The 71,895-nt window shown below is 36.1% G+C and overlaps 7 protein-coding genes and 1 pseudogene across 9 annotated transcripts in view; 4 read left to right on the top strand and 4 right to left on the bottom strand.

Annotated features, from left to right (window-relative positions):
- Positions 1-128, bottom strand: part of LOC110714163 (F-box/kelch-repeat protein At3g23880-like) — a 2,784-nt gene extending 2,656 nt beyond the window's left edge. Inside the window, exon 1 of the mRNA XM_021892637.1 lies at positions 1-128. This exon is cut by the window's left edge and continues 377 nt beyond it. The gene's annotated coding sequence lies outside the window, so the exon portion shown is untranslated.
- An 8,148-nt stretch (positions 129-8,276) lies between these two features.
- On the bottom strand, positions 8,277-11,146 carry LOC110714133 (annotated as a pseudogene).
- Positions 11,147-26,737: 15,591 nt separating this feature from the next.
- On the bottom strand, positions 26,738-29,445 carry LOC110714389. The gene is made up of 3 exons (XM_021892896.1): positions 27,768-29,445; positions 27,606-27,718; positions 26,738-27,433 (listed from the first exon to the last, which is right to left on the bottom strand). Exons 1-3 carry the CDS (start codon positions 29,443-29,445, stop codon positions 26,738-26,740), a joined length of 2,487 nt encoding a protein of 828 aa, XP_021748588.1.
- A 120-nt stretch (positions 29,446-29,565) lies between these two features.
- LOC110714388 lies at positions 29,566-30,165 on the bottom strand. The gene has a single exon (XM_021892894.1). It carries the CDS (start codon positions 30,163-30,165, stop codon positions 29,566-29,568), a length of 600 nt encoding a protein of 199 aa, XP_021748586.1.
- A 2,500-nt stretch (positions 30,166-32,665) lies between these two features.
- On the top strand, positions 32,666-35,668 carry LOC110714442 (50S ribosomal protein L7/L12-like). Of its 2 annotated transcripts, none has more exons than XM_021892953.1 (2): positions 32,666-33,323; positions 35,066-35,668. In XM_021892953.1, the coding sequence occupies exon 1, from the start codon at positions 32,813-32,815 to the stop codon at positions 33,311-33,313; it is 501 nt and encodes a 166-aa protein (XP_021748645.1). In that variant the 5' UTR covers positions 32,666-32,812; the 3' UTR covers positions 33,314-33,323; positions 35,066-35,668. The 2 variants fall into 2 exon arrangements, with proteins under 2 accessions (XP_021748645.1, XP_021748644.1); XM_021892952.1 differs by having other exon boundaries at positions 34,996-35,668.
- Positions 35,669-38,066: 2,398 nt separating this feature from the next.
- LOC110714176 lies at positions 38,067-39,211 on the top strand. The gene has a single exon (XM_021892656.1). The coding sequence runs from the start codon at positions 38,241-38,243 to the stop codon at positions 38,925-38,927; it is 687 nt and encodes a 228-aa protein (XP_021748348.1). The 5' UTR covers positions 38,067-38,240; the 3' UTR covers positions 38,928-39,211.
- A 2,139-nt stretch (positions 39,212-41,350) lies between these two features.
- Positions 41,351-48,340, top strand: LOC110714252 (N-alpha-acetyltransferase 40-like). Of its 2 annotated transcripts, none has more exons than XM_021892748.1 (8): positions 41,351-41,656; positions 41,765-41,867; positions 43,962-44,041; positions 44,422-44,730; positions 45,162-45,238; positions 46,241-46,283; positions 46,441-46,509; positions 47,938-48,340. In XM_021892748.1, the coding sequence occupies exons 1-8, from the start codon at positions 41,588-41,590 to the stop codon at positions 47,953-47,955; spliced, it is 768 nt and encodes a 255-aa protein (XP_021748440.1). In that variant the 5' UTR covers positions 41,351-41,587; the 3' UTR covers positions 47,956-48,340. The 2 variants fall into 2 exon arrangements, with proteins under 2 accessions (XP_021748440.1, XP_021748441.1); XM_021892749.1 differs by having other exon boundaries at positions 47,907-48,340.
- An 11,695-nt stretch (positions 48,341-60,035) lies between these two features.
- LOC110714290 (NAC domain-containing protein 43-like) lies at positions 60,036-62,742 on the top strand. Its single transcript, XM_021892793.1, has 3 exons — positions 60,036-60,543; positions 60,726-61,003; positions 61,842-62,742. Exons 1-3 carry the CDS (start codon positions 60,360-60,362, stop codon positions 62,562-62,564), a joined length of 1,185 nt encoding a protein of 394 aa, XP_021748485.1. The 5' UTR covers positions 60,036-60,359; the 3' UTR covers positions 62,565-62,742.
- The last annotated feature ends 9,153 nt before the right edge of the window (positions 62,743-71,895 follow it).

The raw sequence follows: 71,895 nt of genomic DNA, 5'->3' as shown, positions 1-71,895 counted from the left end.
AATGGCAAAAATGTCATTTTCCCCCTATTCTTATTCTCATTCATTTATTACATACCCTTCCTAGGTAATAAAATGGTGGGAATTCCCCCATTAATAATCTCATTTCCAAACCCCTTTTTATTCTCATTCCCACCAACCAAACAAGACTTATTTTTTTTATTGGGATTAAAACAACCCAAACACCCCCAGAGGGAAAATAATTTTTGGGTTTTAATTTTATATTTGAAGGGGAATATGAGCTGGGTATTAGACTTCATATAAATTCGATGTGGAAATTCTTTCGATTTTTGGAAGCCCAAAACCGAAATCGTAATCCATATTTTTTAAAAATCCTAAACTGATTGAAATCAAATTTCCAAAAAAATCAAATTGATGATTTCGGTTTATGATTTTAGTTCGATCCATATCACTTTCACCCGATGACAACGGAAGGATCGAGAGAGGTGTTACCTTAGTTTCCAACAAAGAGAGGATACTATCTGTCAATTTCCAGAGGATTGTGTTTCCATTTATTATACCTTTTTTTTACCATTATTTTATTAGATCACGCCTGCATTTAAATATGAATGGACAACCATATCCTCACGTGTATTCCATATTTTTTGTTCCTCTTAACTCAATATGACATTCTCTCCCCCCAACAAATCAGCACCACCAACCGAGGGCAAGGTCATCATACATATTATCGGAGTTAAAGTCTTTTTTTTTCCCGGGGGAGGGGGGTGTAGAGGCCAAACGCCTAATTTTCAAAGTTCTAGGGGAGAAACGCCTTGAATTTTCGAAAGTCCATATAGAAGATTCGATAATTCTAGGCGTTTCCCCTCTAGAATTTTCAAGTTTTTTTATTTTTTATTTTTTAATTCCGAACTTGGATTATGACAAATAATATGTTTTTGAAAAGCTTTGGAAGCCCACTTTTCAACCCAATTAGAATCAGGTCAATATCATTTCTATATCTTAATATATGGCTAAAATACTAAATTTGGTCCAAAACCAACACCCTTACATTATTTTGACCATATCTTAAGATATAGAAATAATATTGATCTCATAGATTCCAATCGAGTTCAATTAGCACTTTTTAAAACTATTTTTCTAAAATATACTCGAAGCTTTTTTGTTTAATCAACCAGGCTCAATCTAAAACTCGAATTGTGAACGAACTTGTTTAATTTGTTAGCAAAGATCAAACAATCCAAGCTTGAACAATTGTTTTTTAGAACTCATTCAAGCTCAAACACTAAAATAATATTAATCAACCTTAGTGTGACTAAATTAAAACTCAACTCGAATTATATCGTTTGAACCCATAATAGTCATATACGAGGCCTTAAACAATAACAACAACTTGCTCCTGGCTCCACACATTCTAATACTGATCCCTTATGGAAAGTTCTTTGGTCTCTCCACTTACAACCCAAATAATGGAAGCTGTTATGGAAGCTACTACATCAGGCACTTGCAGTTAAGGTGGAACTCCATTATAGGGGTGTTCCAATTCAATATGTGTTATCACTAGTAGAAAAACAGCAAAGGGCACCCCTATATTGCCACCGGTTCAAGGCAAACCGGTGGCAAAAAGGCTAAGATTGAAGCAACTGTAAACCGGGCTAGACATATGGCACTGGTTTTGTTTTGAACCGGTGGCAAAAGATGTAAAAAAAAACGGCTCATCACATACATAACCCTAACTTCTCACTCCTCCTCTTTCATTCCATTTTCTCCTCTCTCTTTCTCTCTCCTCTCTCCCTTCTCTCTCCTATCATCTCTCTTATTCGATCTCCTCTCATCTCCCTTATTTGATCTCCTCTCCCTAGCTAGCTTCTTCGATCTTCTTTCATCCCCTCTCCCCAGCTTCTTCGATCTCCTCTCTCTCTTCGATCTTCACCACCACAAATTCGACCACCGCCACAAAGCCCACCACTGCACCACCACATCACCACTGTCGCAAAGCCGCCACCACCACCACAAAGGTCGACCACCGCCGCATGCCCACCGACATCAACATCAACAACAATTTCTGGGTATAATAATCATTCGAGGTTAGGGTTTAATTTCTGGGTTTAATTCGATGTTAATCGATTTTGTTGGATTTAAATTTAGGTTTGATTTTGGATTTAAATCGATTTTTCTGGGTTTATTTAATCGATTATTGGATTTTAATTCGAGTTTTCTCAATTTTTCTGGGTATATTATCCGAATTTAATCGGTTTTGTATTTTAATTTGATTTTTCTCGTTTTTTCAGGGTTTAATTTTTTGTTTAATTAATCAATTTTTCTGGGTACATGCATGTGTCTTTTGGGGAATTTTTTTAATTTTGAGTTTTCTGGGTTTTTTTTTTAAAAAAAAAAATCCGTCGGAAGAGTCTTTTTTCCTGCCAACCATTTTCCGACGGAAACCCCTTTTCCGACGGATTTTAGGGCGTTTCCGACGAAATTTTTTCTAGTAGTGAATAAATTAATAAAAATAATCATTAACGAAAATTAAATAATGTTATAATTAATATAATTTAATTAAATATAACTACTCATAACAATAATTAATACTACTACGTAATACAATTAGTGAGAGTGAGGGATAGCTCAAGTGGTTAGAGCTCCGATCCCTTCCCGGTTCCAGAAGATTCTGGGATCGATTCTCATCACCTGCCCTTGTGGCTATCTAAACACCACCCAAAAAAAACGTAAAACAATTAGTAATAATACTTTGTTTTTTTAAAAAAAAATTAGTAATAATACTCTACTTGAGTGCTTTCCCTTAATATTGTTGTTTTAATTTGGTGGAATTTATCTTGTTGTGTGGGTCAATGTTTTTTTTAGAGGTAAACCTTTCTAGTGGTTAAATGGTGTGGGATATATGCTATCTTATTTGTTTTTTCTTCAACTGTGATTTCCCGTAGTAGTGTAGTGTCTTATTCCCGATGATGGTTTGATCCCTTAGCTTCTTCTTCTCTGGATCTGCAGCTTAGCCCAAGTCTGTGTGTGGATCTTCTCCTTCTCCTCCGGCCTAGGAGTGCTTATCTCTACTCTACGTAGGTCGTGGCTGTTGCTTCTAATCGTCATCACCGGCACATGTCTACTACTCTTTTGATCATGGGTTACCATACTATCCTTACCACTCGATGCATGATTCAGATCTAGTCTGAGCATCTGATTTTCTCCGGCTCCGGCTCCGGCTCCGACTACGGGGGTGAGATAGAGAATATCCATAAAATATTCTCATCCTAGGTTTAGAATATATTTTGTATAAGATTATTTTGATATCTGTACATATCTTATAGTTACCTAATATGATTAGGTTACTCATTTTAACCCTATATATATTGATGAATGGAAATACTCTAATCAAGGCTGACAACCATTATACAATGACCACGCACGATGCTTTAATTCCCCAATCTTGCAAGTAAAATAGCCAAATTTGACAGAGTAACAACCATTCTTGGTGGGCCATCAGAATCTTTGATCAGCAGGCCAATATTCTGACAAAGGTAATTCAAGAATTAACTCACATTCATCCTCCAAAAAAGTGCTTCTGACCAATTTCTCATTCCATCTCCCATTGTCGAAATCGATTAAATCCGCTACACGAAGATCAAAGTCAACATTCATATTCGAGTGGGAACAATCGAAGCGCTATCTCTAGGAAGTCACGCCTCCTCCCATACCCGGATACTCAATCCGTTGCCCACCCTCCATTTTAAACCCTGAGGTTCTGCACCCTATTAGTTGAGAAGAACACTACAATAGGGGAAGTAAATTGAAGGTGAGTTCCTATTACTACCTTTTGCGGAAATTAATTAAACTGTAAAGGAAATTGCAAATGCACACAGATTTTACGAGGAAACCTTCCAGGGCCCAACTGGAAGTAAAACCTCGACCCTTCCTAAGGGATTTCCAAAACCAAGTTACTTCACTATAATAGGGCAATACCAAATTACAACCTATTACACACAGACCTTTACTCACAAGTTCCACAATGAACTTGCTACCAAGTAGGACCTTATCCTACCCAACCTAAGTCCCAAACTTAGATTCACTCGTACTCCCAAAGTACACTTACTACCTCACCTAGAAGCTAGCTCTCTGTATGCAAAATATAATTACACACTCACCCAAGAATCCAACCAATACACAATATAAAGCACCTAGAATATGTTAGGCAAGCAATGCACGAAACCCGAAACTAATATGACAAGATGATAAGCTTGGCAAACCGACACAAATTAAGCTCTGAGATTTCTTCACGCATAAACTCACAAAAACTGGTAAAATGAGATTCTCTACTATTTATACAAGAATGACTTGTATACCTAGTAGGGTTTTCAAAATGATAAAGATGTTAAATTTCCTAATCTCAAATACACGGTTTTTAGTAAATTAGTTTAGAAGAAAAATCTTTTCGAAAAAGATAAGGAAAGATATATTTAAAAAGAATAATATCTTTTTATCAAACCGATTTTAAGAAATAAAACTTGTAGAAAATCTTTTCCTAAAATCTATCTTTTTATGTTTTTCGTTTTTAAGATTATTTACCAAGCAACTTGTCACGCTTCTAATAGGTTTCGTGCAAATCATACTTAACATATTTAACAACCAATCTAGAAGATAAAATCTAAAAGAGTTGCTGCGCCGATTTATTCTGCACTTGAGGATTACTTGGACTGCACGCAAACCAGGACAAGTTCCTACTGTTTTCAAGTTCCTGTTAGGGAACGTTCCCGTTAAGGAACTTAAATATTTCTTGTTATAGAACTAAGTTCCTGTTAGGGAACTCTTCTTTTATCTTGATCAACCTTTTTTAAAAACTTCTTCTTCGCGTTCTTCTTAGATGAGGCTACTCTTTCCACCACCAAGGTCTACTTCACCTGTTGCTAAGTGAAACACTAAAAGAAACCTTTAGTTAAGTTTGCTTGAGTTTAAGTCTATCATCATCAAAACCTTAAGGTTCGACACACCCCAAATACTACTCCATGTATAGCTCGGGTCGTAACCTTTTTTCACTCCAAAAAATCAACATTTTCTATGTGACACCCTATATTTTTTTTTTGGTGTTTAATTTTCTATGTTACACCCTTTATGCTTTTTAAATTTTTTTTTATCCATTGACTTAATCCTATATTCTTAAATCTTAATTATACAATCACACAAATATTGATACTATATCCTACTAATATCATCGTTTTTTAATTACTAATTTTATTTTACTAAAGTAATTAGTGAATATGCGAATTCAAGTTTAAAATTACTCGATTTTTTTTTCATCCCTGCTATATCCTATATTTTTGTACAAACACACACACACATGCATATATATAATACAAGAAGAAAATGATTTCATTAATGAAAGATAGTCAAACGACACTTACAAACAATTCCTAGGAAATCTAAAATTCCATTACAAGTACAAATCACATATATTAGAACTAGTTACATCGCAAATTCAATCAATGATTGCCTTAAAAAAAAAATCTTCACCAGAAGCAATACAATCTGTGAGTTAGCACTAATTCGACTTCAGATCCACGGATGAATAGTTATTTGGGTGAAAAAACTCATGTATCCTTCTAGATGTTTTTTGAAGATTGTGAAACCCTAAATCTTCAAACTTTAATTGGCAGATGAACAAACACATAAATTAAACCTAGGATAAACACTATCATAGAGATGAGATCCATTTATTGAAAGCAATTGAAAGGTTTTTTGGGGCTTAATTACCACAATTAAAAACACTGGTAAAGCCCCTCCAAAAATTTACAATTGAGACTAGGAGAAAAGAGACCAGAGAAAAGGAGAAGAGTGAAGAAAACCTTCAAAAAAGCAATAAAAAAAATCTAACAATAGAGGCTAAAAAAACTTGGAGAAACCTGGAGAGAACCCAAGGAGAATACCTAAAGGGAATCCATTTATATTTACAAAAACTTTTTAAGCTCTGGATTACTTCTAATTTTTATGCCAAAAATTTTTTAAGCTCTGGATTACTTCTAATTTTTATGCTCTTGATTACTTCTAATTATATAATGCATCACCAGAGCCCAAATTAGTTAGAGTTTAAAAATCTAATGATAATTCAATTATCAAATTTGTGTTCTTTATTATAGGGCAAAAAAAATTAAAATCTATAAACAAATAGAAAAATTGTTTTAGTTTGAAAGACGGCGTTATAGCCTTGAAGAACAGGGCTTTTGTCCAGTTAGGTGGTCAATTTAAACTCTATTAATTAGGATGGGCTTAATATATAGGCGTAATTTGAGGTTTCAGGCATATGACAAAACTTTAAAGATTGAGCCCAACAGTTGAAATATTGTATCTCAAATTAGGACCAAAAAACAACAGTTGGACTTATTGGTTGGGCCTAAAAAGTGTTGATTCTTGCCTTTTGATTTTGATAAAAAATTTCTTTGGTAAGACAAATGGGGGGTTATTGTTCCATTCCAAGATTTATAAAGGACGGATTCTACGGAAGTATATCCCAAACTAATTAAGGAATGGGATAAGATATATTTTTTTTTTACTCGACTAATTAGAACTTAGAAACTATTTCCTCCACATAATATATTTGAGTTTGTGTTTTTTCACAGTATTTAAAAAATAGGACGAGAAAGTGGACTTACTATAATATATCCCTCAACTGTTGGCGTTGTAAACAACTATTAAAATTACGAAAACAAAATGAATACATTTTTTTTAAACCAACAAAATGAATAAATGTGTATACTACTATATCGGTTGTGTCTATCAAGAATTAAAAATCAGATCTTTACCGAGCTGGATTCCATCCTTGAAGACATTCTAGCTCTTAGCTGTAGCTTTAATTCCATTTCTTTGTTCATGTAAAACGTGAAGGCAACATGGTTCCACAATCTTTTAGCTAGGTTCTTCCCTTTTGGTGATAAGCAAATCTGGGTTAGTCATAGCCCCCCGATATTGCACCTTATGTATTGATGGATAAGCTTGCTTTGAATGAATTATATGCCCGGTTGTTCTCAAAAAAAAAAAAAAAAAAACTTTAAATAGATTTTTAATCCCCTAGTGAATTAGAAAATCTAGCTCCATTCAAAATTTAAAAGGTGTCTTATTTGTGAAATTATAAGATAGAACGTACAAATTAAAATAAAAGGAACATGATGAATATTGAATAATAATGATATGGTAACGTTTAAAAAGCAAAGAAAATGGCTAGTATCTCACATGTTAGCTGACCAAAATTCAAATGATGGCAAACGGTTATACATTTGGAAGAAGTGAAACTTAAGAAATTTGGTATGAGCTACAACTAGCTTTGCTATTTGTAGTGCTTAAAAAGGAACTCAGTCAAGTTGGTGGAATCCTTACCAATTCAATTTTGAGTGCAATCGTGCCAATTACCCGCAATCATAACCATTGATAAAAAATTTAAAACAACTTGTAAAAATAGTAGTAATATTAGCAATCAGCAAACGGCCAAAAATTATGCATCTAATTTTCGTATAAATTTGTAATGACATACTTTATCATTTGACATTTGATACTAGATGTGTCGGATTTTGATACTTTGACACGAGCTTGTAAAAAAAGTTATACATGAACTGTGTATATTGTGTTGTGATACTACTATATGCTTAGGATTCTTACATACCATACCTTTACTTTCTCTTTTTACACTAGAAACCTCTTCGTCAAGTGTGGTAGGAATCCTATGGAATCATGACCATTACATATGATGTAGACTTGCATGCTCAACTTATAATTAGAGATCGATAATCACTGAAAATTTTACATTTTATTTTAAAGATCCCTTGGATACCAATTTCATTCTACAGGTAGCTCCTTAAAAAGGAGACAAAGACTAGACCAAAGTCATACATGAAGACAGATTAATTATCCTACACAACAAGAAAAAAGGAAGTCGAGTTTTACAGCCAAAAAGGGGTTTCATGTACTCGTATAGTTTGTTTGTAAATGAGAATCTCATATAATTAACATCTTTTCTCTTTTATGTTTAACTTTGTATTCTTCTTCAATTAAAATTGCTTTAGGGCATCAGGGTTAAAGATGAGAACAAAACGTGGGTGTAATGAGTAAACCTCAACTAACTTTTGAAAAAAATCAAATAAGAAAGAACGATAATATTACTCGTACATACTATGAAATATGTCAATCATATGCTAATGCGACAAAATGTATATTAATTATGAATAATACAAATTAGATTTGAACGAATAAAAGAATTGCTACAAGAATTTAAAGTAGACAAACCATCCAAGCTGGTCCTTTAAATATATATTTTTTTTTTCAATTAACAATACAATTGGATCAATCAAGGACTTAAATGGCCCTACATTGGTTACCCTGACTATTTGGCAAGGAGTTTGAGCCCTATCTCCCCCTCCCAATTTCACCTATAAATAAAATAATTAAAACCAACAAATTCTTGGCTCAAAAGTCATAAAACCAACCTTTTGAACCAACTATTAAAAATTCTGCTCCTACCATATGAACAAGATTATGCCCTAGAGATGCTGTATGCATTCCATGGCATATATAGGAGTATCCAAGGTTGAAACCAATGCCAATATGTGATTCCAACCTTATAAAAATATGCTTAAAAAAAATAAATTAACTTATATAATTTCCTCCTAACCATCCTTCCTATTGTTCCTAAATGACTCCTACAACTAACTATATTTCTAAAAATGAAACACGTATGATAACGGAATGCTGACGTGTAAAAAAACTAGCTATTGATCGGTAGAGTGATCGCGCACAATGGTGTTAGATGATCAAAATCCGATCATACATTCTTGAAGCTCTTGCTGTCGCGCATATCATGACTAATGGCGAAATGTGTTAGTGTTTATAACATTGGACAACTGCTAGGTAGATGAGATTTGTTCAGTAGTTGCTCCAGTGGTTATGGCTTGAGGATGACCTGCAGATACAACTGGTACCCCTACCGTTGTTGTCACACCTGCACCCAATATTATAAGTTGAGATATTACTCCGTACTACCTTTCCTATACCAACACAAAATAATTATTATAAAGTTAAAAGTTATGAAAATAATTAGTTAGGATTGAATAATAAGGGGTTAAATATCCATACTGCCCATACTTAAGTTTAATTAGTCATTAGGGATGTTAATGTTGCCATATGTTCTTATTTTACCGATCTTGGTACTTTAGAGGAATAGACTTTTTCAAAAGATGAAAAAATGATCTAAGCTTAATATTCGGGACCAAAGTAAAAACTAAGCCAACATTGACCATTTAGGCAGAGCATAAACATCATTTCATATGGTACAAAGGACCATTGTCATACTCCATGTATTTTAGCGCTCTAAAGTACAGAATGCACAACAAATGATGTGGAGCCACATCATTTTTTACCACAATAGAAATCAAGAGAGAATGAAAATGTATGTAGAGGTAAACAACATAACAATTAAAATCGTAATCAATCCCAAAGGTAAGGCGACTACCTATAAAAGATGTATATATGATAAAAAATAAAAATTACTACGTACCTGCGGAAGTAGTAGTCGTAGGCAAAGCCATAGTTGAAGAGGGAAGTGATCTGATAAGATCCCGGCGGAGTTGAGATGCTGGGGTAATATAGGGTATTGTTGTACCGTCTGAGGATATTGGACTCCAAAACCATGACCTTGGATACTTTGGGCATATGGCCCATAATATGGGTAATAATTGGGAAAGTACCCTATTGCCCCCGAACCACCTCCTGTTGCTGCTGCTCCTCCTCCGGTTGTTGGGTAGTAAGGTGTAAATTGTTGTCCATATACACCATAGTAATTCTGTGACTCAAAAGATTTAAATTTGACAAATAAAATAAAAGTGAAAGAAGTTACATATAATAGAGTAATGCATGCAGCTAGTACTACTTACCATATGATGGTACATTGTATCATATCATGTGCATACCCAGTGAATCTGCAAATAATCAATGACAAAAAAACAAAGTGAAACATATTGGATTAGTAAATTTTGAAATTTGATCTAGGACAACAAATTTAAACCACCACATATCATATGTAATCGTTGTACATTACAATAAATCACTAAGTTGTTCAAGTTATTTCTAAATGCCAGCTAAATATCGTGCAATTCATTGTATATCGTATTTCCGTACTATGGTAAAATACTTGTACTTAGTAAATGTGGGATTTTTGAATAACATGTGGAATTGTAGATAGTTGAAGGTTTGCTAGAAATTATATAATGTAAATATGAAAAGAAAATTTGAATTAGACAGACTCCAATAATGGTAACTTTAAAGAAAACAGCATTTGCCCATTCACATCAATTCCTCTCTCTTGATTCTCTCCCTCTCTCTGTGAAGCAACACTTTGCCAACCATTATGCAGTCAAATACAGTAGTTTGGGTCTTTGACCAATCTTTATCTTTTAATAAAAAAAATAAAAAATTGCATGCCAGGGTATTTTTATTGGCTCCAACATCAGTACCATTGAGGTATCTGGAAATGGGGGCCGTGATATTTTTATTTTGATCATTTATTCATCCAATAACAAGCTCACCCCTCAAATGAGTATAACAACTATTTCAATATATACAATGCAGCTACTATACAATTACAAGTAACTTATTTTTGTTAATTATTCTCTTCGTTCCATTAAGATTTTTCTGTTTAATAAAAACGGATGTCCTATTAATCTATTAAGAATTCAGATAATTAGAAGCATAAAACTATTAAGTAATTAACATAATAACTCACCCATAAGCTGAATAAGGGTAGGGCGGTTGAGCAGAAGGCTGATGAAAGTATGGTGATGAAGATGAACCTGGATAGGCAGGTGCATTCAATAAACCTGATGATGGTCTAAACCTTCCTCCTCCTGCAACTGTATTCGACAATTCTTACAAATTTCTTGCATGCATGTTCTAAAATCTAAATAAAAAACCAAAAGGTTCGGTTAATCTAATCATGATCATTATATCATCACATGGAATTATGTTAATCATGCTTAAGAAAAAGTTAAATACTGTACAATGCAATAGTAACAGTCATAAACAGTCAAATTCTTCAACGTTTAGTTCCTAGAACTCTATTATTATGCAAACATTCTCATACTATATACAAGTAATACTGTTAAGTACATGTATGAAGGAGGAGACTAAAAGAGGAGAAGAGAAAGAGAGAAAAATAGAAGAGGAATAATAAAAGAGTATTTATATAAGGAAATATAAAAAATATGGACAGAGAGATATGCGGAGGGGGTACGGGTAGGGGTAGGGGGTGCGCGCACTATGGTGTTATTGAGATAATGCCTAGCTGGAAATTGAATAAACTGTTCAAGACGAGAAAGCTACTAATGAGATGGGCTTGTCAAAAAAAAAAAACTAATGAGATGGGATTTGCGGAGTTTTTTTTTTTTAATTGAACGGACTTTTTAAATACTCAATATTTTATACTAGTAGTTCGATTTATATGGTAAATTGTTATAAGTTTGTCTCAATATTTATTACTATTTATTTACAATTGATTTAAAGTAATTAAGAATAGTTTTCTTAGGTGTTTAAGAATTTTTGATTAAAAAAAAAAGTATAGGAGTATATTGAAAAGAAATATTAAAAAATAAAAATCATATAAAGTAAAGTCTATATTTTTGTTAAATTTAGGGTTTATATGGAAAAAATTTTAACTCGTGTTTTTCTTTAGGCTATTTGCCTACATAGTGAATTACAATAGAATCTTTGCTATCTTCATACTTTGTATGTAAGGAGTATATTAAGTGGCTAGTTTCGTACATTAATGTATGAATATGAAAGGGAAAAAAAATTATCTAGCTTGTTAAGAGAAGGGACACAAAGTACAACTTCTAGAGGGTGTCCAATAAGATTACTAAGTGTACACTACTTATACATGTGAAATACAGAGTACATCACACTCAATTTAGTAATATGAACAAACAAGTGGAATAATGTATGGAGAAAATATTTTTCTCTTTAAGATAACGACAAACTCAAGAACTTCTTAATCTAGAGTTAGTCTAGATAACCAATAACTATGTTATTCTTCATACGATCATACATATACGAAGAATTAATGATAGTTGTATCACTTATAATCTTATATATATGTCAACTGGTGATATGAGGCCACTTAATTGAGAATAGTCTTATACGAGTAGTATCTTTTTTTTAAAAAAAAAACAGTTTTGTACAATCTAATTACGAAGTACTCGTATAATTAAGTTTAAAGAAGTCCTCTTCATATTTGCTTTTATCAACAATCTAAACCCCAACTTTTTGTACAAATATATAGACCACGAAAGCTGCGTAAAGGCGTAAAGGCGTAATGAGGGGTCTTTTGCTTCGCTGTATTCAAACTTCACCCCTAATTCTTTTTTTTTTTTTTTTTTTTTTTTTTTTTTTTTTTTTGTAATTTTTAATGTCCAATAGTTTATAATATGATCTGTTAATGCTTTTTTTTTTTTATTATTATTTTTATTTTTTATGGTTATTAGTAATATTACGTAGGGAATACTAATTATAAAATCACTCCCATTAGGCCATTATACAATAATTCAATATTCAATAATCACTCCCACAATAAATATAATTATAATTATAATAAAATAAAAGCACAAATAATGGATACCTTAATTAAGCACCCTGAGTGTGTTTATGGTGCAGCACAGCAGTGGGAGGTTCCATTAACGGAAAAATAAAGCACAAGAGAGATGGGCCAGGTTAAGTTGGTACACGATACTGTATTTGACGATTGATACTCTGATAATTTAATTCCGGTCGACATAAAAGTTTTGGGAAGTGGGATCCTATCCCATATAACAAAAAATTAGGAAGAATGTCATCAAATTATCCAGATTTCTGTGGTACAACTAATGTTTTTATGGCTTATTTACGCAATTACGCACAATTGCTCCTCCAAATCTAGGGTTTAGGAGTATATCCTATATTGCGAACTTTTTACAGAATAACAGTTAATTAGTTCGGTTTAAAGAGAGATATGACTATATGTGTGTACCTTTATACGTTATGATTATTTGGTTTATAAAATGAATAACTTTATTTACGATTAATCTTAACGAGATAAATTTAATTGTTTAGAATAATTTACATTCAAAGTACAAGTTTATTGTATATCCACTAAGCTTTTCAAATAATTTGAATCATGTCCTTAAATAATAACCATTAGAGCTAAAATATACTTCTACTATACTATACATCGTACAAATTTCTTTCTTTTTTTTTTTTTTTTTGGGAAATTCTCTTTGGTGAATTCCAACTTTTTCATTTTCTAAGTGGTAAACATTCTTAAATTTTATTATCAATGGTAAACCTAAATTATTGTTTACCATTGATAAGTGTTAATTCCTTAACTATAGTTAGTTTTTTATTTTTAAAATTGTATTGAAAATATTAAAAAAAAAAATTAAAAAAAAAAAAACCAACCGCTCCCCAGCCCCCTCCCCCAACCTAGCCCCTTGCCGGCGGCCGGAAACCGGCGAACTACCTCCACTAACTCCGGCGACCCCTACCTCCTCCCTCTCCTCCACCTATGACACCTCCACACTCCCCTAAATCCCAAACCCATTTCCCCGACATGAACCAACAACTCCCTCGAAAACCACTCTCCTCCCCACCGCCGGTGTCCAGACTCTCAACCCCGCTTCGGCAAACCCAAACCGCCCCTCCCCCTACCATCTCCACCCTCTGAAACACTACGTCGAACCCCAAAATTAAAAGCCCCAAAATCGTTTTTTAGGGCTTCGATTTTGGGGTTTTAAGGTTTCGCGTGGTGATTTTTGGTTGGGCGGCGGCGACGTGGGCCTGGGGGAGGGGACTTGGGCTGCCGGCGAAGGGATTCGGGCCAGGCATCGGTGGTGGCGAGGAGGCTAGGTGGGTGTTGTGGGGAGGCTGTTGGGCTAAGGTGGCTCATTAGTGGGGGGGGGGTTAAAGGTGGTGGTTTGGGAGATGTCGGGATGGGTCAGAGGTTTCGGGTCAGGCGTCGTCGGCGTCGAGGGTTTGGTAGGGGTGCCGGCCGCCAGCAGGGGGAGGGGAGGCTTGGCAGTGGGTGGGGGTAGGGGTGGTTGATTTTTTTAATTTTAGTATAATTTTAAATTGTTAAAAATAATTAAAACCTAATTATAGTTAATTATTATTGTTAAAAGAAAAACCTAACTATAGTTAAATTTTTAATAAAATATAATAATTAATGTGATAAGTAATAAGTATAAAAAGTTAGAGTTTATTAAAGATAATTTTATAAAACTTAGTTTACCACTTAGAAAATGAAAAAGTTGGAGTTCACCAAAGGGAATTTCCTTTTTTTTTTATAAGACTTTGTGCAAATTTTTAGCAACATGATGGAGTTCAGATCAAAAAGCAAATTTCTAAAGTATGACCAGATCGAAGTTTATGCCTTAGTTTCTTAATAACATACGGTGTATTTAGCTTAGCTTCGTAGGTATAATTTTGTTGCATGTAAGATAGATGCATGGATTTGTGATCGGTCTATTTATTAAAATGTAATGGACAACTGTTTTTAATTAAAATCAAAAGCACGTTGCGAAGGTGGAAATGTGGAATTGTCATATCAGTGGATAGGATGCGCACAAATCACTGATTGGTTCTCAACTTGGGCAATTCATCCACATTTATTATTTTTTATTTCTATTGGATGAGTATATAAATACCTGTGAGTGTTTTTATTTTACTCCGTTTTTTTTAGTACAAAGAACAATTTTATTGGACCATGACCTCTTACATATATCTAATGTAAGTAGGAATTTTGTATGTATGAAATATCCTTTTATGTTAAATACGGGTCTGGGCCGAACCCCTTAGTATTTTAAAGTGTTTAACCCTCTCCTCCTTTTATGTTAAATACGAGTTTGGGCCGAACCAGTAAATTAAAGGAGAAATTCCACTTCACAAGTCCAAAGGAGATTATTCCATCACAAAATCATATGGCAGAAGGATGAATAGCCCCTTAGCTGTATTGCCCTTATAAAGTGTTTAACTCTCTCTTCTTTTATCAATGTGAGACTTTTACATGTGTTATTTGGTGGGATATACTTCAATATTTTACTATACCTAAAAGATTTTTTTTTTTTGCAAAGATAAGTACACTACTAAACTATCATTTATGCAGTTGTATTTTACGGGAGCTTATGTACTTCATTTTGTTTGTTTGTTGAAAGGAAACTTATGTAACATACTAATATGATTGGACTAATATAAACAAGATATGCAAACGCGAACATACATAGATACAAACACAAAGGCCCACACACATGTTGCCATGCATCATTCATAGTCATTTTCAAAATTTAAATTTAGTAAATAATAAGTTTAAATATTTTAAGCTACAATACAATCAAAATTCATCCCCACTTAATTATATGCAAAGTGTGTTAGTGTGTACTACAAAAATTAATCTTAGGGTTTGTTATCTTCAGCTTATTTTTAGTTGAGTTTAGTTTAATTCAGTTCAATTTCAATAAGTTCAATTCAGTTCGGTTTTTAATTTCCTTTTCTCATAAAATATTCAGTTCAGCTCCAATAAATTTAGTTCAATTCAGTTAATCAGAATAGATTCTTAGTAAATAAATTAAATACATTTAAAAAAAAACAGTAAATAAAATTATAAGAATAATGAAGTGGTCAAATGAGAAGAGAAGAATGAGATTTACCAGTAATTAAAAAATAAAAAATAAAAAAAAAAGAAAAGAAAAGAAGAAACGCCAGGTAGTAAAAACCAGGAATCATGACTGTCACTACCCACAAATAACGGTATTGCAATGTCTATTGTCTACTACAGTACTGTTAGTATCTGTATGACTCTGATAGATCGGTCAAACCTTAACCTTTTGAATTTTTTCTTCGTAAAATACATAAAATTCCAGGTCCTATTTCATCGTTTCTTTTCTTATTTTACTCGTATTTTATTTTTCTCTTAACTGATTTTCCATTTTTTGTCGGCTGTATTGGCGGCTAATTGGCCTGCGGCTAGCCTGCATACTTCATGTCTTACGGAGTCTTACACTCTTACCAATTATTAATATAGTCTGTACTTGTTATGACATGTTCATATTTACTGAATTGAATTGAACTGAATTTTGGAGCTGAACTGAACAGAACTGAGGTGAAATGAATATTTTATAAGAGAGGAAAATTAGGAGCTGAATTGAATTAAACTGAACTAAAATTATTGGAGCTAAACTGAACTGAACTAAATTGAGCTGAAATGAATATTTTATGAGAGAGGAAAATTAGGAGCTGAACTGAAATTAAGTAAATGTGAACAAATCCTTAATTCTTCGTTAGATATACAAGTATTTTTTTCACCCTATAAAAAAAGTACTTGCGAGAATCAGGTATCTACTTAGTTTGAATCATATTTACATCCTCGTACGATAAATTATTATAAATGATCGTATTCATTTTAATCTATACTCTGTAGTTTTATTTAATTTAACATACGGTAAATAAAAACATACACCAAATACTGCGGTAATGCTAAGTGTTATTCTAGTCAACTATTCTTTGCAAAAAAAATCTAGGAAATTGTAATAATAATAAAAAAAAATCACTTTTATGACTCATTCAGATAAAAAAGATATCGAGTAGAAATTAGTAGAACCGGAAAAAAAGTGTTAGTTACTCCGTAATCCGATTAGGCCGAATAATTATAATGTATTACGGACTACGGATTTTATATAGTATGAATATATGATATGAGTATTGTCTCGATCTACTGCATGAAATTAAATAATGAATCAAAACAAAGTGTAGGTCTATAGACATCACACATTATACTTGATTTGAAGTACTTTGCAGCTTGTTAGCCAGGCGTATATTCTCTTTGATACTAGGGATGGTACTACGAGTACTTAATAAATATAGCCTTGATTGACCAATATGATGACCACTATGAAAAAGTATATGTGCGTTTTATGTTTCATATTATGAGACGATATTTATTAAATAAATATACATGATCATGAGCAGCTATGTATTTCACATCTAGGATTCTAGGTTGAATTCTAAAGACTAGCTAGGTAAATGCGTTTATACTTTCTAAATAAATTTTGACTTTTGTTCTTTTAAATAGCCTAATTACAATTTCATTTAAATTAGTAGCATACCCTTGTAGGTAATGATTCTCGCCCTTGATTTTGAATTACATGTTATTCTGATGAATGCATGACATGATGTATAAGCCCGTATTCTTGAAAACAAGTTATAATTTGAATCAAAGTATAACACACTCCATACATGGGAATATAAGAAAGAGGAAATAAAACTTCTAAATGGAGAGCTTATAAATTATAATGAAGTCAAATTATTAGTGTTTCACATTAGCAAAAACCCTTAATTAAATTACTAATATTTACATGAGTTAAATTATTTGTGTCCGAGGTGACATAACTTAAGATCACCTTTTAGTGATTGCATGATGGTTAGACATACGAACAACGGAACAAATGTATTTGGGGTGCATTATTATTATTAATTAGCAAACCAAGCAACTACTTGAGATTTTCATTTCTCAATGTTTATTGTTAGTACTAATTCCTGACAATATGATAATGTTGATTAGTCCAGTTTAATGTACGACTATTTTTCGTATTATGCTCATCTTTTCATGATTTACTTTTAAAGACGTTATTTGATCATCTTTAGATAGATGCGCATGCATTCATAAAAAGGCATAATTATTGGTTTTTAATACTGAAAAGTTAGTATAAAATAAAGGATTCATCAGTCATAGTCCGTACTTGGAATAGAAGAAATACAAATCATACAAGAGTTTAGTACAGTAATTATTACTAATTTAGTTAATTATATTTATGAGTTTTGACAGTGGAAAACGGTTGTTCTGTTAAGTTATGGTTATAGGTAGTTAGGTACTTAGGTAGCAGTATGCTCAAGATCAGTATTTTCACTCTCACACTCAACACTATTTATAAGAAAAATTAATTACTCAAGAAAAAAAGAGTAGTGAAAAACTTTTTAAATGACCATGATAGTGTGTAATGAGGCTGGGATATAGAAGTATGATAATAAACTGACGATGATGAGGATGGATTTTGGTGTAGGTAGGTAAGTTTGTAAACATATACAAAGTACTTTATGTTTTCTTAATAAAATGTTAATAGTATTTAATATTTACCCTAATAGCTAAATGATTTAAAAACATGTTCTTGATTACGTGATTCACATTATACTTCATATTTGCATATATTTTTCGCAATAATCTTACACATGCAACATATATAACAACAAATTCAATTATAGGTGCTTTCAGATCGAAATTAAGATGAAGCTAATAAGTATAATTAACTAAATAAAGAATAATGCAACATATGTAACAAATTGAATAGCATGCATGATTATGACAAATCAGTTATGAAGTCTCAACCTAGAAGAGCACGTCCTAGTCGCGAAGACAAATATAGATGTAACCGGTTGTACATAAAGTGTATGTATTGTAGTTGGTATTATAGAATAATTTAGGATGATATATAATGGTTGATGGAGCTGAGAGAGAATTGATAATGCACATGCAAGACTGCAAAGGTGAGAAGGAGAAATTAAAAATAAAAAAAGGGGGAAAGAAGAAGGCAAAGGCAGAGCACGCCCCCACACTTATAGAGTGACAATGGAAGGAAGAAGCAAGAGAAGGATACAGTAAGTAAGAGGCAACAAAGCCAAACACGACATATACGTCAGTTGCCTTTGCACATGCACTTTGCCAGTTTCGCTGCCCCAACCCAATTTTCCTTCTATTTAGTGCCTCTTTTCCTAATGCCCTTCTTCTTTCTCTTTGTTTAACTTATTGCGATCTGACTCTCCCTATTAAACAACCTCCATCATTTCTTCCTTCGTTTTCACATTCGATTATGGTCAATTAGGGTATGTACACGGTACTACTCTATTTACAAGCAAGGGAGTGGATGGATAACTTATACAGTTATACAAAATATGTACATCATACCTATTATTATAGTAGTATATAATTTACGTGACATTTTTAGTTACATTCGTGAAATTGTGCAAGTGACCGAGATTAATAATATTATAACACTTGTATATGTATGATAAATTGCTCCAAATGCTTAACAATGTATTGTTTATACATGTATGGATTGCTTTAAGCGTAAGTGAGTGTGTGGAGAGGAAAGGTGGTGGGGAAGGGAAGCAATTGAAGGAAGTGGAAATTTCGTGGCTTTAATCAATTCAACCATGCATCATGTACTTCTTAAGCCAATCAGGAAAGCGTATTTCATAATTCCCATTTTTTTTTTTTATTAAAGCTGTATCCTCGGTAATAAAACCGAATTTGAGGAATTGCATATGCTTCGTTATAATTTTACTGTCAATTAAACCTTTATTTTTTAAAATTAAATACTTTACATTGACGTTGTTGTCCGCTCTGCTTACGTTACCAGGCATGCATTCCACTGAATGGCATGGGGGTCAAACAAGGATAATACTCCGTAAGATTAATTTTTTGAATAACAAAAATTTAGAATTAAAAGAACTTGAAATAATGATTTTCTTACAATTTTTATTTTCTATTCCTGTACGAAACTCTTCCTTTCAATGTTTTTATTTTAACAAAAATAATTTTAATTTAACAAAAACAATCTATTTTAACAAATATTTTTAATTTAACAAAAACATATAATGTCATAGACACTACTGAGTACTGACTACTCTACTATGTATATTTAAATCTCAAAAATAAGGGAGTTTAATTGTGATGGGTGATTTGTTTCAATGGGTTATACGAATGGATGAGGGGCACAAGCGGCCCGCTATGTGGAGCCACAGCCCTACAGTAGTCCATTTAGCAGACAAATATTTGCCTGACGAATTGCCATGAATGCCATCACTTTTGCGCCAATCAATTAATGAATCTGTTCCTGCTGAATTCTGCTTCCGTCAACGTCCGAGGGCTGGTAATGGTTTACCGTTCAATTACACACCTACACAGCCAATACAGATTAGCTAGCCCGGGGGTTATTCGGGAATAACCATTCCAATGCTAAAGTCAGTACCTTTGTGAGAAGAAAGAGAAAGAAGAGAGAATGAAGATAGAGAAAGTGTTTTTAGAGAGAGAGATTCTACCTTTGAAATGGGGATTTGCTTGGGTATTTATAGAGACACAACCAAGCAGGTGCCACCTATAGAGATAGGTGGCACACCGACCTTATAGGCAGCAGGTGCCTACGTGGCCCCAAGCAACTCTCCACGTGCCAGAGAGACATGCTACGTGACGAGAAGCAGCTCTCCACGTGGCATAGAGTGATACCGGTAAGGACCATGGTTTTATTCGTCGATTAATGAGGGCTTATACTGCACATCACTCTCTTACCGGTTTATGAAGGATATTACCGGCATATAAAGGTTGCTACCGTTATATCCCGTACAACTAGCCCCCCAAGTGAGGACGTTAGTAAAACTAACGTGCTCACTTGCGATGGAACCCTGTGACGCGTTGCGTAAGAGACAAAATGAGAAAATATTCGATTTGTCCCGCAAGTGAGTGAATTGCCGATAGGCTTTGCTCAATTTAAAACTGAAAAAATCTACGATTTGCCCCCCCCCCAAGTGAGCGAATTGCCGATAAGCTTTGCTCAATTTAAAATTGAAAAAATCTACGATTTGCCCCCCAAGTGAGCGAATTGCCGATAGGCTTTGCTCAATTTAAAATTGAAAAAATCTACGATTTGCCCCCCAAGTGAGCGAATTGCCGATAGGCTATGCTCAATTTAAAATTGTAAACCGAAAATAAGAGTGAATACGATTGCACACGTATTTGAAATTTTTCCCCCAGGATTGGGCGGGAAAATGAAATAAAGTAATGGGGCACATTCAGTCATCAAAGAAGGGTGTTTTTGAAAAGGCGTTTATGACAGCCGTTGGATTGCATGCAGTAAATGTCACATCAACCGCTTCATTTGGACAGCATAAATAGCAAATTTCGTACTTTTAACCCTTCATCTTCTTTGCGAAAAAATTTCGAAAAATTTTCACTTCACTGCGCTTGTATTTCGCACATATTTCTGCGATTCAGGAGTCGAGTTGTTGAAGGTTTGTTCATTTGTGTTGTGACCAGTGTTTGTAAACGGAGGACATTTAATTCCGGAGTTACGCTTTCAAGAGTTGAGTTCAAAAGAGGTAACAAACCCTAACTTTCTTTTCGATTTCTCACTGATTTGTGGTTAAGTAGATTTTGCGTTTATTTCATTATTTGTAAATGTCTGGTTCTGGAATGCATGCGAATACGGGTAAAGCCAATGAGGCTGAACTCTGTACACCCTTAACTTCTGTAGAAGAAAGAGAAGCTTATTACCGTCATAAGTTTCTGGCTGACTCCGAGAAGGCTTTGCGTCCTACCAACCCCGATATCCCAGAGGACACAGAGATTGCCGACGTTAAGCCTATTAGCGTTCAATATCATTTGAGATCAAACTTGGATTTGTTTAATCAATACGGCACTAATATTGACAGGATGCCGAGAACAAAACACACCAGTTACCAACGTGAGGTTGCTGAGGAAGAAGATGTTGACCCTGGGCATGAAGCTTCGGATATCAGAGAAGAAGATATCCGGTCAGTTGAGGATAGCCTAGAACGGCAAGAAAGTAGGGGTGAAAGCATCGGTAATGAAGGCGATGCATAGGGATCGGAAAAGCTTGGGGAAGGGGAAGATGATGAGGAAGAAGACGACGAGACCGATGAGGAAATTCGGGCAGACTTCAATCTTGCTGCTCAGATCACAGAAGAAGAGCGTCTCGACGAGGAATATGATTCAGAACAGGATGATCCGAAATACCTAGAACCCCAAGAAATCCCTAACAGTTATGAGATAAATGAATGTGTTGTGGATCCGGTGTGGTTGCAGACAGCCACCGAGAAAGACTACTGCCAGCATGGTAAACGCTTCTACCGTCTACCTGACGGCTATGAACTCAGATTACCAAGTGAAGGTCAAATGGCCTTGGACTGCCCTCCCGGCCACATTGTTGTCTATGCCAAACATTTTGAATTTGGTTTACGGTTTCCACTTCATCTCTACATTGAAAAAATATTCAGGGCTTGGAATGTATCAATTGCACAGTTAACGCCTCCAACCATCCGAAATATAGTCTCTCTTGTCTAGGTTATGATATTTATGGACTTTCCCCTTACCTTGAACTTATTTCGGAGGTTGCACTGGATAAAGAGAGATAGCCAGTCACCCGGATGGTGGTCTCTGTTTACTGCTCCCGGGAAATGCACCGTGTGGCCAAAGTTGACCAGTTGCAAGAACTGGAAGACAGAATTTTATTTTATGAGTGTTCCCGAAGATTTTACCGTCCGTAGGATATTTCACCACCCTCACAGTATGTTCGAGACCATACGGTCAAGAGCATTAGGAAAGCTGGAGAAAAAAGCTTTTAGGTGGTTTAACTGTACATATGTTAGTGCTGGTAAGAAAAATAAAGTTGTTCCGGGGGTGTGGCTGCCCCATTGTAATTATATACTGGGCAACGCCCCTCTATCTCATGTCGGTCTCTGCCATACCGATGCATTTCGTATGGAAATGTTTATAAATTATATACATTTATTTATATTTATCTTTACTGTACTTGCACTTTGCATTTGGAAATAATTTTGATAAGTGTTTTGCCTGCTTATTCTCTTACCTGCCTGCGTATATTTTACTTATACCTGTTTTTTTTCTTTTTTATTTAACACTTATGTTTACCTTTATGATGTCCGTTTTTGATGTTTATTATCGGGTGTTTCTACCGCCAGGTATTGACAAACTCGACTACAGCCGACTAGGGTTGCATCCTGACGGGAGAGTGAAGCGACAGTGCCCAGATCGGCCAAAGAAGTCATACGACACCCTTCCCGTTTTCGCCACCAGAGCCTCGAAAATAAAAAGAACGAGACAACAAGATATGGCTCCTACCGAACGTGTTACCAAACCCCGTACCCTAGCTGTGAAAAGGGCTGGAGGGAATGCGTCTAAGAGGACGTCTGAGTCCTCCGACCGAGAGCAACAGAAAAAACAGAAAAAGCAAGATGGCGATGCGGCACCCCTCCATAAGGAGGCACAAGAGACCTGGCCGGAAGGGGTCATTAATTTGGAGGACGAGACCGATCCCAATCCGCCGAAAAAGCTGACAGTCACCTTAAGGGACTCAACTGTTCTTGGGGCCGGCAGTAGCGGGGTCAGAACCGACCAACTGGCCAACATCGACAAGCCTCCGAGCAAGGAGACTCAAACGGTCCTTCGACGCGCTCTGGCGGCCCCAGCAAAAATGCTTTCGTCCTGGCTCTTGTCGGTGACTTCATCGAGATTCCGCATGTCAGAATCCCGGAAGAAGTTGCTGACGAGTTGGCTGTACCTTTTGGTGCTGCCGGTGACCCATGGAATCCCCGGATCAACGTTAATCACGGGGAGTCTGTTCTCTGTGACGACCCTAGCACTGGCGGGAGCATAGGGTGGAGGGTGCTCAAGGACTTGGCGACGCCAGCCGACAGGCCTGCCAATCGCGTTGCTGCTCCTTGCGGTCAGCTAATGAACAACATGCTCTGGGTAAGACAACATTCTTACATGTAACATTATTTTTGTAGATATGTATTTATTTTTATTTTTTATAACTATTATTATTAATATTATATTTTTTTTTACTATTAACGGCAAAATTGATATTATCACTAGACCGTCAACTCTGCTGTTGAGGTGGTACACATGTACCAGCATTATCAGTGCGTCGCTGATAAAGCCGAGACAAAGTTGAAGAAGGCTGATGACGCCTGTAAGCTCGTCATCAAGGAGCGCGATAAGGTTAAGTCTGACATGAAGACCTTGCAAAAGCAAGTGTCTGATCTGAACAAGAAGCTGACGGACCAGGAGCAATTGCAAAAGAAGGTAGCCAGCCTCGAGCAGAGTCTGAAGGACGAGAGGGATGCTAAGGCGAAGCTGGCCGGTAAAGTTGAGGAAATGGAGCGTGATAAGCCGGGAATCAGGCGCCGAGCCGTTAATTGGTTCCTGCAGACCGACCTTTATGCCAACTTGCTGGTTGACCGGTACACTGCCGATTGGGTCTCCGCATCGCTGTGTGTGCAAAGCTGAGGGGTGGGATTCGGCGAAATGGCAGGCCGTCAAGAAGGCTTTTAATGAAGAAATGAACCACTCTCCTACCAGCTACGAGAGTGAATATTTTTACGAGCTCCCACCGCATTCTGTGATAACAAACTTAGACCCACGTGAACTGCCATAAGTGGAGTTTGATGACGCCCTTATTAGTAGCCCTGTTACCACTCATGCTGGTAAAGATGGGTCTGTCGGTCCCTCCAACAATGAAGCTGTCAAAGAACCCGTTAAGGCGACTGAAACAACAAGAGAGGCCAACAAGAATTGACAAGGATGACAGTCATCATTGGGTTTATTTTGGCCATCTATTCTGTAACCAGTTTTTGTACTTAAAACAATTATATTTGTCTGTATCGTAAAATATTTTTCTTTTAATGTTAGATACGTCTGTACTCAAAACAATTATCTCAGAGCAATTAGTTTATTTGTTTCTTTACCATAATTCTTGCTATCGTGCGTTTCCTGTTTATACTATGGTCGTTATTTACTTTTTATCTAACACTTGATGCTTGTATATCTTGAATCATTTTTTAGTCATTTTCTCGGTTTTTAATACGACTTCTCGGCTTTTAACACAAATTCCTTTTTACTCTATTCTCGGTATTTTAAAGTTACGTTTTTCGGCAAAATTCGGGAAAACTCTTTCATGCCTGCAATCAACTCTGTTTTCGGTATTTTCAAGTTACCCATTACCTATACTCCCCGAGTTTTTCGGCAAAATTTATTCGTAAATAAAATTTGGGAAAACTCTGTAATGCCTGTAATTAATTATCGGATGTGAAGCATACCGAGATTACATATCCAACCTTTGTCAGGCCGAGCAAAGGCAGTGGATCAGACCGCACTTTCAACTCCCCTTGAGGTCCATTATTATTCCATTTCATTCTTTTTTCCTCACTTGAACGACCGAGTCAGCTAGCTAGGCTGTGATCAGATCGTATCGAAAGTAGGTAGAGTTATTGTATTTCATGGGTACTAAAACAGTTTACAATGCTAGTAAATACCATAAACATACGTATGACAACATGTCATCTAAATTTATACCACACAAAATAGAACACATTAAACTTTATATGAAATACTTCTTTAACACACTAGCGTTCCAAACATTCTTCAGGGGTATTCCTTCTAGGGTTATTAGCCGATAAGACCCTTGCCAAAGTGTTTCATATATTTGGTAAGGCCCCTCCCAGGTTGCAGTAAATTTACCCTCTGCGTTCCCTTTGCCGGTTGCGGCCGTTCTACGCAAAACTAAATCACCATCTTCCATGGGCCGATAATTGACGCGCCGATTATAAGCATGGCTCATCCGGTTTTTGTATGCAGCAGATTTTATGGCGGCCGTCAGCCTCACTTGCGATAGAAAATCCAATTGTTGTCGAAGCAACAAATCATTTTGACTTTCGCAGAAGTGTTGTACCCGAAAAGTAGGTAGTCCCACTTCCGCCGGAACCACTGATTCTGAGCCGAAAGCAAGGTTAAAAGGTGATTCCCCCGTAGTTTCTCTTGTTTTCGTACGGTTCGCCCACAAAATCTCAGGTATCAGATCCGCCCACAAGCCTTTGGCGTCTTCTACTTTTTTCTTAACTGCCCCCAGTATCTGCTTGTTAGCGGCCTCAGCTTGGTCGTTTGACTGCGGGTGACATACCACCGCATACGCAAACTTCACTTTGTATATGCTTAGAAAGTTCTTTACCGGACTACAGTCAAATTGTGAGCCGTGATCAAACACCATTGCAGTCGACAATCCGAACCGAGTAAAGATGCTCTTCTAGATGAATTTTTTTACTTCATTCGCTGTAATCTTTGCTACCGATTCCGCTTCTATCCACTTGGTGAAGTAGTCTATCCCTATAATAAAAAACTTACGGCCACCCGTTGCCGACGTGAACGCCCCGATAATGTCCATTCCCCACTGAGCAAACGAAATTGGGTTAAGAATAGGTGTTAAATCATTTGGAGGTTGATTAATCACCGGCCCATATTTCTGGCATTTATCACATTTTTTAACGTACTCCATGGTGTCTGCATTCATTGTCGGCCAATAGTAGCCCCGTTTCATTGCCTCCAAGGACATTGACCGACCCCCCGCATGATTACCGCAATCACCCTCGTGTATTTCTTCAATCATCCTTGCCGATTCATACGCTGTTATACACCTTCGCAACGGTAGCTAAAACCCCCGTTTATACAACGTGCCCCGAAACATAATAAACCAGACGCTGTCTTTCTTGATCTTTCTTGCCTCCATCTTATCGGCAAGAAGGACGTTATGTACTTTGTAAGCTAAGATTTCGTCATACCATTCTCGACCTTCACTTGTACAATATACATCCTTAGGAGGCTGCTCATCAATACTCCTTTCTTTCAAAATTTCTACCATCACTTTCCTCTCTAAATCGTTAAAGCTTGAACTTGCAAGTTTAGCCAATGCGTCTGCCTGCGTGTTCATCGCTCGAGGAACCAATTTTATGTCGAAATACTCTAGATTAGATGTAACACTCTTGAGTTTTTCCAGATATGCCTTCATGCTCGGCTCTCGAGTTTCGTAAGTGCCATTGAACTGATTTGCTACCAGTTGCGAGTCAGTTGTCATCTCAATACGTTTTTCTTCCGAGGATATATGCATAGCTGTATCCCTGCCAAGGCTGCTTCATATTCTGCCTCATTATTCGAGGCTTTGAATTTGAACTTGACAGCATACTCAAACACATCTCCCTGGGGAGAGACCATAATTACTCTAGCCCCTGAGCCGGTTGAAGCAGACGAGCCGTCAACTGATACTTTCCATGTGCCGATACTCCCCTCTTCTTCATAATAAGATGTTTCTACAATGAAGTCAGACAAGGCTTGGGCTTTGATTGATACCCTTGGTTTATACATAATAACGTATTCGGACAATTCAATCGCCCATTTAAGCAGGCGGCCAAACGTTTCCATCTTCTGCAAAGACTTCTCTAACGGCTGATTCGTTAAAATATCAATTGCATGTGCATCAAAGTAAGGACGCAACTTTCGTGCGGCCACAACTACTGCGTACGCGATCTTCTCTACTAACGAGTACCGTCTCTCGGCAGCATTTAAAACGTGGCTCACAAAGTAAATTGACAGTTGGATTTTTTGTCGTTCTACTAGGAGCACCGCTGCTACCGTCTTTGCTGATGCGGAGATATAAAGCTGTAATATTTCTCCCTGTTCTGGTCTTGCGACAGTGGGTAAGAACCCCAAGTGATTTTTCAAAGCCTGGAATGCCTTGGATTGCTCCTTCCCCCATACGAACAGCTTGTTCTAGCGCAAGATCACGAAGAACGGTAAGGCTTTGTCAGCTGACTTGCTGATGAATCTCGTCAACGCAACCATTCGACCAGAGCTTTTGCACATTTTTTATGCACTTTGGTTCTGGTAAACTAAGAATTGCCTCGATCTTATCGGGGTTAGCGTCTATCCCCCTTTCACTCACCATGAACCCGAGAAACTTTCCTGACCGAACGTCGAACACACACTTCTCCGGATTCAACTTCATCTGGTAACGCCGAAGAGTTTCAAAAGTTTCTCTCAAATCGGCAACGTGATCTGTAGCCAAACGACTTTTCACAATTGAATCATCCACATACACTTCTACATTCCTTCCTTTTCTGGTTCGCGAATACCTTGTCGACCAGCTTTTGATACGTAGCCCCTGCATTTCTTAACCCAAACGGCATAGCCCTGTAACAGAAAACCCCGGAATCGGTAATGAATGCTGCCTTGGTTCGATCTGGCTCATATAAGCTGACGTGATGATACCCGGAGAAAGCGTCCATGAAACTCAACAGTTCGTGACCAGAAGTGGAATATACCAATTTGTCTATCCTTGGCAAGGGATAGCAATCTTTCGGGCAGGCTCTGTTCAAGTCCGTAAAATCCACGCACATTCTCCACTTCCCTGACGGCTTCTTAACCATAACCACATTTGCTAACCATTCGGGATACGTGCAGGGTTCGATAAACCCTTCCGCTAGCAATTTATTTACCTCCGACTTAATAGCCTCTATTTTCTCTGTCGAGAAGTTCCTTTTCTTCTGTCGAACAGGTCTTGCTCTCCTGTCGACATTAAGTTTATGTACTATAACGTCGGGATGTATCCCAGGCATCTCGTCTGCCGAGAAAGCAAACACATCAGCACTTTCTCGTAACAATTCCACCAAATGGCAGCACGTGTCGACATCCATATCGGATCCAACACGCACTACCCTCCCGGGAACCCCGGGCCGCAATTCGATCTCTACGGTCTCGCCTCCCGGGGAAGGATGTGGCGCAGTTACCGGCCAAGTATCGAAATTTTCCATGGCCAAGTCATGTGTAGAGGGAACTCGCTCTCGCTTGGATGGTGTCTGTTCGCAAGTAGGTTGTCGGCTTGACTGCTTTAGTGCTGAAACATAACATTCTCTTGCCATAGTTTGACTCCCCCGTACGTGTTCTGTCGTTCCAACGTTGGATATATATACCATCGTTAAGTGGTATGTCGAGACTACAGCTTGCATGTCATGAATTAAAGGCCTACCGACAATAGCGTTGTAGGCGGATGGCTCATCAATCACTAAAAACTCCGCCATAACGTCTCTTACTGCCGGACCTTCTCCCATTCGAACCTGAAGAACTATACTACCCTCAGGTCTTACCGTTGATCCGTTGAAACCTATCACGGGATAGGACACTGGCGTTAAGTATTTTCGGCCAATTCTCATGGCATCAAAAACTCTAGCAAATAAGATATTGGCGGAGCTTCCGCCATCAACGAGTGCTCGCTTGATATCTGCTCCATTAACCGTCAATATCAGTACCAACGGATCGTCATGAGGGAAGACTATTCCCTTAGCATCTTCCTCCGAAAAGGATATCGAAAGCATGGGAGAAGGTCGGGGTCGTTCCTCTACGCTCAATGCGTTCACTAGGTGCCGGTATTCCGACAAACTTTTCTTCGCCCCGCTTACGGAACCCCCGTATACTGGTCCTCCGGTAATAACATCGATTGTTATTTTGCGCCCTGTCGGATTACCTCCCTGTCTGGATGTTTCCGCATGATTCTGTCTGTAGGCATCATCTTGCATTGATGAATTTCCCTGCTTTCGGTACTCGGTTTGCCTGGGCTGTGCATTTTGCTGCCGGCTGGGACCTGCTTTAGTACGATACTGAGATAATCGCCCTTTCCTTATGAGATCTTCAATGTTCTCTTTTAATTGAACACATTCTTCGGTGTAATGACCGATATCTCTATGAAACATGCAGTATTTCTTCACGTCCCGGCCCTTCGTTATCATCAGCGTCGGCCGACTCCAATCTTCCTTATTCTGGTTTATTGAATAAATTGCCGTCCTCGGGGTATTTAACTGCGTATAGCTGCTATAACGGCCCAATCCCCTTGCCGGCCTTCCAGATCTCTATTGGCCTTGTGGCTGTAACCTGCTTACCCCACCCATCTGGGCGTTTGGGCTATTATCATTTTGCCTTCTGGAGGGTTCTGCTGACGATATTTGACGGCTCGTTTTCAGCAATTCCTCACTTTTTATGTATTCGTGAGCCTTGGCAAATGCTACCCCTAAATTTGGGAAAGACTTCCGCAACATATATTTTTTGAAATCGTTGTCACCCAGCCCATTCATCAATGCCATCACGGCAATTTCTTGCTGTAATTTTGGTATGGTATTAGCCTCGTTGTTGAAGCACCTAATGAAATCTCTGAGTGATTCCTCTTTTCGTTGCTGAATAGCCATGAGCTCACCAGATATCCTCTGTCTTGCACTATTACTTATGTATTGACCCGTGAACAACTCCACCAGGGTCTCAAAGCAGTCAATTGACCCCGGCTCTAAATTGGAGAACCAATCCGAAGCTGCCCTGGTAAGGGTCGTGGGGAAAACTTTACACCATACAACATCGGTGTCGGTATATAGTAACATGTGACTCTCAAAAGCTGCTACATACCGCTTAGGGTCCCCCTTACTGTCATAAGTACAGGATGGCATCTTTATTTTCTCCATCTACTGGTCAAGTATCTCTTGTGTGAATGGAGATATCCTGGGCCTGATGATCACCCTGGCTGTCCGCCTTTCCAATCCACTGGAAACCTCATGCCGATAAGAACCTGAATCCCCCACTTGGGCGCCTCGTGTGATTTGGCGCTCAGCCGGTATGGTCTCTCGGCCCCGGCTTCTTTGACGGTTGTTGCTGTCCCGCCTGATTGAACTGACTCTCAAGGTTCACAATTAGCGGCTTTGCCGGTACATCACCCAATACCTCCCCTGCTGTCAACTCGGCTTCCTTTCTTTTCTTAGACATAGCCCGCATAACCTTAGCCGTTATCTCTAGTTCCTCTGGGGTAAACCCTTCCAAAGGATATGGGGTTACTGCCCTATTGCAGTCGGGCGTTATTGGCATGTTTGTTGTGTTGCCGTGAAGGAGATGAGTTTCATCTTCGACCACGATTTCTGGTAAGCTGTTTACAGTTCTATTCGCGTTAGCATTAAAAATACTGCTATCGTATTGTCGGTTTTCAACTTCCGGTACTGGTACGGTAGTTTCCTTACTTCCTTCCATGACTGTGTGAGGTTCTGTTGGACGATAGAAGTTATTACTTTCCCCTCCTTCTAGCGCCAATTGTTCCTGCTGAATTCTGCTTCCGTCAACGTCCGAGGGCTAGTAATGGTTTTCCGTCCAATTGCACACCTACACAGCCAATACAAATTAGCTAGCTTGGGGGTTATCCGGGAATAACCACTCCGATGCTAAAGTCAGTACCTTTGTGAGAAGAAAGAGAAAGAAGAGAGAATGAAGAGAGAGAAAGTGTTTTTAGAGAGAGAGATTCTACCTTTGAAATGGGGATTTGCTTGGGTATTTATAGAGACACAACCAAGCAGGTGCCACCCATAGAGATAGGTGGCACACCGACCTTATAGGCAGCAGGTGCCTACGTGGCCCCAAGCAACTCTCCACGTGCCAGAGAGACATGCTACGTGACGAGAAGCAATTCTCCACGTGGCATAGAGTGATGCCGGTAAGGACCATGGTTTTATTCGCCGATTAATGAAGGATATTACCGGTTTATGAAGGATATTACCGGCATATAAAGGTTGCTACCGTTATATCCCGTACAGAATCTACTTCTTTATAGCTCTAGAACATATAATGGCGTAGGGGTGTAACATAATCTGTTGTACGGTTGATTTCTCCATGTATAATATAGGAGTTAATAAAATCGGCTTTTCAATATATAAGACGAGAGGAAATAAAATTGACTTCTTGATATATAAGACAGGAGGAAATTAAACCAAAGCGTGGGAAAAGATCTTTTATATCACCCATAAGAAGTTGGCATACTCTATAATCTTTACTTTATTTCACGAGCTTAATAAGTTGATACAAAGTGTAACATCAACCTGAGCTACGCTTGAAGTAATATCCGAACTTAATAATAATGATTACTCTATCATTTTCTCGATGGATAAATCAATATTTCCTTCATTTTTTTATAGTTGCAACACTTCTCTAAAATAAAAATGTCACCATAGCAACACACTATAAAAGGAAGATTTTTATGGTGAAAATCGTATAAGTACCTTTATTTAAATCTCATGGGTCACTTGATTATACTCCTAACAACCTTTTAATTGAAGGAAATGTGTCCTCGACTCTCGTGCAATTACTAATATAATATGGATCGTATTATGGAGATAATAAGTTCGTTTAGTTGGGTCGTCTTTACGTCTTGCTAGAGACCAATATTGATCATTGGGTTAAACCAATGCCAACTAAATGGATCATATGAGGTCACACGTTACAGTGTTAGGTCGAACATGAATACCGAGTCCAAAAGTTGGGCTTAGTGAATGACTGGCCATAAGGAGTAAGATAGGAATAAGTCTTGCCCTAATTAGATAATATGATTATATATAATAAAGGGTTTGGGGAAAAATAAAACAGACGTTCATCTCTCAAAAAGAAACAACGTAATATTTTTCCCTTCCTCTCTCTCTACAACCGGTTATAAGTTCTCCATAGAAGAGGAGATTAATTCTCTCCCGTCCAACTAGCATTGGTGGAGGTTCGATCTACACTTGTGGACCAATATTAGAGGAGCAACAACTGGGGCTCTAATCTAAGCAAGAAGGTAGAGGAAAGCTTGGGAATTCACGAATCAAAGTTTAATTCTAAACTATTATGTGATCCTTTATTTGTATATGCATGAGATCCTGTTTAGGTGCGCATGAATGAGATTCATGAAATTCCGCTAAGAGTACCTAAAACCCTACACTAATCTCATTTTAAGTGTATATTATAATATGTGCTATCCACATTTGTTAAATAACGTGATAAAGTGTTTGTTGTAACAATAGAAAAAATGGAGGAAGTATAGTGTAAAAATAGTGTACAAATGTCAAAAGGATCAAAGATTTTTTTTTTTAATTCTAGTAATAAAAAATCATGGACCATAGGCTATTTACAAACCCAAAGATTGGCCTTTTATTGTGTGGGCTTTATTGTCCATTTGAAAAACCCACTCTTTTCCGTCTTCTTCAATCTCCAACAGTTTTCATTTTTCCACTGTAATAAACCCTAACCAAATCAAATCAAATCAAACCCAGAAATCAATTTCTCCATCCTCCATTTTCAAAGCTCAAAAGAAGAAAAATGCGTTCAGTAATCACCAGAATCCCATCAAAATACCTTGTAAAACGCTTCATTCCATCAATTTCTCCCTCAACCCACTCTCTTTCTACATCAACTGAATCCAAACCCCAGAAATTAGATCGAATCGCAAATGAGCTGCTTTCCCTCAATCCCGTTGAACTTAACGATTACTCTATTCTGTTTGGGATGAAGATGGGCCTTAAGAATGCTGGGTTAGCTGGACTTTCAGCTGGGCCAAGCTCATCCGGGTCAGCCCAGCCCAGTGCAGAGGCTGAGACCAAGGAGAAGACGATGTTCGATGTGAAATTGGAAAAGTTTGATGCAGGGGCGAAGTTAAAGGTGATTAAAGAGGTGAGAAGTTTTACAGAATTGGGGTTGAAGGAAGCAAAAGATTTGGTTGAGAAAACACCTGCATTTGTGAAGAAAGGGGTTACTAAGGAAGAAGGTGAAGCTATTATTGAGAAATTGAAGGCGCTTGGTGCTACTGTCGTTTTGGAATGATTTTGATTTTGTAAGTTTTAATCATTGTAGAATTATTATCGTTATTGTTTATTTTATACAGTATGATGATATGAAAATGGTGATTTTTTTTATTGTCATCATAAATTGAGTTGAAGATTGTTACATGTTGCATTGCATAAATAAGCAATTGAAGTTTTATGATTCTTTGTTGGATGTTTTATTTCAATGTGTGAATGCGCATTTCGAACTTTATATGCTCGTTGTTGGATTTCTTATTTCGCCAATTGTTGCCATATTATTTGAAAGTGCTCGTAGTTGTAACTCTTGTAAGACTTGTAACTGAGGAAATGAACTTAGGATTAGCTTATGGAAAAGAATTTGGCTAGCAAATACAAATAACTGAATAAGTTGTAGTAGCATGTTGTTTTGCGTCCTATTTATGGTTGGACTACTGTGTGAGGCTTATTGGAAGTGTGTTGAGAGCAAGCATGGATGCTGGCAAAATGGATGTTAGACGCTCATTTCATCTCGTGTCCTAGACTCCTAGTCCTGATAGACTGATACTGATGATCCCTTGTATGTGAATAAAAGATTGTTCTTTGATGATTATTATATGGACTAAGGGAGCAGTTGAGATGGTCTATCTGGTTGTACTCGTTCAAGGAAAGATATGGTCCAGTTGCATGGTATTAGGGTTGTTTTAAAAAGGTTCGCTTGATAATGTCTTGAATGTTTAGGATGATTTATACTGAGTGTATATTGGAGCAAAGACAGGTGTTAATATTCTGTGCAATATGAAATCCAGCATTTTTTAAGCCAAATCTTCATCCACCTATGTACATTAAGGAATGTGCTGTAGTTCGTACACCTAAAATAATTTACACGTTCATTATTTTTAAATGTTAGCATCAAACCCTCCAACATTGGGAATTTGGGATTATTTTTTGTCATTTGGATTTTGGAGGATGAAGGCTGGGACAAGTTAGTGTGGATTGTTAAAGCTATGTTTCTTGGACTTGTAGATAATAATTGCATATAAATTCAGATTCAAGAGTTTTACTTTAAATAAGTCTCCTTTGGTTTTCTTGATGTATTTAAAATGGGTATCCTGCTGTCTTCTGAACATGAAATACAAAATATAGATTACTGCCAGTTCAAACTTTTCTGTTAGGTAATTCAGTACCAACTACCAAGTATATGAACTGAATGCTTACTGAGTTCTCCAGCTTGTTGTTGGAGTTTGGGTACTCTTGAAATGCCACGGAAACACCATGATACAATAGTATTTGCTTTAGTCTGGGAAACACCATGATACAATAGTAACTCAAACACTATTGGTTTGTCAAACTTTATTAGAGAGTCTGGGGTTCCTTTAATTTTTGAAAGATCTTCCTCTTTCACCTTGCATACACATACCTAGCATGACTGTAGTTATTTTAGCTGGTTCACATGAATTGGTGCCCTGACGCTTCTTTGAGTAAACATGTGCTTCCAATGCCAACTTTTGGATGTAGTATTGTTTCTATTAAAGAAGAATCATGGCAAAGTCAAATTGCAAACTACCACTCTTGTAATCCTTTGTGTTCTTTTTTTTCTAGGTGTAGGTTGCAAAATTTATAGAAAAGTGCATACCATGACTTATCTATCTCACCCCCAGAGTCATGTAATTGGGAATTAGTCAATGCTTGTGAGTTTTAAGCCTAATTCCTTTTGTTTTGTAGGAGTCGGGCAAAAATTCCAATGAAGGATTACATCCTGTAAGCAACATAACATTCCCTTATAATCTTGTAGGTTGTGATTTTGATTCCTAAGGTACCATTCCCAACCTATGTTACCTGAAATGAGGCAGTCGTGACAACCTTGGGTACATCTCCAAGACTCCAAGTATTAGACTTGGCTGGTTTACGAAAAGAGCCCTCATTATAGAGAAGGAAGGAAGTGCCAAGTGTTCATACCTACGAGTATTGTTGAGTTATAGTAACACACCCAAACTTGTGCTGTTAAATGGGTTCACTTGAGATTTATATATTATCGGTGTGCACACTATTGCAGTTGGTTCATACTGCCCTTCATGAACGAACCAAACATATTGAGGTTAGACTGCCATTTCATCAAAGACAAGGTTCTAGATGGTCTGTTACAGATTTGCTTGTTTCTCATAATTAGTTACTTGAAGTTGGGAATCTACCTTCACAATCCTTACCCCGCTTTTTATTACTAGTGATTCTCCGCTTGGATCGATATCTGGTGTATAAATTAGAACGTTGACTTTTGTATCTTATAAGTAATAGTTGGGACAACATGCTAAGGATGTTTCCTGTACAAATAAAGATATTCTTCCCTTTTTTTGGAGTACATTGAAAATACCATAATGAGAAATTTTTCTGAGCTGAAGATGCCAGTAGTGAAAGTTAGAAGTTCTTTACTAAACATATTATCATAAATTTCAATACAAAGACTTGTTAGAAACCTCATGATTTTTGCTACCTTTGCTTGCATTGCCAAATGTGTCAATGCTTGTAACTGTTAAAGTTCCTAGAACATAACTCAGTTGGATGGAACTTCATAACCACTCTTTATACCAGTAGATCAGGCTAGTAAGAAATTCGAATTCTTTTGCTACAGCATGGATACATGTTTTTTCTTCTGTTCGCTCATGTTTATGTGTGAGAATAATTAGACAGTGTATTAGATGAGTTAGATACTTAGATCCCCTGGTTGTGGGTATAGAGGGTTCCTTGTTCTATAGTCAATAAGTTCATGCACTGCTGGTTCATGTAAGAAAATAATGGTGCTTAAGAGGCCATGTTGTCTGTTTTTGTTAATGCCCTGTTTTTCTGCTAAGAGGTCATCTTGTCTTTTGCAGTTTTATTCTCACGCTTTATGATACAAGTGTGGACTGATGCATACTTCTGCTGGTCTCTCTTGGCCTCCCATCTTCCCATCCCTTTTTGATTTCTCAAACCATTATTTGCTTTCAATAGATCTGTTCAGATTCAGATGCCAACACTTTGCCAGACAATTTAGTCTTTGGCCACTTTCATGTTCCATAGTAGTCTTTGTGCTGATTATAATAATATCAATCATTGACCTTAGCCCTCCTCTACATGTACCTTTTTCTTATTGATTCTTAGAGTAAACGTTGGATATCTGTTGTTGCTTTGTCACAATTCTTGTGTGTGAAACTGTAGAGTTTAGAGACTGGAACTCGGCTTTATGTGCCTACTTATCTCTTATAAAGCTAAGCTGTACATCGATCAAACTCTCACCCGAGATTACAAAACTTGCACACAGCTTCGTGCAGTTGTCGAGCAGGAAGTTTTTTTACAGAAGTCATTACACTTGCTTCTTTTTTCCCCAAATACTCTTTCTAATTATTTGAATTGGAAGCATGAAGCATTCCTTGATGCTTAATACGTCGTTGATTGACTATGAGTTCGAAGTCTATAGTTAGAGATGTGTCTAGCATATGTCATTTTCAGAATAAGAGATGTTGGATGAGAGCATATAACATTCCTTTGCATATACAAGAGCTTTATATTTTGGACGCGGCAAAATGGGATCCACATTCGACAGTTCCACACTGACACTTCGCACGAGTTGGAAACTTCATAGATGATAACGATTGCTGACCCTGATAATCTCATAAAACATACATACGGAGTCTGGAAAAGGCCTTTTTAGTAGCCTTTTCAGCGTTTTAGAGATGTTAAGTCAATTTTGTACCAATGTGTTCATGCTGATTGCTGATACCGTAGTAGTTGGTACCACCCATGCGTTAATAATCTGTCTTTTGACCGTTATCTTCTCCTTATTTGACTCACCTGTACCTTCAAGCCGTCAACCTCAACATTCTATTACTCAATCTTATTTCTGTTAGTTATTTTCGTATTTGATCGATATTTCTGAAGTCCTTTGTTTAATATTCGAATGGGCTAAAATATTTTCATCTATCGCATCATTTTCGATATACCCAATTGCATGATTTGTAACAACTCTTCTATAAGTTTAATTTTAACTTCACTTTTTTTTTTTTTTTTTTTTTTTTTTGACCGGTAAACTACGGGGAGGGGGCCCCATCCTATCACAGGAATGGGGCTGTGAGGAGTCGAACTCCCATCACATGGGGGGAGATGGAGGGACTAACCATCCCCTCACTCCTCTTAATTTTAACTTCACTAAAAACCCTTTGACAAGTCTAAATGCAAAGGATGAGACCTCTTTAAAGGGGTGTTCTTGTACGAAGAAGTAGGTGTCAAGCAAAACATCCACTAACATAAAATTATACAGTAAAATACATCTGCACGAATGCGGAATGAGTGAATCACCTTTGTTGGGCAGCTAATAAATGGTACAGTAGCAATTTTAGTCACCAAAAGCGAATGTACCTAGAAATAGGTAGTCCATGTCTCAATTGTATGAATGAGATCATCCCACAATTATTGTACTTAATTACCCATTATAATAATCAAAATGATAGATTGAGGGGGCCTGATAAATATTTGGTCCCAAATAAGCCCAAGTAAAGTGGGTCCATATACCACTTCAACGTTTGGATCAACACGCAAGGAAGTCGTTTCAACTTAACTATAAGTCTCTCGTAAAAAGCCATAGAAAGACATTAATGACCAAGAGATATCTTCCATTTGGAGCATAACCCAATTCTAATCTAAATTAATTAGTTTTTATATGCATTAGCTGAGAATATGAGATTATCATTTAACCAACATAGAAAAAGAAGTGGGCCTAAAAACCAAACATCACTCAATGGGCCACAATGGCTAATTGACAAGACCTATAATTATAAATTACTGATATACGATCTTAATTTTGTTTGCCAAAGCAAAGGATTCTTGTGTCGGCCAGCTAATTACTCATTTTAGTATTTAACTCAAAACCTTCTCATTTCCTCCTTTCATTTTCATCCTACAACACTTTCATACACATTTTTCTCACCCAAAAAAAAATGGGAAATTGCGCGTGTGCAATCAAAGATTACTACACCAACACCACCACCTCAACACCAGTTTATCACCACCGTCGACAACGTCGTCTCGAGGCCGAAGCCACGAAGACAACAGAGCAAAAAACCATGATTAAGGTTGTTACAACAACAGGCGGAATCATGGAATTGTATTCACCAATTACAGTTGAACAAATAACCTCAGAGTTTCCAAACCACGGAATATTCCTTAACCCGAACCCTGCCTCCAACCCTCCTATGTTACACAATGACAACCTCTGCCCCGGTCAACTTTACTACCTCCTCCCTCTTAACCTCCCCTCCTCTGTCGCGACAGAGACCGACACAAGTAACTATAACGTATCCACACCGTACAGAATGTCAGTCGATACGACAGGTACAAGAGTAGTGTACAAGAATCAACCAGACACGGATGTTGTCCCAAGGAATGATAACGGTTCCGGTGTTTGGAAGGTAAGGTTGGTTATAAACCCGGAGCATTTGTCTGAGATTTTGTCTCAAGATAACAAAACTCAGCAATTGATCGAAAGTGTTAGGACCGTTGCTAAGTGTGGCAGTGGGAATGCAACCAATGGTGGTGCTAAAACGTCGTCGTCGCTGTCGTTGTCGTCGTCTGCCGGGAGTTCAAGCACCCCTAATAATTCCGATCAATGTAGTGTGTCTAGTTGAATTGTATACATGACATGATCTCTAATTTTAATATTGATTCATATTATGTAGGAGGTCTGTCTATGTCAAATGGTTAGATGTTAGGAAAATTAATACATACAACATTACTACTATTAATTTTGTAGTAATTATTATTTAATTTGATTTATGGATTTACATGTACTTTTAAAAAGGATTTTTTTTATACAATTGAAAGCATAGAAGAATCATGGCGAGTTCGTATGATATTGATATTGTATTTTGTATAGGTATGTGACAATTAAATTCAAAAGAGAAAAATTAATATGTCGTTATTTATAGTGGTTTATTTATACATTATAGAGTTATTTTATATGGATTGCTAATGTAAAATATGATAAATTGATAATGATGTCTCATCAGATGGTAGATGAGACTTTAAAATGTATGTAAAATTCTAATACTTACCTCAAAATAATAGGTATTCTAGTGTTTGTGTTCCATATAGTTTTAACCTTTATATGCTCAATATGTAAAAATTTAAATTTTTTTTTAATTAATTTTGTCATTTTAGTTGTCAAATTTGAGTATGTGGATACCATGGAGTATAAAAGTAAAAAGAACTACTACAGTAGCATTATTGAAAATCAAGGGGATTAGGGGACAAATATAAAAAAGCAAATTGTATTATCAGAAAAGATAGTACTATGTATGTGATGATTGTGATCAGTAAAAAGATTGCAATAATTAAAATTACCTTAAGTGCACGATCACAATCAATATTATTTTATACATTTAATCCAAGATTACACAACTATGGGGATAATATTCTTTCTGTTTTTATGTGGATATATTACCTCAATTATATTATAATGAAATAAATAATAATCAACAAGATCCTCTGTATATAATAATCCAATTTCAATTTAATCCAACAAATATGAATTTGTGAAATTTTAATTGTAGCAAAATGAAATAAATAATAATCAACAAGATCCTCTGTATATAATAATCCAATTTCAATTAAATCCTACACATATGAATTTGTGAAATTTAATGTATGCTACAGAATAACAATTTTTAGTTTTTAACATTGGTTATTCAATTATCTGTTATCGTACAGAGTTTTGTATCCTTACAAAAATGAATTTAGGGCCCAATTAACAAAATTAATTACATTGGACTATTTTCAGTGTTAGCATTTGTAACTTCTGAAAATGGAGATGATATTTAATAAACAAATTATCACATATTAAGGGGTTGTCGTGTAGTCTTTTAAAACATATACACAGTACATTAAATTGGTAATTTGTGTCGTGCATAGGATATAAGGATAATACCTGTAATTGGAAAGAAATTTAAATACATAAATTAAGAAAGAGCCTACGACGAAAAAAAAAGACTACTCTACACAAAATTATGGATCATTCGTACGTCATGAGCTCATAACTAATGTCAAGTCAAGCTTCAAAAGTGAAACAAATTTCATTGTCATAATTAATTATGCTTGATTGTTAGGTTTATCATCATGATCTAAACCCTTTTCAAAATCTTTTATTAGTAACACTTTAGAGATAAATTGGGATGGAGCTAATTATACTAATCAACTGCATATCTACTCAGTAAAATTTAATGGTAATGATTCTAAAGAGTCAATTGTTAGAAATCCATGTTTGGTTGGTTGGAAGGGGTCCATAAAAATTTAGCCTCATTTTTAGGGGTGTCCGATTGAGGCATTGAGAGAGTATGACCAACTCAACTCCTAATAAAGTAACTACTAAAAAAACTCAACTTAATGGAATATTTATTATAAATCACACAAATTACAACCAAAATGATCAGCCCAATTAGCAAGTACTATTTCTTGTATACTTGTTCATAGTTAGAGATAAAGCTAAATACAAACTTAAACTAAATTAAATTGCTTTTAATTAGTTTTGTTGTCATATATATATTCCACTAAACTAGATAAAATTAGTATAAGATCCATATCCCTATATGGGTGTAGGGGTTAGTTAATCAATCAGTGTTACTTTGTATAAGGGTTATTTTGTTAGTGTTATAGTAGTTATTTTGGTATTATTATAGGGTGTACTCATAAAAATTACTTTTTCTTTTAAAAGCACCTACATGGTGTAGCCAGCCGGCAGCCACACACTAGACACATTGTTAATTTTGTGAAGTACTCCCTCCGTTTTTAAATACTTGCTCAACTTTCTTTTTCCGACCGTTTTTAAATACTTGCTCCATTTCCTTTTATGGAAAACTTTTACAATATTTAATTCATTTCTCACACTTAGTGGACATAACATAATACCCTTTCTCGTCCTATTCTTCCACTACTTTTGCTTTTTATAATTTTTTATTTTCTCAACTACCCAACTACTTTCATATTTTATCATTTTTTAAAGATAATTCATATAATGTACATTATTGACATTAATCACATTATTAATATTGCCGATTTGCCGTGCAGCTCCAATTTCATCAGAAAAATAAATCCGAAAAATTAAATTACAGTAATATGGAAGTGAGTAGTGAATATCGACTATCGAGTTCTATGAAGAAATAATCAGATATTCAAAATTAATCGATTGATTTCGAAGAACCAATTTTACTTCTCACTGTCAATCACCATTCGCATTAGCGAGGAATTATGAAATTAGGGTTTATGGATTTCGATTATTATTAACTTGCTTCACATGGAATACAAATGTAGGAAAAATGTAGATATCTATAGAAACAACGAGAGAACAACGAAGAGGAAAGAGGTGAGCAATTTTCATCAAAGATTACTTTTTCTTTTTTCTTTTTTTAATTTGGATTTTTTGGTGATAATTTTCTTACAGATTTTTGGTGGGTGTTGTATAAATTTGTAGATTTTAGAGAAGAAGAGAATTGTAAATGGGTTGATCAAAGCAGCTTCTTCCCTGAAAGACCCTCTTGCTTCTTTTCCTGAATTCCTCCATTATAATCAACAAGGTGACCATTAATCTCTCCATATTTTGTTCTAATAATTTAATCAAATTGTTTAAATAATTTTAGTAATAAAATGTAGATGAAATTTAAGGATTACTGAAAGAATTAATTTGCTGATTGTTATTGATTGCTGAACATTGTAGTTGAATTGCATGAAGACAATACAAGAGGTGGAAATTGGCTAGAAAATACTTGGTATATTTTTGATAGCTTAGGTAGTTTTGAGATGCATTTTAATTGAATAACTCAATGTGTTAGTGAAGACTAGAAGGCTAGAAGCAATAGGATGTATGGATGATTTTAAATACCAAATCGAGTGAACTTCATGTGTTGATCTTGTAGTTACTTGGCTTGGAGTTATTTATTCGCTCACGAATAATATTGGTTTGATCCAGGAGGGGATGTATCAAATTTTAGATAGTATATAATATAATGTTTGAATATTGATGAAGTTGGATTGGTGTTGGTTACAGTGGATGCTAGTATTTTCCAAGGGTATAATTTCGAGGGATTCTTAATGAGATGGATATTGTTTCAGCTTTGGAGTTATAAAAAGATTACTGTATTTGTGATTCTTATTAAAGTGGATGTATTAGGGTTTTCCATGGGGCTTAAGACCCTAGACTAGCTATTATTACAGAGGTTTTGTAGTGAGTGTAGTTTGGAGAGTGAGGGTAGAAACTTACTGAAATATATAACTTTCAGAACAAGAACAGGAGTTTTCTGTTTTCAAATTGCAAATGACCTGATAACTGTTACCTAATAATAACTACAGAAAGTGAGACATTGTTTGGACTTCAGGATTTGTTTAACTCTGGTATAAATTGAGGCAATTTCTTCTACCTTTCTGCCGCTGAAATTTGTGTTGCTTAGTGAAGGGAATGATTGAATGAGGGTTCATCACATTACTGCTTGCTATGTAGTATTACTGTGAATCAACAATCAAAACCCCATTCCATGCCTGATTCTATATCCAAAAATCTGTCCTTTATATGGAACTTACAATAAAAAAAACTTCAGCTATGCTTGTGCTGTGTTACGGCATGACTTATCCTCCAAACAATAGAGATTAAGGTTTGAGGAGTGAGGACTACTTGTCGGAGTTTATTTATTTATTTTTGTGGTGATTCACTAAGATGGATTTTTGGATGAATTAATGGATGAATTTTTGTATTAGACATCGATCTTGCTAACATAAAAGGATCCTGGATATGCAAATCTGGCTTTTCATCCATGGAATGAATGGGTTGGTTAGGTATTACAGTCCTGCATAACCCTTTGTTTTTCTGTAGGTAGCCTACATGATCTCTGTTTTTCTGCTTTATTTGTGGTTTCTGATTTTGCTAATTTAGTGATATGAATGCTAGAGTAACACTCATTTCGCTTGGAAGAAATAGCTTTTTATGTGTTGGGCTGTTTACATAATTAAGTAAAATATTTCTGCACAATGGAGCAATTAATTAAGCACATTGTTTAAAGATACTTAAGATGTACTTCGTAAGCTGAGGGTGACTAGAGCTTATGAAAAAAATGCACGTCATAACACCAAAAAAATTCACATCGTGAGTTGTCCCTCTTTGGAGAAGAGGAGATAATAATAACAGACTAATAAGCTCGAGTAATTACGATTGCCTATTATTTTTGGGGTAGCTCCTCTTATGCTTAAAAGTGGATAGCTCTACTTCTCCTTGATGGGTGCGGCCCAAGCCCATTTAAATAAGTCAACAAGGGGACATAGAGAAGTTAAATAAAATCATCATCTTTTTTTCGGATAACACACATCAAAGTTGGAAAAATCATACTTGCTACAACTGCAATGTTTAAATTGTATATGCTAACACATCAGCACATTTGATGGTTTTGATGTCTATGTTTGGTAGAATAATTATTTTTGAGAGATTCCAGAGCGTAGTCTTGTTGAAATGAGATCATTGTCTGTTTATTAGTGCTGTTGAACAATTCATGTGAAATCTATATATACTGAAGAATTAGATGTTTCTTGGAAGTAGATTTTGAGATTAGCTTTAGATTATTATGGAGCAAATTATCAACTTTACTTTTGATTCTCACTGGTGTCTTCATATCTATATCTGTAAGGTCTCTGTTTATGCTTGGAGGGAGGACGTGGGACCAAGTTATCTCGATCCTTGAAGCAGTATGCTCAGAAATTGGTAAAGGTAACCACCATAATATATCTATGGCACTTCTTTCTGCTTACTGTGTTGCAGTGTCTTGTATTTATTTCGGCATTGCATAATCACATGATATAAGGTGTAGACTCCTTTTGCTTTCTTATGTTATCCCCTCATTTTGCTTGTTAGGAAAATAAATAATCCTGCTAGATTTCAGCCATGACCAGATATTAACACTCAAGTCTGCCTTCGTATTACCTATTCATGTCATGTTAAAGACATGATGTGAATAAATGACAAGGAAGTAGGCTAAAGCTATACTATTAATGTTACTAACCTGTACAGAATATTGTGCACAAAATATGATATTATTTTATTTATTTATTTATTTTTTTTGAAAAAAAAAAAAAAAAACTTTTATGCAGCAAAACATGGAGCAATATTATGGAACTGAATGGGCCAAAGAAGAAAAGGTGAAATGTAGAGAAATGGTTGCTCCAGAGGCACGTTACATTTTTGTTTATGAAGTTCCAACTGTGCTTAGCAATACTAAGAAGAGATTGATGCCTACAAATGAGCACAAAGGTGATGTTGTTGGATTTGTGCACTATCGTTTTATAATGGAGGAGGAGCTTCCAGTTCTCTATGTATATGAGTTGCAACTTGAGCAACGCATACAAGGCAAAGGACTTGGGAAGCTATTGATGCAACTTCTAGAGCTTATTGCTCATAAGGTGATTTATTTACTTCCAAGTTCCATCTTCTATTTCTGACTGGTAATTTAATTATAATAGTATGAGAATAACGAATATGAAGTAAATATTAAACTTTAAATATCAAAGGAAGTATGCATATACTAGCTCAAGCATCTAAAAGTGCGAGTCTATTTGCTGCCCTGTGCACAATGGTGTAGGAAGTAAGAATTTGAAGTGACATATATCCCAATAAACTTAAGGTTTTGTGTAGCTTAGTTACATATGTACTTGAGTGATTTATGCACTTTTCTGGGTTTCCAGATCTTGAACTATACTGTTTTTGGGTTTCTGCTGAATGTTGGATGGTTTTGTCTATATATTTAACGAATCCAGTATGATCTATTGGGTAATTAATCATGTAATATTGGTTTGCTAAGATAACCTTTCATCTATCTTTTTCACTTGTGCAGAATTGTATGGCTACTTTAATGCTTACAGTTCAAAAGGCAAACTTGTCAGCTATGTTTTTCTACACTAGTAAACTAGGGTAAGTTTTGTACGCTGATTGTTTGGTATGTTTGACAGTTTATGTAAATGTGATTAATGTTTAATGACCCCAAATAACCTGTCAACCTGTGATTTTTTTTGACAACAGATTGTATCTTAGTGACCTCCACCAACACAATATTATATCTATATTACTAGAAATGCTGAGGCTAAATACTGTAAAAAGGAGTTAATGCAGGACGGGTTTATTTGTTTATTTATTTTTCTAAGCTTATATAAAGGAAATTCTCTAGGAACAGGATTTCAAGTTTGCAACTGTGGATTTTAAAAAAATGGCTATAGGTCCTGTTCCTTGGCAAAAATCGGCAAAAATATAATGTAATTGCCTTTCCTATTTTTTACCCGGACCTGCCACTAAGAAAGATGTTCACTTCATATAATATCTGATATATGTATTTGGTAACAGGGGAAGGGGTCAGATTTATCTTGATGGAAGAAAGAGTATATGTTATCGAATTCCTAATAGAATATATAAAGACAAAAAATTCTCTCGCCTGACCACACACCAATCTTTACTTGGTTTGAGAATAATTTTGTCACTTTGCCACATGTTAGTTTTATACTTATATACAGTTTATCTTTACTCAATGAACATTTAATGAAAAACCACAGGAAGCTATACTAAAAACTATTCATTAATTTTGGGAAATTTAAATTGTAAGAAGTTATAATTGCTGGAAAGTCAGGCTTCTCACAATATTTTGGAAATTGCTTATCTGACTGGCTAATGCCTCAAGACAAGTGGAGCTTCCTGTGGTCAGTCAAATAGTTTTTAGGCTTTTTTTTTTTAATGGAAGTGTAACATCTAGCGGCCCCTTGGTGAAAAAATTGAAACTTAGAAACAAGGAGCATGTTGAGCTGGATATCTGCTGGAGTGCTGGTGCAAGCCAACAAAGAGTATATATATTTTTTTTATTGTGAGATTTTTGTTCCTTAAAATGTGTATTCCACGTCTTGATTTTCTTACAAATTGTCATTGCAGGTATTGTATATCACGTATTTCCCCATCAAGAGTTGATCCAGTGGTATGGCTACTGATTTTTCGCCTAACTCCTGTAAATCTATTACAAGAATTATGGTTTCAAAAAAAAAAAAAAAAAAAAAATCTATTACAAGAGTTAGCTGTTTAATTAATCCTGGTTAAGACTTAAAGCTAGTACCTCCTTACTATGTTTTTTGCAGGTAGGATTGGGAAAGAGTTATGAGATCCTTTGTAAAGCATTTGATCAGGAAGCTAAAAACAAATTGGAGGTATTTTTAGTACCAAACTGAATTCTTTCTTGTTAGCATGTCATTAAGCAACCACCTTCCTACAGGCTACCAAACTCCAATTACAAGAGTAAAAAACTGATTGATCTTGTTGACGTATTTTCATAGGGGCGTGTGTTTCTATAGTGTCTCTTTTTGTTGCTTGTCTCTTTCTTCTTTACTGTGACTTTCAACCTACACTTTTTGTTAATTTCATGCATGACCATGCTGCATAGAGCATTATATTGTAGTTTTAGGCTTCTGGAAGCTTTCAGTGACAAGTAGTTGGAGTTGAAATAATCAGCTCAAGACTGTTTAAAGATTTGATAACACTATAATAGTTGCCTCCAGTGCAAGTAAACATGTTTGATCTGACTTGTAAAATCTTACTGATAAGCTTTTAGTGTATTGGTGTTGCCCGAGTAGCAGTCGGTGCCAACCCAAAATCTGATATGGCATGTAACCTTGCTATCCCTAAACATAATTCTGCCTTGTTAATCTTGTCATTTTGTCCATGTCTTAAATTTTTTTATCTGTATACCTGATGGATTAAGATTTAAGTGGATTTTCATGATTTTGACCTTCTTTTACTTGTCATTTGGACATTTGGTGGTGGGGAAAGTTCCTTTACTTGAGTGGAGTAAATAGGACCCTTGTATGTTTTCTTTTGTATGGGACTACGGGTTGGTTCTATCATCCCATACTCCAGCTTCCCAATTGTACACAGCCTTGTTGGCTGTAAAGCTCAAAATATTCAACCTTAATGATACAGTGACATTGGTAAAATAAAAAAAATAAAAAAAAAGACTGTAAAGTGTTTAAAGTATGGTTAGCATGGTATCAAATTATCGATTCTTACCCACTATCGCAAAGAACTTCTAGATGTACACCTCGACGATCTTGTAGAGTTGCTACATTTAGCCACAGGCTGATTATCTTTGGCTAGACAAACAGGCTTGCCTCAGTATAAACGCTAAACTGTCTGGTAATTTATGCCCCATCTATTTTGATTTTTTTTTGGGCCGGGGAGGGGGGGGGGGGGGGGGGGGGAGGAGGAGATGTGGTCTGATCAATTTTAATTGTCATACAGAGTATTATTCAATATCCCTTTAGCTTGCTCTAAGAAACTCAGTAGCATTGACTGCATGCAATGCATCTTTTAAGTATTGAACTTACGCTTCTTTTGAGTATTTGAACGAAATAACTGACCAACTGACTACAGGACCCTCAGTGTACTTCCCACATTTTAGTATTTCACCTATTTGAACCTTATATAGTATTTCTTTTTGGTAAAAATAGCTGTTTTTTTTCCTAATGTGTCATTTGTAGACGTCGATCATGTTTAGGTTTCTTTATATCTCTCTTTGAGCTCATCAATGATATCTAGCCTTCTGGTGCAGTAATCTGATATGGATACTTGATATTTCTTAGCAAGAGAGGCGGCAGTGATACTTGCTAGCAAGCAAGTGCATGGTCATAAACTTGAATTGAAGGTTTGAAGCTTCAGATGTTGAGCCACTTGTTCCAATGAATCGAGTAATTATTGTGATTGGGGATCATACTCGATTACTCGGTTTTGAATGATCGTACAAAAAGGGATAGTAGTCATTCCTATACTTATGCTGTATATCCTTTATAACCTGTTATAATCATATTGATTTCTCTGTAGTCTATTGCTGCACAGGTAATTAAGGTTAATGTCATTTTCAAATTATAATTAGTGATAATGGAATTATGAATTATGTGTTCTCATGCTATTGGATACAACGTTGTTTGAAGGTACGTGGCGTATACTGTTTTGGTTATGGTATTAACAAGGCTTGTTGTGTTTGAAGATATTTTTTGAAATTTTTGGAGTCTAAAAGTAATAATCTACCCTTTTTATTTTAAAAATAGGTAATATTATTTTTCAAAAGTGGTTTATTAAAATTTCATAACCATCATTTGCTATATTCTTTACATACCAAATATTTACTATGCTATTAAATTGTTCTTGTCATGTAAAAATAAGTTACATTTTTCTATAAGGATTTGAAAGTCTAATTACGAGTACGTAAATAAATTAATAAAGATTAGATAGTGTAAGTAAATTCGTATCAGACAAATGTATGTAGTACAAACAAGAAGAAACTTGGAGCTTGAAATTTGAAAGTGACTACCTAATGACCTACACAGTATTGTTTAGGATGGAGGAAGCAGTATATTAGTGATTAATTACAATTTGAAGATTAATGACGAGGGCCCATGTCAAATATATAGAATCTTGAATTTGTTTATAGCTACAGATTTTGTTGTTGAATGAATATTACAACATTTATCAAAATATAACAGAAATGTTATTTGAAAACAAAACTTAAATGACACATTACTCTTTTTTCCAACGTATTATCATGAAGTAGAAGGAGGTTGTTACATGTCTATGTAATGCAAACATGCATTATCTACGTTATTACATAAATAAACGTATAATTATAAAGAATTGTACGATTTATTAATAATTAACGGGAAATACTATATATAGATTGACAAAAAGAATAAATTTGGCTCACTAGATTCTTCTTTCTAACTTATTATGAAGTTGGAATGCGATATAATCGATCATTTTCTATACTGTTTCTAGTTTGTTGCATGATTTCTTGCAAAATTGGGAATGTTATGTATTTATCTGAATACAAATATAAAATGGCTCATTAAATACTTCTTTCTACTTATTATTATTATGAAATTGAATAATGTTATAGCTAAATGATGAATCATTATCGCAAGATATAGAATGGCTGCATACAATTAATCCGTGTATACATTCTTTTTGCGTGGTTGATTTGATGTATGAGTCGCAATCTCTTAGACATTAGAGTAATACTGATATGATATTCATACGTAGACTGTATATGTAGTGCTAATCCTGGGCACCGTGCCGTGCCGGGCCGCCGCGGGCTGGTTCGTGCCGTGCCGGTCGTGCCGGCGGGCCCAGGATTTCGTGCCGTGCCGTGCCGGCCATTTTCACAGGCCAGCCCACGGCACGGCACGGCCCTCGTGCCTGGCGGGCTCGTGCCGTGCCGGCCACGTGCCGGCCTGCAGGCTGGTGCAGTTTTCATTTTTTTTATTTTTTTTTTATTTTTTTTTTTAATGACAACATTATAAATTAATAAGTTTATAGTGTATATAAGTTATAAAATTATAATTATAAGTTTTATAAGGTAACTTATAAGTTTATAACTTATAAGTTATAAGTTATTAAGTTATGAATTTTATAATTATAAGTTGAATATTTATGTTTTATAATTTGTATATTCAATATTTATATTTATATATTTACTTTATACTATTACTTTAAAATTTAATGTTTATGATTTATTAGTAATTAGTATAATTTTATTTTTTTTTAATATGAATTTACAAATTGTAACAAAACGGGGAAAAAAGGCAAATTGGACTTTGGATGTGAATAATGCGTACTTTATATTATTATTACTTGAGTTGAGAAAATTGTACAATGATAACAATGATAAAAATCATACAATGATGGTATTAAACAAAAATTGGAAAATGATAAAATTGATATTTTTAAAATCGTACAATATACAATAATTGTCTATTCTTCTTCTCCTTCTTCTTGCTCGTCTTCGTCTTCGTCTTCGTCTTCGCCTTCGCCTTCAAGGTCATCGGCTAGTTGCATAGATTGGGAACTAGCCGAACCCGAACCGGAAGCGGAGGTTCCTTCTTCGTTGTCGTTGTGGTCGTAAGAACGGTCTTGTGAGCGATTTTCCGCATCCAACCAATCTTTGAAACACACGCACATTTCTAGTGTTTCGGGTTTTAGACTTGTTCTTCTATCGTCTAAAACCCTTCCGGATGCGCTGAAAGCTCGTTCGGAGGCGACGGAGGAAACTTGGATAGCAAGAATGTCTCGTGCCATTGCCGCCAAAGTTGGATGATTCGAGCTTTGTTGTTTCCACCATGCAAGGAGGTCGAGGCTGTTTATCTCATCGTCGTCCATGCCTTTGGTGAAGTCGTAACTCAGGTACATCTGCAACTCCGAGACGTCGCTTTGCGTTCTCCTGATTGATGAATCACCTGAAAACCTTGAAATCAAGTTAGTAGCTTGTGAAAATAAATGTTTGGCCTTCTTACTTACGTTTTTGGATGGTTGGGAAGGCCCTGAGCGAGGAACGGTGCCATATTTGGCTTCATAGACTCTATATAAAGCAAAAAACTGATCCTTCACATTAGTCTTATAGTTTTCTACATCATCGTCAAGAAACATGCATTGAAAGTAAATGTCAACTAACATAAATGTGTTTTCATACTTTTGCCTAGGATCTAATATGGAAGCAAAAATATAAATCAAAGGAATCTCACTATAATATTTACGCCACTTTTTTTCCATTGCTGGAAGATATTGATCATAATCACTTTGATCGCGATGATCAGCGAAAAGTTGGGCGAGTAAGCATGCATTAGAAAGAAAGTTTTGAGCACAAGGATTGTAAACAGTAGAAAAACAATACGTCATGTTATATAATAACTGTAAAAATTGCATATATCTTTCACAGTTTTTCCAATCATCATTATACAAAGCATTTTGTGGAAATTTTTGGTTGTAAAATAATGTTAACGGGCCCTTGTACTCAATTGCCTTTGTTAACATGTCATAGGTGGAATTCCACCTAGTTGGGCAATCGGTTCTAATTTTTATTACCCTTATCTTTTGTTGTTTTAGAAAACTCTTCCATTCTTGGTATCTCATGTTAGAGCTATTAATAGACATAATAGCATCTCTGATTTTGTTGTAGTATGGGCCAATTGCCCGAACTCCATCCTGTACACATAAATTAAGTACATGGCAAACACATCTAGTATGAAGAGCTTCACCGTCTAATAGTACATCGGTTAAGTTTTGTTTGATAAGATTAGTTGTGTATGTCATAGAGGTTGCATTATCAAAAGTCATAGACATCATTTTATCTCGAAGGTTGTATTCGTCTATTGCTTGCATTAAATGGTGAGCAATGTTAATGCCGGTGTGTGGGTATTCCAGCATTTTGAAATGTATTATTCTTTTTTGTAACATCCATTGATCATCTACCCAATGGCAAGTCACACATAAATAGTGATATTTATAACCACTATCCCAAGAATCGGCTGTTAAAGATACTCTACAGTTAAGGTTACTCAATTCGGCTTGTAACCGGACTTTGTACTCTAGGAAATTTTTCATTGCGGCGGAACGAACGGTTTTCCTAGAGATTCTTTTATGTTGGGGTTGTAGTGCTTTGTTAATGTAGGTGTTGAATGCGTCACTTTCCGAGAAAAGAAAAGGTTGTTCGGCGTGTACTATCATTTTTCCTAGTTCATCCCTATCCCTCTCATAGTTGTATGTAAAGCCGTATGGATGGAATTGGGAAATTTTGGGCTGGGTTGGATCACTAGCTGGTTTTGCACAAGCTTTCATGTGTCTAGATAAGTGTCCCGTCCCGTTTTTGGTAACTGCCGTGAATACACTATTACATGTTTTACATTTTGCCCATTGTTCACCATCTTTACTTAGGACAAAATAACGCCATACCTCACTCCTTCGGTTTTTCAAAAGTAGCATCTCAGTTTCGGTTAACCATTCATGATGTGTGTGATGGTTAGTAGTGGGACTAGTGGGAGTGGCAGTAGAAGGGGTAGAACCGGAGGGAATTCAGGTACTTTCTTGGCTACCTTGGCTAGAACAATAGTTTTGTTGATTACCGATATAATTAGGTGAAAATTGGTATGGTGGTAGTGGAAATTGGTTTAGTGGTGGTGCTGGAAATCCCGACGTATTATATGGCTCATAGCCCGGGGGGAAGTAAATGGGGTCATTGGTTTGACTCGTAATTTGGGGGCTCGTTGTATTTGGTGGTTCCCTAGAACTACTACTACGGATAAGTCGGCCTTTCCCCCTAGACCTAGATGATGGGTTGTTCGATGCCATAATTAACAATTAATTTTTTTAATAAAAAGTGGTTAACTATAATAATAATAATTAATAACAACAATTTTAACAATAAAAATATCAATAATATTAATTAATAACAACAACTATAACAATAACAATAACAACAAAAATAAATAATAACAAGAATTGTAACAATAATAATAATTAATAACAACAATTATAACAACAACAATAACAATTAACAACAATAATAATTAAACAAGATTATTCTAATAATAACAATAAAACAATAATAAATTTAAGATTAGTTTAGATCTTACAACCGTGCTTCAACGCTCCACTAATTACGATTACGAACTTTTTAATTTTTTCCGATATTAGGAAAATAATTAGAGAATTTAAGAGAATAATTAGAGAATTTAAGAAAATAAGGATTATTAGAGATTTAGAGAATATAAGAGATAAGAAGAAGAGATTATGATTTTGTGATTTGGGAATGAAATGGAGGTGAGTATTTATAGAATTTTTGGCAAAAAACTAGCCGTTTTATAGCCGTTGGCCCGCGGGCCGTGCCTACGGGTCGTGCCTGCGGGCCATGCCCGTGCTCGTGCCGGGCCGTGCCTGGGAATTCTCAACCGTGTCCGTGGCACGGCCCGTGGCACGGAAGTTGAACTTCGTGCCGTGCCGTGCTTGACTTCGGGCCGTGCCGGGCTGCGCCGAACGGCGGGCCGTGCCGGGCGGCACGCGGGCCAACCCGGCCCGTGCCCAGGTTTATGTAGTGCTATTGATATTCATACTTTAAGACTACGTAGTACTATTTGATATTCATACTTTTATGTAGTACGAGTTACGAAGTGTATAATGTTATACTACCTTCGATTTCTTATTACTCGCAACAAAGAAATATATGTTTCTCACAAATAATACCCTTTGTTGAGAGTAATAAAAACCGGAGGTAGTACGAATTATTTGACATGAAAGACTGACGTTCATATTGACACTAACAAGAAAAACATGTAAGATTAATTATGGTATGAAAGCAATAAGAAAATCAACTTGTGAGATTTTCACCAAAAACAAGTTGATTATTAAGAAATAGTGAACATTATATATTGTTGCTACCGCCATGGAAGATTTTATGCTTTAATCTTATGCCTTACGTTCAGCATGATTAAACTGAAGAAAAAAATGAAAAATTGATGATAATATAGGCTTGTGATTTGCCCGAAAGATTAGGTGCAAATAATAATCTTGTGAAAAATTTAGCAGTAGAGAGCTTTAGTGGTTAATCAGTGGATTATCAGGCTAAACAGAAACCATGAGAAGCAAATTTCTTTAGCAAAAGGGGCATGCTATGATTATAATTGTGACCACAAAAAGTTCTTCATTAACTAGATGTGTATGTCTAATACGAGTACTGTTTTAGTGTTTCCAGAAAAAAGTGATTAATGTAATTGACTGCCAATTTTTCTGATAAAAAAAAAAGACTTGTAATGTGTACAGTCTTATTACATTATTTATGTCTTCCAAAGATTAAACACTTTATTGGTTTCATCTTTCTACATTTTAGTTAAGGAGCTTTAAATATCATTCACTCACACTTTTAGTTTAAATATAAACATGGCTGAAAAGCTAACCTTTTTAGCTGAGTATGCTTGGTAAGGCTCTCTAAGGTTCCCTCATTTCTTTTTCTTTTTATATATTGGCAAGCTAAGGTTCCCTCTAATGACTCTAATATGTACCTTTCTTCACATCTTTCAAGAAAAAAATATAAGTAGTATAAGTTTAGATGACGGTCTTATAATGAAAAATGATTCTCATCAAATAATTAGTGGTAATCGTGAAAATTCAATATTTTTTTTTTTACATAAACGTAGTAGATGAAATTAAATTACAAATTACATATTGAGTAAAAATAGTATAATCCTATCGATTCATCAATTATAACTTGCAAGCTCTTTTTTTTTTAATAAGAAGTGGTAACTATTGTATGCATGATTGGTAACCCAACCTAATTAGTAGCCCTAAATCCTCTCCGTTCATTTTTGTCAATCATATTCTTACCTTTTAGGCTTTTATCACCTTATATCCTAACCGGCTAACCGCATACCTTTCAACTCACTTTCTGCAACTTGATCCACTTAATTCTTATACTTCTTTTCTCCATTTCAAATTAGATGACACATTTTGACTTAGTCCATTATATATTCACATAACTTACTTTGACTTCGTTTTGTGATTTCATATGAGAAAAAAAATAGTTGTGTGGGATCTTATTGTTAGAATTCATCTCAACATCTATTTTTTAAATATCAAATTTATTTTTATAATTTTATACTCGTAATATGTAGTCAATGATATTTGCATTATAAAACATGTGTTGACAAACTTGCCTAAACGAAAATAAAACGTGTCATACATCTAATATGAAATGGAAGAAGTATTACTTATGTTTTTAATTCCAACTCTCTTAATCAATTTTTTTACACCCACCTACTATAATAATAATAATAACAATAATAACATTAATAATAATAATAAATAAAAGCCAAACTTTGAAGAACAAAGAGAATATGCGTTATTAGTATCCTCATTTAAATTGATCAAATAATCAATTATTAGCTCATTGCTTATCACAAAACCCCATCTATTTTCATGCAAGCGTATTCAAAATTCTCGTCTATAACATAATAACACACACATATATATATATATATATATATATATATATATATATATATATATATATATATATATATATCATATATGCCATTAACAAATATAAACATGTAATAACACGCAATATCTGATCTAATAGTTTGTGTTAACCGTCGGTCGATTTGTACTCTATAGGTAAGAATAAATAGCTTAACGGCTGCACTAATATTAGCGCAAACGTAATAAGAAAGAATTGAAACGCAAAAGAATCAAACAAGTAAAGTAGTGAAAGATGCCATGCATATTATTTTCATGTTTCATGTGTGCAAGCATTAAGCATAGCATAGCTAATAGCTAGACTAGACACTGCACCCAGTAGATAGGCAGTCCCATTTTATACCATCAACCTCAAACTTTCCATATTAAAGATAAAGTTGATTTCCATTCCTATACAGCTAGGACCAACTTGTAACTATTTTATATGCATTATTTTCATAATATGGAAAATAGATATATGTTGTTCGATCAACATAATCTACTCCATGGGGCAAGGATATAAATATTTTCTTACTAGTTTACATGGAGGAACGAACAACTAAGAGTGAATGAAGTAGAGGAGATACAATTATCTCCCTTGCGCAAACTCTATCTCATAAGTGTACTTACAACTTGACTTGAATTGGCTTTACATGCCCCTTGATTGTACCCTTTTGATTTTACAAATAATTGTTCCTTTTAAATATGATATATAGAAAATTAGAAGCCCTAAATTATTCCCCAAAGAATATTTCCATAGCCGTCAAGAGAAAACTATGAAAATAGGTGACAATTTCCGGGAAAAAAAAAGAGAGAGAGAGAATGAAAATAGGAAATTTTTTTATGTTAGCCTATATTCAAAAACTTCCAGTTTCAAACTATTTTTTTTTATAATACAACTATAACCTTTTCATTTCTTGTCAAAATGAGCTTTAAAATAGACATTGGAGAGTTATTGAAACAAGCTTTCACCGGGAAGCCTATGATTCAAAATATTTGCATACATATATCGAGAAAAATATACAAGTGTTTTTAGAGTTAGTCCTTTGGCCTATTCCTTAATTTTAAACTACAATTTACAAAATTTATCTATCGTATGTAATTAATATAAACATGGAAGAAAATCAAGAAATATGAAATTGTCACATACTCACATTGCAATTCTAAATAATAAACAAAAGAAAGCATCTCCTTTTAAAAATTACCATTGACATAAAAAATTATTTTTTTAAAAAAAAATGAAGAAGTATGACCCCACAATATATCTTGAATGAAAGCAAAATGGCTCCCAACCCATCATCTCCTTGTTGTTGCGGTAGTTGCGGTAAGAGAAAAGGTAATTGGAACTTTAGAAAGACCCCACAATTTACAATTCACAATTCATAATTCATATTCACAAAAGAAAAGGCCTCTCTTTCCCAAGATATCATAAGGTTGCTAGTCACCGTTACGATAGCGCCCTTCGTCCTACATTCTTGTTTCCACAACGTCCTTTTGTGGTCCCTTTTTTTTCCCTATATGTTTTCATCCTTTTTAGTTTTCCCATTTTTTTCTTATTCTAACCACTAATTTGTTAAATGTTTTAAACTTTTTATACTGTACTAACATGCGTCTAATACTTGCTCATCAGTTTCATATATTTTCTTTGCCTAATGATATTTTTTTCCACTCAAGTATTGTTTGGTATACATGCAAAGTCTTTATAAAAATGCATGAAAATTACGTATTTTTGAGAAATAAAGATTTTATTATTTAAGGTGATATCAACAGGTAAAGTGAAACGTCCTTAAAAATTCCATTCTTCAAATAACTTAGAACTTCTCAGGGAATTTCATTTTCTTATCCCTATTCAAATAGTTTCGCTCACTTCCTATAGTAGTAAAACACACGAGAGATGCAAATTCAATGGAAATATAATTTCCTAACACCTAAATTAACAATATAATAGGAAGATAGAAATCGACTAAAAATACAAGAATATCTCCTAGCAAATACTTCCTCCGTTCTATTAATATTGCAACAATGGACTTTTTACACTATTCATCACTCTTGTTTGACCATATAATATGAGTTATATGTTAAGCAAAATATAGCCAAGTGGGATCTTGTTGGATTCGTCTCATATAATACTTTCACAATATCAACTTTTTATAATTTTTACTCTTACACAATTATAGATATTTAGCATATAAAATGTGTTTTGAGATGCGTAATTTCCTCCTTGTTGCAATATTAACAGAATAGAGGAAGTATTCCATAAGACAATTCCCAAAAATATATTATTTGATATTATCTCAATAGTTACACACATGTGGTTTATTTGGGCCAAGAAAATATAATAAAATAACAAATTGAGATGACATCGACACTGCAGATCGAGAAAAAAAAAAGGTTGAAGCATGATAAATAGGCAACTTATTTTAGGGCATAATAATAATATGGCATCAAAAAAAGGAATCCAAAACGAGAATCGTCCAACAGTTGCAACAAGCCAACAAGTAGTTGTAGCAGTGTAGAGTGTAACTGTTAAGTGTGTTGTATCTCTTTTTTCAACATTTTGTGTAAAGCGTTTGGTGTTGGTGGCCCTTTCTGGAAGGAATCCACCAGCAAAATTTTAAAACAAATAACCATGTCTAAAATCTTCATTCGATTGTGTCAAAAAAAAAAAAAAAAATCTTCATTCGTTGGTGTTCATATTTCATATTTTCCTACTAAATGTCACTTCATCTATTTCGTAATATAAGTTTATTGAATGTTTTCAGTGTATTTAATTTCATACCTCACTTAACGAGGGTAATATATACGAGCAAGCGATGGTATAGTCAAACCGAGGTATATATATAACCATTCATTGAGGCTAGTTTAACAATACTTTACATGTAAAGATTTCATTTTTATATATGTAAAAATGTGTAGTCAAAATTCATAATTCAAAAAGTAGATAGTGTAAAAAGTCAAAATAAATTGTGAAACAAAGTATTGGTAGCAAGTTTTTTTTTTCTTTTCTTTTCACTAGATGTAGTATGTAACTATGTATACAGTATTTTTTTTTATCTATAAATGAATAATGTGATCTCTTTATTTGTACATAGTATAAAATTGATTATTTGAGCATATTAACGGAAAATTGTACTCCGTATTTAATAAAATAAATAGTTATTAGATTTTGACAAATTTATACCTCTAAAATCATAAAAACTCTAATCTTCACTCATTACTCCTTATATATTACGAATGAAGTGCTTAATTCTCTATTTCAAATTCTTCGTTGAGTGACTTTGTTTAATCTTTCTTTCAAATAAGCCTATACATATGAAGTTATTTATTTTCTCAAAACATTTAGATATATGATTTGTGTATGTTATGTATATATTCATTTTTTTCACAACTAAACGTGTAATATGTCTGATGAGATACCAGTAATTACCATTTACCAAGTTAATTGTAATAACATACACTTCAATTTAGTGGACACGCAATGAACTCAATGGAAAAAGTTGAACCATATTAACCCACTTACATTATCAACTTAAAATAATATTATAATAGTGTATTACATGCCTGAAATCATGCATGTTCGTTATTGCTATAGAGTGACAATATAAGTTACTCTTGCTCTTGGCTTAAATTGGTTAATCCATTATCTGTGTTCATACATGTGATTTCCAAGGTCAGAGTGGTGAGATAATATTAAGGCCCACAATTCAACTACAATTGAGAATAATTTGATAATTTCATATAGTACATGAAAATTGAAAATAATAGGGCGGCAGCTACCGTACCTTGCATGTCATAATTTTTTGATCAGATTATCAATCCTATAAAATATATTCTTGAACTTTAACCATTAGCTTAAGATTTTGGTTGATTTGGTCCTCTAATAACAAAGCCAATAATGGTGAGCTATGACATGTTTTTTACTTGAAATTTTTTTTTTTAACAGTCTTGATTTTTATTTATTAAAACCTATTTGAACTAATTTTGAACTTTCATGCTATAGTTTATCTTAGTAGCTAGTAAATCAAATTAAATAACCCTGATTAACATTTATCTAAAAAAAAAATTAACTCTTTTTCGTGGAATCATTTTTTCGAGCAGTCCAGCTTATTAACTATTGTATTTGAATATATTGTTCCTAAAAATGTGGAAAAAGGCTTTATTGTTAATATATATAAAATGTTCTATAGCTAGATATGTCATTTATTATTATTATTGAATTCTATTAATACAAAGTATATATTTATATACTAAATTCGTTAATTTTTAATTACAATAAAAAGATATTATTTGCGAGATTTTTTTTATTTTTTATTTTTTTTGCAACTAAAAATTAATAGAGGTAGTATATAATAAAGTTAATTAGTTTAATTAAACGGTACAAAGAGACGAAGAGGTTAGTATTACTGCTTGGAGTCAAAAGCGCACAGATGATGAATAATATGGTTGTATTTTCGCATAGCATGGTAAGACAAAGTTGATATTTTATTAGATAAAAGATGACTTTCATAATTGATTCATAGTTTATAAAGTGACATTATATTCTATGTCTCATGCTACCATACTGTGCTAGCATTACTTCCCTCTTGAATAATTAATATATCTATTTTGATAATAATATGTATACATAATCTTAAATTTTGGATTCATTATAATAGACAAATTACTAACTTAGATCAGCTTTTATTTTATACATTATACAACATATATACTTGTACTGTTTTTCTATAGTAATAACCTAGGATATCAAATTTTTTGTCTATATATCATAATTATATCATATAATTAAATATATTGTGATTACATTTGCAACATATGGAACTAAGTAAATAGTAAAGTGGTTAGCTAGTAACTGTAGTACATTTTGGACTTTATATTATATGATGCCCTAGCTACCTTTTCACATATAAATAATAGACCTTTCTATGCCCCGGTTCGGGTACCACAAAGGTTGACATTAATCATTCTATCAACCCTTCAACCTCCTTTCCTATTTTTTGTCTCCCTTTATTTTCTCTCTTCTTCTCTCTATAATCATCGCATAAACATTAATTAGTGCTGCAATCTTAATTATCAAAACAAATCTTAATCTTCAATTTTTATTAGTTTCTTATGATAGAATCCTTTGTTTTTTTTTTTTTTTGTTTTTTAGAAAATAATAAAAATTCTTTTATGTACTTTTTTTTTTTAGCTGGGCCACTATTCTAGCAATAATAAGTATTCTTGCTAGGTAATGCGAACGAAAATGAACATATCTGTAAACGGAGAATCAAGGGTACCTCCGGGTTTTCGATTTCATCCGACTGAAGAAGAACTCTTGCAATATTATCTAAGGAAGAAGGTTGCTAGTGAGAAGATTGACTTGGATGTCATTCTTGAAGTTGATCTCAACAAGCTTGAACCTTGGGATATTCAAGGTATGTAATTAAACTTCACCTTCATTCTCTAATAATTAAGCACGTATGAATTTTTGTACGCATGCGCATATGTTATTTAATTAAATTAGTACGAATATTGTTGGTCCGCTCATATGAGCCTTTGTTGTATAGTCCATATCGGAAAAAGATGTGAATTAATTATGTTGTTTGTTTTTTTTTAGAGAAATGCAAGATAGGAACTACACCACAGAATGATTGGTACTTCTTTAGTCACAAAGACAAGAAATACCCTACAGGGACAAGGACTAACCGGGCCACAGCGACCGGGTTTTGGAAGGCTACTGGCCGTGATAAGGTGATATACAGCAACTCTAGAAGGATTGGGATGAGGAAGACGCTTGTTTTCTACAAAGGAAGAGCTCCTCATGGTCAGAAATCTGATTGGATTATGCATGAATATAGACTTGATGAAAGCACCAACAATAACAATGACACCCATGTAAGATTATATATTTGTGTTACTCTTTTTAGTATAATTTCTGTTTTTGTTTACATAAGCCTATTTCATAGTTTATGCTCAATATGGAATTTGAGTGCAATATCTTATCCTCTATACATTTTTTTTTACATAAATCACAATTTTTATTTAAAAAAATTAAAAATTGAACAAAGGAAAGTGTTTATTTAGGTAGCTATATATTGAGCTAGCTATGTAGTCATCTATGAAGTATAGGTTTTATTTTTCTAAGTCAAAAACGGAATAAAGTATCCAAAGGCGCTGTATATTGATGTTTATGTGACTTTATAATAGTATGGTTAGAGAATGAACCACAACCTAATTTCTCTTATAATCATTGATTATTTACTTATTCTCCTTCTTCTTCTGTACTTTTTTTGAATATTTATTTATTTCTATTCAATTGATTTGGATCATTTCGAGTTATTATATTTTTTATTTAAATAATCTTTTATTTAATGATCTTATAAAAAAAATTATTATATTTCTACGCACTATGTATTTAGTTTTATTCCTCTTTATAGCTACGTTCTTTTTATGAATGAAAAGATTAAAAAGTGTGTGTCTAGCTATTTGTGAATTGGACAAGTTTTGATAAAAGACCCAAATTAAATGGGAGCAACAAATAGATATTTCTTGTCACCCCCTTTTTTGTAAAGAAATATTTACAACATAATAATTTTTGATTTGAAAATTTGAATTGAATGTGCTATTAATTATATATATTAATGACTTGTGTGTGAATATTCTATTTTTTTAAGCAATAAATATAATAATTAATGATTAATAACACATTTTTGTTTTTGTTTTTGGTATGAAGGTTACAAGTCTGAGAAGTGGAGATTTTATACAAGAAGAAGGGTGGGTAGTTTGTAGAGTGTTCAAGAAGAAAAACCACCTGAAAGACCTAGACAGCCCAATCAAGACATCATCATCTTCCATGGCATTAGAATCACACTCATCAATAAGCATGCTTGATTCACCAAGTGATCATGATCAACACGATCGCGATGATCAAGGGGCCTTAGAGCAAATATTTCAATACATGGGGGGCAAATCTCAAAAGATGAACAATAATAATATTACAAAATCATCCTCATCCCAAAATCAACTTGAAAGGTTCATGAAACTCCCAAGCCTTGAGAGCCCAAACAATAATAGCACCACCACAACCACCCTATACTACCAAACCCTACCCGAAAACGACCTCGTTTCGATGACCAAACCGGAGACTGATCCCATCTACACCGGACTCAGTGACTGGGCCACCCTAGACAAACTTGTTGCAACACACTTGAATGGTCAAACCATATACTCACCCTTGTCAAATGATCATGAACATGAGCTGGATCAATTGCCACCGTTGAGATCATCATCATCAGGAGATCACCATAATAAGATATACCATGCAACACTGGAAAACTATGGCGGCAGCAACGAGATAGAGCATCTATGGAATTTCGCAACAACAAGAACAACAACAACATCATCATCATCTTTGGGGTTTGACCCATTATGCCACGTGTCGGACAGTGGTATATAACAGAAAAAAACATGCTTGGAGCTGTCCTAGGAATGATTAACTAGTATTATTAAATATCATGGCGTTAGTTGTTAAAGTCAGAAAGGGTTATCATAAGGGTAATTATTATGTGGTTTAATTTTACAGTAATTTTGCATATATACCAATAATAAAGTGCAGTGACGTACGGCTTGCATAACATTTCGATCTAGTGAGATTATTAAAATGGATGGTCATCGATCATATATGATTCTTGTTTATAGTGTTTCATTTCATATTATTATATATACTTGTGAAAATATATATATAAATCAATTTATCTTTTTGGGTTTCCAATTATGTTGTCTTCCATTATTATTCTAATTATATTGATGTTCCTAGCTTAATTGGCTAAGCTAGCATGCATGAAACTTTTTTTTTGTTTCTATAAACTTTTATACATCCATACATGTAATTCTGACGTGGCGATTATCATTGACTATGTATAGAGGACATATCTTATCATTATGACTTTGATATCGAACCGGTAATTTTATTTAGATATGTTCAGATAAATTTGTTAAGTAGGATCAGATTGATAAGTCCAACTGACAATCAAATGAATTGAATAAGACGCTACTTTGAATAGCTAGAAATTTAGTGAAAATGCAAAATAAAACTTATATGGGAAGGAGAGAGAGAGGACGGGGGATATATAAAGCTATACGCAATATCCTAAAGAGGACTGTAATTAGTGAAAAGAAAGCTTTATATGTTTTTGAAGTGCAAACTCATAACGTTCAAAAGCTAAGCTAGTCAAAATCACTGTGAAAGTGCAATGAAAAAAAGAGTACGTACTATCATCATAAAAACCTTCAAGTAGCTAACCTAGCTTGCAAGTGAGGTGTAAATAATATTCTTGTTTGCGTCTATTTAATTAAAAATGCTGTTTGATTAAAGCATGCCATTGTTAAAAGTAATTACCGTTAAAATTCTATATTATACTCTTATAGTATGGCCTTTTACTAGGTTGCTCGGGACTATATATATAAATTAGTTATAGGATTAAAGTAGGTCTTGTCTAACATAGTCTATCTATTATTGTAAGCTAAATTTCATATGACTATATGTAATTTTGGATATTTTTAATACTCCCTCCGTCCCAAAAAGAACGACCCATTTGGGTTGATTACACGGTTATTAAGGAAGTTAAGTAAAAAGAAGTAAAAGTATATTGAAAAGATAAATTTACATGGGGTTTATAAAAAAAATAGAGAGAGAAAGTAATAAAATAACATGGAAAATGAAATTTTTATCACTACTAGAAAATAGCTTAATTCCGACGGACTGCTTCCGACTGACCCAATATTCCGTGGGAAAAAGGGAAATTTACGACGGATTTTTTTTTTTCGTCGGAAATTTCCGACAAATTCATCGATTCCGTCGAAAATCCGTCGGAAATTTCCGACGGAATAAAAGTCCGTCGTAATTTTTGTATGTTCCGACGGAATTTTCCGTCGGAAATTACCTTTTCCGACGGATTTATAGTCCGTCGTAAGTTTCCGACGGAATATTCCATCGGAACATAATTTATTTTTAAAAAAAAAAAAACATTTCCGCTACAAAACCCTAAACAAACTTCAAGAAGCGCCTCTTTTCTCTTCTCCTCTCCACTCTCTCTCTTCTCCATTCCTCTGCTTCTCTCTCCTCTTGTTCTCCTCTCTGCTTCTCCCTCTTATCTTCTTCTCTCTCCTCTCGTTCTCCTTTCCTCTGTTTCTCTCTCCTCTCGTTCTCCCTCCTCTCGTTCTCCTTTCGACCACCACACCACGGCATCAACAACAACACAACCACCGTCATCAAACACCACGGCATCAACAACAACACAACCACCGTCATCAAACACCACCGTCATCAACGACCAACACACAAACGGCATCAACCAACTACTTGAAAGGTTTTTTAGGCCAAATTCGGCCATAAAAAGTTTAGATCTACACTTTTCATGGCCGAATTTTGCCTTGTTAAACCGTTTTCGTGTTGAAATTCGAAGCATATTTCAATTTCAGGTATGTTTTATGTTTTAATTTTTCGATTTTTGTTTCCATTTATTTTTTTTTTTAAATATGGATTTCAGTGGTGGTGGTGGGTGTGGCTAATGTGCGTGCGTTTAGCATTTGCAGTGGTTTGTGGTGGCTGTGAGATCTGGGCTTAGGTGGGGTCGGGTTCGGTCGGGTCCGGGTTAGGGTTTGGGTGTTTAGGTGGGTGGATCTGGGTATGGGTGTTTTGGTTAGAGTTCGGTCAGGGTGAGGATAAAGTGGTGGTGGTGCTGTGGATAGGTTAGGGTGGTTGTGGTGGTGGTGCTGTGGATCTGGGTACGGGTGGGGGTGGTGTTGTGGATAGGTTAGGGTTAGGAAGTAGGTGTGGTTGGGGTTGACAGGGGTGTTTTGGGTGGTTGGAGGTTGTCGGTGGGTGGTTGATCTGGTGGTTATCGGTGGTAGATGTGGTGGTTATGGGTGGTTGGGGTGGTTATGGATGACGGTGGTGGTCTGCTAGGGCTAGGTTGTAGGTGGGTAGTGGGGTGGTGGATCTGGTGTAGGTGGTTGGTGGGTAAGGTTCTGGTGTGGTTGGCTGGTTGTGTGAGGTGGTGTGGGGTGACGGCTTGCGGTGGTACAGCGTGGCGGTGGCTTTTTTTTTGTTTTTTTTTAAAGCATTTTCCGACGGAAATTCCGTCGAGAATTTACGACGGAATTCAATTCCGTCGAAATTTTCCGAGGGACTTTGCCGGGCTTGAAAATACTCTCGGCGGACTAAAATCCGTCGGAAAACCCATTTACGACGGAAATTCCGTCGGAAAAGGGTGTTTTTCCGACAACAACTTTTCCGACAACCGGTTACGACGGAATTCCGTCGTAAATGGGTTTTTCGACGGAAAACAAGGTGTTTCCGACGAAAATTTTCCGTCACAATTAACATGTTTTCTAGTAGTGTATATGGGGAAGCTAATTTTGCACAAATATTGTTGCAAATTGGTGGTGTTTTAATGCAAATGGGTCATTTTTTTGGGACAAAGTTTTGACCAAATGGGTCGTTCTTTTTGGAACGGAGGGAGTAATAAGTTACAATTCTAAAATTCCGAATTTAATAATTGTTTGAAGATGATATTTCGTTTAATTATTTTGTGGGTGGATAAGGCAATACGACATTTCAAGTACTCGTAAGTTGTGACTTGTGAAACTTTACTACTCCATTTAAAGAATTACCATAACATCTGATTATCACATTATTAGTTTTAAAAATTACAATCAAGAATCAATACCACTCAATCACGCACTCATCATCTTTACCTCATCTCTATTCTGTCTCTTTGCAGCATTTACATGCACGTATTTCTTATTAAGAGTATATTATCTCGTCTTTATTGACCTTTTGTTGTCATTAGTACGTCTTAATCCTTGTAAATAATCGCCGTATATGCAATAAGAATATACTTGTATATTATTTGATATTTGACAATAACCAACACTCGTATAATGATTTAATCTTATCTTCTTTTCGGCAGATCGAATTATTAATTATAGTTTGATATTATGATATGTACTATGTGTTTCGGTTGAAAACAATGGGACCTTGCCGAAGGTCCGCTGAAATGGAGAAGACTGGATTCGATCCAAGTTGTGTTGGGCCGAAGGTTTCCTGCACAGTGAACACACGTAAACTAGCCTCGGGGGTGTTTCCGAGGAAGGCCCCTCCGATGCTAAAGTCAGTACAATGTGTAAAAGGAAGACACTATGCAAGAGAGTTTGTAGCTTGAGGCTTTTGTGGAATATTTCTGAATGCAAGAAAGAGCATACGAATTGGAATTTTCGTAATAATATCTCTCCTCTTGAATGTGTCAATATGATGGCTTTTATACCTCATCATACATGGAGAGGTTGGGCTTTAGCCCAATTGGCTTACTTTGTGGGCTGACCTTTGACTTTTGAGCAATTGGAGAGTTGAACCTTGACCTTGGGCTTTTAATTGGATCATTTAGTGCTCAGGCCCAATTTTGACTAAATTGGACCCAAACAACTTGCCCCCCAGACCCGATTTGGAAGGATGACGGGTCGGGTTTGATTTAACTCAGAAAAGGAGGGAAGTAAATGATTTAATTGATCCAAAAATTTGAATTTAAACCGTAATTAATGAGATAACAACGGTTAATGATTTGCGGAAGTTGGACGGATAATGGGCAGTTTAATCACAAGACATGTGTTTAATGGTTACTTACTGGGTATTTAAGAGAAATTAAAGCACAGACTCTTCGTATCCCGTACCTGGAGATATAAACAGAGGCGCGTCATTCTCCTCACTTATTCACCAACACAAACCCAGAATTCTTCGAGAGAGAAACCAAGAACCCGCATCAAAACTTCGCAAATTCCCCGAGCATTGAGCTTAGAAACTGAGACTTGCCACTACGAACTCGTAAATCGGCAACTTTCGCTTCAGATTAAGGTAAATTCCTTTGATTTCAGTTTATTTTTCTTCGAATTCGAACTCCTTCCCCTTTTCTTTCGACTTTTCTCTTCGAAATAATCCATGGCAAGAGGAGTTAGAGGTAGAGCCCGTGCTCCAAGAAGAGCAAGGCCGATTCCCGATCCAAGGAACAGGATTGGGACCTGGAATGGTCAAAGGCCGGAGTCTGACCCTGCTGAAGGGATTAGGGCGACTCCCCTTTCCTCGGCTCCTTCTCAAAGAACGGATGAGCCGAGCGCTTCTGGACGGGATGATGAAGTTCCCGCTGTCCTTTGGGATATCCTCCCTGGGTTTTCAGAGTGGGAGAATGCCGAAGTCGTTTCGGCCATGATAAAGAACCGCCCCTACTCATGGTGGGTGGAGAACGCCGATCAATATCGATTTGCCGAGCAAATTGAGTTGCATTACGGCATTTTTGAAGCTGATGGATACTGGTGCCGAATGCCCTCAGCATCCGATAGAATCCATCGTCCACCCCCGGGGTATGTGGGGGTGTACACGAGACAGCTTCAGTATGGGCTGAGGTTCCCTTTGGACGTTTTCGTCCGAGACTTGCTGATCCATTACAACATTTCCCTATGTCAGCTAACCCCCACCAGCATCCGAAGGGTGATGACATACTTATGGGTCTGCAAGTTCTTCAAGTACGTGCCGAACCTGCACTGCTTCAGAAAGCTCCATCGGCTAGTGCCAAATATTCAAAGTGGGCACGGAAGCCATGGTTCTGGGTGGTATCGGATTGAGTCCCGGCCCCAATACTTGACCATGTGGCCAAATGACTCTTCAGACAAGGACTGGAGAGGTCAATGGATTTGGGTTAGGGCACCCACAGATCCGGGCCACCCTTGCGTCTTCAGCGCCCCCCGGTACTTAGCTGAGCCTGATCCCGAAATGGGAAGTCTAGGTCCCCCCGCAGATAACGGGGCGGATCCGAACCTGGATCAGCAACATATCTTCGGCAAGCTGCCGAACCCGGGGGGAAGTGGTCGAATGCAGCATATCCCGGAGACTTGGCTCCCCGATACGCATTACGTTTTCCAAGAGAACATGCTAGCAGCTGTTGGCCTCAGCCGAAAGTTTAAGGATGGTAAGCTTCTTCGGCTGGGGCCGAGGCTTTTTAACTACCTCTTTTTCTTCTCTCGCTTTGCTTTTTTTATGCTGTGCCGACATATCTGAGCTAAACTTTTCCCTTTCCTTTTTTCAGAGCGGGACGAGACCAACGTTGGTATTAACTACGCTCGTCTTGGTGTTAACCGAGAGCGAGTTGTAACTGAACGGGCCCCGTCTATCACTGAGCCGAGGCATAGGGAAGTTCATCTGGACTCTTCCCACTTCCAAATTGAGGCTGTTGCTCTGTATCAGAGGCAGAAGCCCTGGTGGAAGAAGAGAGACCCTTGGTTTCAGCTGCTGAACGAAGAAGCTGAAGCTGCCCGCACAGCCGAAGAGGTTGCACGGGTACTTGAGGCTTGCGAAGGAGGAGAAGGGTCCTCCAGAGCTGCTGAAGCCGAAGCTGCAGCTAGAGCAGCTGAAGAAGACGAGGCTTTGCTGAAGACCTCGGTGAGCTTTCAGACAACTTTTTTCTTTTCATTTCTTTTTTTTTTTTTTTTTTTTTTTTTGTTACACTCTTCTTCCCCCCTGTCTGTTACAGTCTGAAGAGAGTAACAGACACAGAGAAGGCAAAGCTCCTGTTCGTCCCGAAGATCAAATACAAGAGTCTTCAGACTCAGATATGGACGAGCAGCCCCTTCTGAAAAGGCGCCGAAGGATGGCCATCATCGGCCCTCATGACTTTCAGCAGAGGCCGATGACCATCGGCGTCGCAATAAGGGAACCTGAGGAAGGCAATGGATCGCCGAGGGTTCCCCAGCCAACACCCCAATCTCCTCAAAAGACCCCTCCGCCACCTCCTGAGATGGAGGTGGATCAGAGAACTCCCGAACCTAAGGGAGGGGTCCAAGAAGAAATCAAGAAGAGTGCTGCTGAGCACGAAAATAAAGATGCCGTGATGTCCAGTGCTGAGGGCTTCACGGCAGATATCGCAAGAGAGGTTGAGGCTTTCGTCCTCACCCCTGAAGAAGAGGAGGTCATAGTAATTGACTCCTCTGAGAAGGACGATGCTGAGACAACCGAAGCTAATCAAGCTCCATCGTCGTCCTTCCCTTCTTTCCAGACTCTGCATTCTGGAGAAATGGGTTTCTCGGCCCCCCGAATTCCAATCCCAGATCACATCTGGGACCTCATATGGGGTCAAAACCGAGAAGGAGCTGCAGCCTACTTCGGCAATTTTGCTGGCATGTCCGAAGTAGACAGGGCAAGGATCTGGTCGCTGAAGGCCACTGCTGGGATGGGCGAATCCAGTAGATCAGTTCCTGACCCAGCCAGGTCTAACCAACTGCTGATGATGCAGGTAATTTTCCTTCATTTCCTCCGAAATTCAGCTCTTTATATATATATATATATATATATATTTTTTTTTATTTATTATTTTTTTTTTTTTTTTGTCTTCCTGTTTTCAGTTCGTGCACAATCAGACTCTCACTGTAGAGCTGATTGATACCCTACAAGATAGGGTAGACGCTGCTGTGCACGAAAAGAAGGTGGCTGAAGAGGAAGTGAAGCTTGCTAAGCTGAAGCAAGCAGCAGCTGAAGAGAAGCAGCAGGAGGTTGAGGAGTACGGGAAAAAAGCTGCCGAAGCCCTGAAAACCTTCTGCGATGCTATGGAGAAGGAAGTTTTTCCCCCACTGATGGAAGGGGAAAAATTCCTCCAGGAGCATATGGGAGTGGACGTCTCCAAATTCAAGGCTGCCATTGAGAGCCGAATTCAAGAAGGAACTGCTGCACAAGCTCAAGTGCAGCAGCGTCTAGAGGCTCTTGAAGCCAGCCGAATGGCTGCTGAAGAGTTGCTCCTGGCCAAAGACGTCCAACTCTCAGAGGCTGCTGCTGCTGCTGAAGCTCAAAGAGCTAAATTCCAAAAGGCTGAGGATCAATTGCTGATCCAGAAAGTTGAAGTGGCCCAGGCTCAGACAAAGGCTTTCCAAATTCAGCAAGAGCTGAATGAGCTGAAAGGTTCCTCCTCCCAAGTCGCTGATGAGCTGAAGAAATCCAAGGAAGACTTGGAGGAGACCCAGAAGAAGCTGGCTGATGCTGAGGCTTTACTCAAAGTCCGTGTTTATACCCAAGAGGAATATGAGATGGGTTTCAGAAACGGATTCCGAGTATGCCGAAGAGTCTGCCTTCATGCTGAGCCGAAACTGGACTGGTCTAAATGTGCTGAGTGGGTCCAGAATCCCGAAGACCCTCACATGAAGTATGCAACTCCAGCTGAAGCTGAAATTCTTAAGGCTGAGGAAGCCGAAGAGGAAGCTGAAAGACTGGAGTTGGAAGCTGAGCAGAGGGAAAGGGAGGCTCGGCAAAGTGCAAAGCCCGCCTCTTCTGCTGCTGGGGCTGAGGCCACCATGGGGCTCAACGCTGATCAGTCTGATCCTCCGGCTGAAGCATAGGAACTCGGGCAGTCGTCTTCAGAATCTTGCGGTTCATCATGTGCTTAACTTTAGACTTGCCGCTTTCTGAGTTTTTTGCCTTGTTTTTTGCTTCAGCTTGCCTTGTCGTACAGCAGTTTTATTTTTTTGCTTATGTACGTATTTCGGCAGCTGTTATTTTCCGCTTGTGGGCGGCTGCCGATACTGAATTATTGAACTTGTAGCTCAATTTTTGAGCATGAAATATTAATCTAATGCTCTTTTCTTCAGTTGCTTTACTTTTGAATGCTTTACTGTTTCTTTTCTTCAACTCTGCCGAACATAGTTGCACTGAGTGCTTCTTGCCCCCACAGAAATTGAAGTATGACTTCAGTTAAATAAGCAATTTCTGAACTTCTTCAAAATGGGTATCCGAAACACAGGGCCAACTGAAGGCAATGCTTCTGGGATACAAGTCTTACTGAAGATTGACTGTCTGAAAGTTGGATATCCGAAACACAGGGCCAACTGAAGGCAATGCTTGGGATATTAGCTTTCTGGGACTAACCTCTTTAGAACAAGTCTTACTGAAGTTTGACTGTCTGAAAGTTGGATATCCGAAACACAGGGCCAACTGAAGGCAATGCTTGGGATATTAGCTTTCTGGGACTAACCTCTTTAGAACAAGTCTTACTGAAGTTTGACTTCAGCTGAAAGACCAGCGTTCTTAAAGAAGACGCATATCCGAAACACAGGGCCAACTTAAGGCAATGTTTCGGATAATGGCTCTCTGGGATACAAGGCTCAGTTAAGGCAATATCCCAGAATTGTCCATGGACTCATGTCTTTGGAGAACAGGTCTTACTGATGTTTGATTTCAGCTGAAAGACCAGTGTTCTTTAAAAAGACTGAGTTTTGTAAGCCATCTGAAACCCAGTTACCCGAAGGCGAAGGTTTCAGACGAGGCTGATTTAAAAATTTTCAACTGTTGCTGTTATCCTTGATTTTCTGTCTATCTTTGAAAAATGGATACCCGAAACACAGGGCCAACTTAAGGCAATGTTTCGGATAATGGCTCTCTGGGATACAAGGCTCAGTTAAGGCAATATCCCTGAATTGTCCATGGACTCATGTCTTTGGAGAACAAGTCTTACTGAAGTTTGAATTCAGCTGAAAGACCGGTGTTCTTTAAAAAGACAGGTTTTGTCAGCAATCTGAAACCCAGTTACCCGAAGGCGAAGGTTTCAGACGAGGCTGAATAAAAAACCCTTAAAGAGTAGATAGAACAAAGAAAATTTTGAAAGGATAAAAAGTTGTAAATATTTATATAAATGGCGGCTCCAAGGCCTTTCATTAGTTCAAAATGTACTTACAAAGATTGTTCTGCCCCGAAGGGT

Source organism: Chenopodium quinoa, unplaced genomic scaffold (assembly GCF_001683475.1).
Source record: "Chenopodium quinoa cultivar QQ74 unplaced genomic scaffold, ASM168347v1, whole genome shotgun sequence".
Classification (NCBI taxonomy): domain Eukaryota; kingdom Viridiplantae; phylum Streptophyta; class Magnoliopsida; order Caryophyllales; family Amaranthaceae; genus Chenopodium; species Chenopodium quinoa.
Note: the sequence above shows the minus strand (reverse complement) of the source record. Positions and strands in the feature narration are given on the sequence as shown.

What these genes read in the sequence shown, in the direction of transcription:
- LOC110714252 (XM_021892748.1), top strand. Translation starts at nt 41,588, where the DNA reads ATGGAATACAAATGTAGGAAAAATGTAGATATCTATAGAAACAACGAG. An exon ending in CCTCCATTATAATCAACAAG is followed by an intron (nt 41,868 to 43,961) that starts GTGACCATTAAT and finishes TATATCTGTAAG; the next exon opens with GTCTCTGTTTATGCTTGGAG. An exon ending in ATGCTCAGAAATTGGTAAAG is followed by an intron (nt 44,042 to 44,421) that starts GTAACCACCATA and finishes ACTTTTATGCAG; the next exon opens with CAAAACATGGAGCAATATTA.
- LOC110714176 (XM_021892656.1), top strand. Translation starts at nt 38,241, where the DNA reads ATGGGAAATTGCGCGTGTGCAATCAAAGATTACTACACCAACACCACC.
- LOC110714389 (XM_021892896.1), bottom strand. Translation starts at nt 29,445, where the DNA reads ATGATAACGAAGGGCCGGGACGTGAAGAAATACTGCATGTTTCATAGA. An exon ending in GAACCAGAAAAGGAAGGAAT is followed by an intron (nt 27,719 to 27,767) that starts GTAGAAGTGTAT and finishes GTTTGGCTACAG; the next exon opens with ATCACGTTGCCGATTTGAGA. An exon ending in GAAAGTTTCTCGGGTTCATG is followed by an intron (nt 27,434 to 27,605) that starts GTGAGTGAAAGG and finishes ATCTTGCGCTAG; the next exon opens with AACAAGCTGTTCGTATGGGG.
- LOC110714290 (XM_021892793.1), top strand. Translation starts at nt 60,360, where the DNA reads ATGCGAACGAAAATGAACATATCTGTAAACGGAGAATCAAGGGTACCT. An exon ending in TGAACCTTGGGATATTCAAG is followed by an intron (nt 60,544 to 60,725) that starts GTATGTAATTAA and finishes GTTTTTTTTTAG; the next exon opens with AGAAATGCAAGATAGGAACT. An exon ending in ACAATAACAATGACACCCAT is followed by an intron (nt 61,004 to 61,841) that starts GTAAGATTATAT and finishes TTTGGTATGAAG; the next exon opens with GTTACAAGTCTGAGAAGTGG.
- LOC110714442 (XM_021892953.1), top strand. Translation starts at nt 32,813, where the DNA reads ATGCGTTCAGTAATCACCAGAATCCCATCAAAATACCTTGTAAAACGC.
- LOC110714388 (XM_021892894.1), bottom strand. Translation starts at nt 30,165, where the DNA reads ATGGAGAAAATAAAGATGCCATCCTGTACTTATGACAGTAAGGGGGAC.